This window comes from Passer domesticus, chromosome 9, assembly GCF_036417665.1.
Source record: "Passer domesticus isolate bPasDom1 chromosome 9, bPasDom1.hap1, whole genome shotgun sequence".
Lineage (NCBI taxonomy): Eukaryota > Metazoa > Chordata > Aves > Passeriformes > Passeridae > Passer > Passer domesticus.
The window spans coordinates 13810718-13879607 of record NC_087482.1 but is presented as its reverse complement, the minus strand read 5'-3'; the positions used below and the strand labels follow the sequence as shown (position 1 = coordinate 13879607).

Here is a 68890-nt window from a genome sequence, read left to right as displayed (position 1 = left end):
AAAGATGGTGACTTGAAGAGATTCCTACTGTGCTCAAAGTTTGCCTCTGAAGACTAAGAGGAGAGCTAGTCAGAAATCCCACTAAATATAAGGGAAAAGGTTTTTCGTTAGTTGTTTTAACAAGACACAAATCTGCCCTAGGAAATGAGCCTCGGCAGTACACAGGTGCTGTTGGCTGTCTTAGCTCTTCCAGAAATAAAGATTACCAATTAAATGCAATTCTATATTTTATTCTAGAAGTGTGAAAATGTCCTGTGTTTTTCCCAATTCTAAAACTACGTTGAAAAATATAGAACTATTGTAGAAACAGGGAAGAATTATTAGGGGAATATTCTATGACAAATGTTCCTAAATCTTTCAAAATTAAAAATAACTATAGTAGCTCCTAGTCTCAGGAGACCCATGGCCAGTTGCTGCCTGGACAAACCTGGCTGTGCCCAGAAAATCAGCAAAGGAAGAACTGGTACTACCACCCAGAGAGCAGAGGTGAAAGGTGTTGATCAAGCCCTTCCTTGGCAGGCGAGTCCCACCTTCAGTCCGGGCCGGACACCAGGGACAGCATGTTCAGGGCCAGAGGCTCCTGTTCTGAGTGGTGGCAGCATGTCCCTAGCAACAAGCTGGTAATGCAGCCGTGGCAGGATCTTTGGACACTGGCTTAGAGAAGGCTGATGAGAAGCACAGGTGCAGGTGGCAGTCTCCCTGATGGAACTCTTTGGCCAGTCTTGTGAAGCTGCAGAGGCGCTCCTGTGCAGAGAGGAGGTGGCTGAGGCCCCAGCTGCCAGTGGCACACAGGGACCCTCCTGCACAGCAGGGCCCAGAGCTGGCAAGGCTCCCCAGCACGGCTGGAGCTGCTGGCACAGCTGGGCCCAGCTGGACAGCTGCCCCTCAAGGCCCCGGCCAGCAGGGCACGGCTCTGGGCAGGGTCCCTGGCCAGGAGCGGGCCCCAGAGCGCCTCTGCCTTTCAAGGGCAACCTCGGCCCTGCTCTTTCTCCTCCCCACCTCCCTCTGCCTCTGCCCTGTGCCCCTGGGGCTGCTCTTGGCCAGGCAGCCTCAGTGGGAGCCAGCACTGGCTGCAGCTCCAGCGGGGCCTCAGGACAAGGCCCAGCAATTGAGAGGCCACTGGAAGCACTGGGCAGCAGCAGAACCCTCAGCAGAGTTATTTGGAGAACCATGGACTGGCCACAGCTCCACTGCAACCTCGCTGGAAATGCTTTCTGTCTACATTAGACTTTCAAAAGAAGCTCTTTCAGGGAGAGGTGTCCACTCACCGTTTCTTCTTCCAGTTACACCAGATTCTGACACAGCACAGTATGAGAATAAGCACCAAAAAAAGCACGCCTGCCAGAAACCCTAGCCAGCAGCCTGCTCCCTTACAGAAGCCCCTTCCGAAGCCATCCTGGGCATTGGGAACAGGTCTTGTGGTGCTGGCTGCATCTGTGGGAGCAATGGGGAGCGTGAGCCCGTGCTCTGCTGTGCTGTACTGCTGAGCTGGCAGCACGGTGGATACGGGCAGGACGTTCTCTGTTTCCCCCAGAGCTGGGGCCTGCAGGCACCTTGCCGGCCCTTGGCACAGGCTGTGCCAGCCAACAAAGCCCAGCAGGCCGGGAGGAGAGCCCGGGGGCAGCGCAGCTGCTTGGGCAGTGGCTGCTGCCAGGGACACGGGCCAAAGCCATCCCTGAGCAGCCACTGCCACCCCTGGCCCTCCCTGCCCCGTCACAGCTCCCCCAGCCCCAGGGGACAGGCTCAGGCCCTGTCAGGACCCAGCGCAGCCCCTGCCCAGTCGGGAGCCAGGGCTGGCTCTGGCCCTGGGCTGGCGGCAGGGCTCCCGCTCGGGGCTGCTCCTGTGCCTTGGGCCTCTGGGCACTCAGGGCCAGCTCCGCAGCAGCTGCAGCGCCAGGGACGTTGCTGCACCAGTCCCGTTTCCCCGGGGCTCTGAACCAGCTCCAGAGGCCTGGAAGCCGAGGCGCCTCCAGCTTTGGCTGCTGCCGGGCTGGGCAAGGGCAGGCCCTGGGGGAAGAGCTGCTGCCACACAGCCTCGGCCAGGGCTGAGCCCGGCACAGCAATTACCTGCTGTGCCCGTGCCCGTGTCTGGCATCGCCTTCCTTCCTGCAGCAGGGGCTGCCCATGGGGAAATGCTTCCTCCAGGATGTGCCTCCTTCTGCACAGATGTTTGGTCCATCACTTCCGACAGGAAAAGGACAGTTGGATTAGATGGAAGAGTTCCTGATTTGGGTGCTGGCATCTTCAGGATGTCATGCGTGTTAAGCATGGGGATAGGTTTCAGAAAATGTCTTGGCTTTCAGGGGAGGGTCAGGGCTCTCCTGTTTCCAAACAGCTGCCATGCCTGAGCCACAGGAGCAGGGAGGGGATCGTGCAGGGTGAGGGCACACACGTGCATGGTTCTGTGCTGGCACCTGCAGCGATGCCCCCCTGGCCCAGCTTTGGGCACTGAGCTGGCAGCTCTCCCAGGGGGAAATGCCTTGACCTACCCTCAGCATCTCCCAGAGGCTCCGTCCTGGACGTGGCTTGGGAAGCTGCACCACCTTCACCAGCAGGTTCAGCTGCAAAGAAAGGCAGGACAGAAGAGCTCCTGTGGCACTGCAGGAGATCCTCGGGCTGCCCACAAGGCTCAGCCCCGGGGCACAGCCCTGGGCCCGGCCCCTTCCCTCTCTGCTGTTTTCTGTGGCTGCATGGAGCACATGGAAGGACACATGGGCATTGCACACGGGAGGAAGACTGACAACTAAATGCTCCTTCCTCCCACTGACAGTGATCCTGTGGGATCTCTCAGGGCTCCAGAAGGGAACAGAGCAAATTTTCCATAATCCATCAACCTTCAGATGATCTTAAGTGAAAGGGCAAATTTATGAGCTCTTGACACCTGGTCACCGTGTATTCTCTCAGGAAAGGTACATTGAGCACTTGCCTCCAGGATTTCCCATGAGTCTCAAGCCATAATCCAGCAGCTTTCCCAGATAATCCATGTCTTGATCCCAACCTAGAAGTTTGCACAGATCAGAACCATTTCCATGATGTGCTGGGATCCCCTTCTGCCTCAGGGAACTGGGCACTGCATGTAGGTCAGGTAAAGCCATGGGAGCCAGATGTGAATGGACAAGGCCAAAGCTGCTCAGGGGCCTGGGGAGCTCTGGGCAGGCTCATGGTCAATCCCTATCCTCTTTGCAGGGCCTGTGCAACATCCCTGGAGAGGTGCCTGGAGCAGCCCAGGGCCCGTGGGGGTTCTCTTAGTCGCACAAGGAAAATCCTCCTTGAATCCCTGGGGAGAACTGCAGCAGGCAGTGCTGCAAGTATCCCTCGCAAACTCCCTCCTGCCTGTCCTCCCAGCCGCCCTTCCTCCATCTGCTGGGACAGCTCCCACAGCCCAAAGGGACCCAGCCAGGCCCACTAAGGACACACTGGAACCTTGCTCTGCCCCTCTGTCCTTTCCCCACCATGGGCACCCCGTGCAGTTATTCCCAGGTTTCAGGACATGTCTCCCACGGACGGACCCCAGCAGGACTGCTCAGTACCCGAGTGCCCTGAGCCTGCTCGGGATAATTCCCCTGGGTTGTGCCCTCACTTCCAGGCAGCAGAGACAGCAGCTCAAGTCTCAGCAGGGCTCAGGCCCAGAGGCACAGCAATTACCTCCTATGACTGTGCCTGGCATCGCCTCCAGTCCTACAGCAGAGGCTGGCACGGAACCACTGCTTCCTTCGGGAAACGCCGCCTTCTGCCCAGCCTCTCCATCCACTTCTGCAGAAAGGAAGAGGGACGGCTGGATCAGGTGGGGCTGTTCCCCATTGGGGAGGTGGCATCTTCAGCAGCCAGTACTTGTGAAAGTCATGGTTAAGGATCAGGAATCCACACAATTTTCTGGGTAGGCCAGGGTCCACTTCCATGATAACACCCGCCCTTAGTGATCATCCTGGAGACTATGAAATTTCAGGGGATCTCAGGCCCGTGGTGCAGTTTGGGCTCCCTGTCAGCTGATGCCAAATGCCTTCCTGCAGAGACTGGGCACAAGCTGCAGCCAGGCCAGGCTGGGAAGCAGCCCTGCAGGGCATGAAAGCAGCAGCAGGGCAGAGAGGCTGCCATGGATCCCTTCCCGCTGTGCCGGGCACGGCGTGTCCAGATGTGTCGTTGTCGAGTCGGTCACGACACAAAGCAGGGACTACAAGCAGTTTCAGATGGCAACACTTTATTATTGAACATGGCTGACCTTTTATACACTTTTTAATTGTTTATGTTTCCTCTACCCTAACTATTGGATACAATAAATCAACATAACACCATTGGTGAAAAGTTACAGTGACTTAACTAACTTTCTAAATATACTTCATGCAGCTGTGAAGTTCTTATCTTTTTTCAGTCCCTCAATTCTCTTGGTCTCCTTGGTTACAGCCTTGGAGAGAGGTCCTTATCAGTCTCTTCTTTCTTCTCAGCTTCTTCTTGCTCCTTTAGCTAACAGGCCTGCTGTTAACCCCTTCCACACAGATGTGCAGCCAAAGGCCCTGACTGCTGAGACCCAGGGGAAGCATGAGGGAAATGCACCCACCTTGTTCGGTTTGCAGTAATTCTTTCACCATTTGTCCCGTGATTTTGAGTGGCTCATGGGGTTTCTTGTGACCGGTAGCTTTGTTCTTTCGCCTCGGAGGACCTTAGAGCACCAGAGTTCCATTTCCCAGGAACAGATCCCACAAAAGCAGGGCTCAGCCTGTGGGGTCAGCAGGGACACACTACTCACCCCTGCCATGGGAGCTGGGCTTGCGTGCAACATCCACCAAAGGACCTGGGAAAGTCCTCCCTGCAGGCACACCTGTAACACAACAGCCACAGAAGCTTCTGCCATCTCTGCTGATCTGCACGGGCACCACTGAGCCGCAGGAGCGGTGAGGGGATCGCGCAGGGCGAGGGCACACACGTGCATGGTTCTGTGCTGGCACCTGCAGCACTGTCAGGATATTGTTAAGAAAGGCACAGGGACAACTTGCCTCCAGCATTCTTCAAGAGCCTTAAGCCATCATCCAGCAGGGCATCCAAATAATGCAATTTGCCATCCCGATCTAGAAGGGAGCACAGATCAGAACCATTTCCCTGGTGTCTTGGGGCCCCCTCTGCCTCAGATAACAGGGCATTGCAAGTGGGTTGCGTAAGGTTGTGGGAGCCAGATGTGAATGGATGTGGCCAAAGCTGCACAGGGGCCTCGGGAGCTCTGGGCAGGCTCCTGGCCAATCCCCATCCTCTTTGCAGGCCCTGTGTAACATCCCTGGCGAGGTGGCTGGAGCAGCCCAGGGTGCATTTGGGCTCTCCCACTCCCAGAGCTAAAACTATTGCTAAAGCACTAGTGAAAAAATGCAGCAGGCACTGCCACAATCATCCCTCCCTCCGTCTGCCCTCTCTCCCTCCCTTCCTAATTTCTTCTCTCCCTCTATTCCTCTTCCCCCTGAAATTCCTCCCTGAATGGAGAGGACATAACCAGGCCCCTCAGGACACACTGGAGCCTTCCTGTGCTGCTCTGTCAATTCCCCACCATGGGAATGCAGTCGCTCCTAGGTTTCAGGATCTGCCTCCCACGCAGGGACCCCAGCAGGACTGCTCAGTACCCAAGTGCCCTGAGCCTGCTTGGGATAATTCCCCTGGGCTGTGCCAGTCTTGTCTGGGCTTTGCCCGCACTGCCAGGCAGCAGAGCGGGCAGCTCAAACCGTAGCAGGTCTCAAGTCCAGAGGCACTGCAATTACCTCCTGGTCCTGTGCCTGGCATCCCCTCTCTTCCTGCAGCAGAGGCTGGCATGGAGCCACTGCTTCCTTTGGGAAACGCCGCCCTCTGTACAGCCTCTCCATCCACTTGTGGAGAAAGGAAAAGCAACAGCTCATCAGGTAAGACTGATCCCCACTGGATAGGCGGCATCATCAAGAGGCAATTCTTGTCAAAGACATAAACATCCTAGGTAGAACAGGGCCCACTTTCATCACAACACCCGCCATTAGTGATCAGCCTGGAGACTGCAAAATCACAGGGGATCTCAGGGTGGGCATGGCCTGTGGTGCAGTTTGGGCTGCCTGTCAGCTGATGCCAAATGCCTTCCTGCAGAGGCTGGGCAGAAGCTGCAGCCAGGCCAGGCTGGGAAGCAGCCCTGCAGGGCGTGAAAGCAGCAGCAGGGCAGAGAGGCTGCCATGGATCCCTTCCCACTGTGCCAGGCACGGCGTGTCCAGATGTGCAGCCAAAACCCCGGCTGCTGAGTCCCAGGGGAAGCATGAGGGAAATGCATCCACCACGGCATCATTCCAGATCACTCGGCATCTTCTCCATGTGTTTGGATGCCTCCAGGGACTTACTGTTCCTTCTGGGTTTTTTCTCCATTCTCAGGGGACCTTACGAGAAATATTTCTATTTCCTCGGAACAGATCCCACAAAAGCAGGGATCAGCCTGTGGGGTCAGCAGGGACACACTACTCACCCCTGCGATGGGAGGCAGGCTTCTCTGTAGGAATCAGCAAAGGAGCTGGAGAAGTCCTCCCTGCAGACACACCTGTAACACAACAGCCACAGAAGCTTCTGCCATCTCTGCTGATCTGCACGGGCACCACTGAGCCGCAGGAGCGGTGAGGGGATGGCGCAGGCCGAGGGCACACACGTGCATGGTTCTGTGCTGGCACCTGCAGCGATGCCCCCCTGGCCCAGCTTTGGGCTCTGAGCTGGCAGCTCTCCCAGGGGAAAGGCCTTGACCTACCCTCAGCATCTCCCAGAGCCTCAGTCCTGGATGTGGGACCTTCACCGGCAGGTTCAGCTGCAACGAAAGGCAGGACAGAAGAGCTCCTGTGGCACTGCAGGAGATCCTCAGGCTGCCCACAAGGCTCAGCCCCGGGGCACCGCCCTGGGCCCGGCCCCTTCCCTCTCTGCTCTTCTCTGTGGCTGCACAGAGCACATGGAAGGACACACTGGCATTGCACACGGGAGGAAGACTGACAACTAAATGCTCCTTCCTCCCACTGACAGTGATCCTGTGGGATCCCTCAGGGCTCCAGAAGGGAGCAGAGCAAATTTTTCAGCCTTTCAACCCTGACAGAACCTTGAGGAAAGTGGCATGAATGAGCTCTTGCCACATTGACACTGATTATTCTATCAGATAAAACAGATATTCAGAACTTGCCTCCAGCATTTTCCAAGATCTTTAAAGTGTCATTCACCAGTACTTGCAAATAATTTATGTCGCCATCCAAATCTAGAGGGAGTAGAGATCATAACTATTTCCATGCTGAGTTTTATCCCCTTCTGCCTCAGGGAGCTGGGTACAGGAAATGGGAAAGGAAAGGCCATGGGAGCCAGTTGTGAATGGACATGGCCAAAGCTGCCCAGGGGCCTGGGGAGCTCTGGGCAGGCTCCTGGCCACTCTCCACCCTCTTTCCCTGCCCTGTGTAACATTCTGGGAGAGGAAAGGGAAATGGGGCTACCCAGGGCCCGTGGGGACACTCTCCCTCCCACAGAGGAAACCCTCCCTAATGCCGTGGGCAAAACCATCCCCAGCGCTTCCCAGGGAGCAGGGAGCGCTGTGACGGGAAAGGGCAGCCAGGCTGCCGGCTCACCTGCTCGCCGCGCTTGCAGCGGAGCAGCCTGGGCAGCCCTGGCAGGCAGGGCCACGGCCAGGAGCAGCAGGAGGAAGAGGCGCAGAGCAAAGGCCATGGTGCCTTGTCCTCCGCCAGTCCTGCAGCTCTTGCTGCCACCGCTGTCCTGACTCCGCTGTCCCAATGTCAGCACCGCTGCTGCCACCGCCGCTGCTGCCGCAACAGTTGTGCTCAGGGACTGACTGCTGGGTCCTTGTACTGCTGTGCAACCACGGGGCTCTGGCACCTCTGGCACCTCTGTGACCTCAGGGCCTGCTGAGAGCTCAGCCTGCTGTGACCCCTGAGCCCTTCTGTGACCTCATGGCCTTAGCTGTACCCCCAGAGTGTGCGCCCATCTCTATGAATGCACTGCCCTGATTGTCAATATTTTGCTTCATCAAAGGGCCATTCACAAAACTTTTTTTCGCCTACTGACATTGCAGGTCAGGCTGTGTCCCTGGAGATGCTCAGTATTCATACAGAATTCACAGAATGACCAGGTTGGAAGAGACCTTCAAGATCATCCAGTCCAACACATGTCCCAACACCACAACTAAACCATGGCACCAAGTGCCACATTCAGTCTTTTTTAAACCCATCCAGGGATGGTGTCTCCACCACCTCCCCTGGCAGGCCATTCCAGAATTTTATCACTCTTTCTGTGGAAAATATTTTCGTGATATCCAACCTACATTTCCCTTGATGCAGCTTAAGACTGTGTCCTCTGGTTCTGTCAGTGCTGCCTGGAGAAAGAAACCAACCCCACCTGACTACAACTACCCTTCAGGGAGCTGTGGAGTGATAAGGTCACTTCCGAGTCTCCTTTTCTCCAGGGTAAACACTCCCAGCTCCCTCAGTCATTCCTCACCAGGGCTTGTGCTCCCAGCCCCTCACCATCCTCCTTGCCCCCTCTGGATGTGCTCGAGCGACTCAATGTCCTTCCCAAACTGATGGCCCAGAACTGGACACAGCACTCGAGGTGCGGCCTCACCAGTGCCAAGTACAGGGACAGAATGACCTCCCTGCTCCTGCTGGCCACGCTGTTCCTGACACAGGCCAGGAGCCATTGGCCTCCTTGGCCACCAGGCCACACTGCTGGCTCATGTTCAGCTGGCTGTGACCAGTGCCCCCAGCTCCCTTTCTGCCTGGCCACTGTCCAGCCACACTATCCCCAGCCTAGAACACTGCAGGTGCTTCTTGTGGCCAAAGTGCAGGACGGGGCACTTGCACCTACTGAGCTTCATCCCACTGGACTCTGCCCATCCCTCCAACCATTCCAGGTCTGCCTGCAGAGCCCTCCTACCTTCCAACAGATCAACACACTCTCCCAGCTTAGTGTTGTCTGCAGATTTGCTAATGAAACACTCAATCCCCTCATCCATGTTGTCAATAAAACCATTGACCAGAGCTGGCCCCAGCACAGAGCCCGCAGGGACACCACTGGTGGCTGGCTGCCAGCTGGGTGCAGCACCGTTCACCAGCCCTCTCTGGGCCAGCCATCCAGCCAGTTCTGAGCCCAGCAAAGAGTGTTCCTCTCCAAGCCCTGGGCTGCAGCTTTTCCAGGAGCGTGCTGTGGAAGACAGTGTAAAGGCCTTTCTGCAGTCCAAATAGACACATCCACAGCCTTTCCTGCATCCATCAGACAGGTCACTTGCTCATAAAAGGAGATCAGGTTGGTCGGACACGACCTACCCCTCCTGAACCCCTGCTGGCTGGGTCTGATACCCTGGCCATCCTGTAAGTGCTGTGTGATGACACTCAGTATAAACTGTTCCATCACCTTACTGGGTACTGAGGTCAGACTGACTGGCCTATGATTACCAGGATCCTCCTTCCCACCCTTGTTGTACATGGGCGTCACATTGGGCAGCTTCCAGTCACCTGGAACCTCACCAGTGAGCCAGGATTGCTGATAAATGATGGAGAGCGGCTTCAGCAGCTCATCTGCCAGCTCCCTCATCACCCTGGGGTGGATCCCATCTGGCCCCATAGATTTAGGAACATCCAAGCAGCTCAGCAGTTCTCTGGCTGCCTCCTCTTGGCTAACAGGGCCCATTCTGCTCCCTGACACCATCTACCAGCCCAGCAGGACACTTGTCCTGAGGACAAGTCGTCTTCCTACTAAAGACTGAGGCAAAGAAGGTGTTCAACGCCTCTGCCTTGTCCTCATCTGCAGTTCCTAAGTTCCCTCCCACATCTAATAAAGAACAAAGGTTGGTCTTACCCTTCCTTTTCCCATTGATATATTTGTAAATACATTTTTTTATTATCCTTTACAGAAGTCACCATTTTAAGTTCAAACTGAGCTATGGCCTCCCTAATTTTTTTTCCTACGTGCTCTAGCAGCTCCTCTAAATACTTCCTGAGAGACTTGATCCTCCTTCCAAAGATGATACATCCTCTTTTTATTCCTAAATTCCTCCAAAGCCTCCTTGCCCATCCAGGCTGGGCGTTTGCCTCATTGACTCATCTTTCGGCAGCCAGGGACAGACTGTTCCTGTGCCCTCAAGATCTCTGTTTTGAAGCATGCCCACCTTTCCTGGACTCCTTGGTTTTTAAGGGCTGCTTGCCAAGGAACTCTCTGAAGAAGTCTCCTAAACAGGCCAAAGTCTGCCCTCTGAAAGTCATGTGTAAAAGTCTTATTGATCTTCCTCCTGTTTTCACAAAATACCAAGAATTCTTGATACATTGGTGTTCCCCTGTCTGAGACATAACATACGACAGACCACTCGTGTTTCCTCAGAAAAGCAGCCTTGTTTATTGTCCGGAGTGTTCTTTTATAGCCCATTCCAATCTCCTGGGCCGAGACAGCTCATTGGTCTATCTGTGTGGCCCCAGACTCTGAACCAAGGCAATGTCTGCATCCTAGGAGAGTTCCCATTGCATGTGAGCTTCTGTCAGTCAGACACAGAGGCTAGTTCATGGAGCTGAGCTGGACTGCTTCTTAGAACTTGATTAATGCTGACTACAGATCAGCTTGCAATGCAACAAATTCTATCATTTCATGATCACTGTGCCCCAAGCGGCCTCCAGCCACCACATGTCCCACCAGCCCACCTCTATCTGCAAACAGCAGATCTAACATAGTCCCTCCCCTGCTGGGCTCACCCACCTGCTGCAACCAACAGTTGTCCTCCACACACTCTACAAATTTCCTGGGCTGTTTTTTTTCTGTTGTATTAAGTTCCCAGCAGATGTCTGGCAAGTTGAAGTCGCCTACAAGAACAAGGGCTGATGATCCTGAAACATCCTCTAGCTGTTCATAGAATGAGTTGTCCACCACTTCTTCCTGGTTGGGTGGATGATAGCAGACTCCCAGTAGGATGTCAGCCTTGTTGGCCTTCCCCCTAATTCTCACCCATAGGCATTCCACCTCATCATCATTAGTTTCAATATCCATGGTGTCCAAAGCCTCCCAAATATAAAGAGCCACACCTTCACCTCTTCTCCCTTTCCTGTCTCTCCTGAAGAGCTTGTAGCCATCCAGTGTAGTGCTCCAGCCATGTGAGGCATCCCACCACGTTTCTGTGATGGCAATGACATCACAGCTCTGCTGCTGGACCATGGCCTCCAGCTCTTGCTGTTTGTTACCCATGCTGTGTGCACTGCTATCCATGCACCTCAGCTGGGCTGCTGATTTCATCCCTAACTCAGGCTTACCACCCTTGGGCCTGCTTCCAGACAGCCCAGCTGCATCCCGTTCCCTCTTCAAACCTACTTTAAAGCCCTCTCAACAAGTTCTGCAAGCTCATCAGCTAAAAACCTTCTGCCCTTAACAGAGAGATGGAGCCCATCTGGTTCCAGCAGGCCAGGTGCCATCAAAGCTGCACCATGATCAAAGAATCCAAAATTCTGCCAATGACACCAGCCCTTGAGCCACTTGTTGATGATATGAGCTCTCCTATTGCTTTCACCATTTTTCTCAGCCACCAAAGGGACTGAGGAAAAGACTACCTGTGTCCCTGTCCTATCAACCACTTGTCCCTGTGCCCTAAAGTCCCTTTCAATGGTCCTGACACTCCTCTTCTCAATCTCATCACTTCCAGCCTGGAGTTTCAACAGTGGATAATAATCAGAGGACTGAATGAGCCCAGGAAGTCCCTGAGGAATATCCTGCACCTGGGCCCCAGGGAGGCAGCAGAGCTCTCTGCGGGGTGGGTCCCCTTGACATGGGGCCCTCTGTTCCCCTCAGAAGGGAGTCACCCACCACGATTACCCTTCTCTCCTTTTTGATGTTAGAGCTGGCAATCCATGTTACAGATTAATTATAATTGGGAGGCTCTCCGGACAGATAATTTTCTTCTTGATCATTTGGCTGACTCTTTAGATCCAGGGGCTCATACCTATTCTGAAGTGGCCCCTGACTAGGGGACGGGGGTTGGGAGGAATTTTTATCATAACCTCCCCGTGCAGGGACCATTTCCACTCCCCTTCATCTACCAGGTGTCCTTCTCTTGCCTGACAGTGTGCAGCATAGGAGTCCTGTGACTCTTGCTGGGCCTTCCGTAAGGATGAAAGGGCTGAACTCCACCAATCTATTTCCCTTTCACTTTCCCTGATACTCCTTAGTCTTTAAACTTCCTCCCTAAGCTCGGCCACCAGTGAAAGGAGATCATTCACCTGTTCACACCGCAGGCAGCTTTTCTCCTCACTGCCCCCTGAAACCACTGCTAAGCTCAAACACTCTGCACAGGACTGGGTCAGGACAGACACATCCTTTTTGGAGGGTTCCACTTAGTTACATGCACTTGTACTAACTACAGTTTTCGATTGCGTAAAAACCATTACTACCAGAAAGTCCAAAGCCAAGCAACCAACAGAAACACTGCAAACAACACACAGTAAACCTCCCTAGCAAGAAAACCTGCAACCCTGCCTCCTTGCCCTGCCTGTGCACACTGCCTCGTGAATTGTTCCTCAGAGACATGCCATGGCCCTGTTTGCCCACTCCTGTTTGCCGCAAACCCTAGAGGCCTCTTTTAATCCGCCCGCTAACCAAGGAGGGAGGAAGCTGCACCCCATCCCTGCGTAACTCACAGGCTCTTGATGGCTTCCCTCTTTTCCTGGGCATGCCACTGGAGGAGGTCCAGGCCCAGATGGTCCCAGGCAAGGAAATGTCCCTCAGCCCAGGGACGCTCAGCATGGGCTGCCCCATCCTCCCCGGGGACCTGCCACTGGTCACAGCAGCCCCTGCCTGGCTCCTGCCTGCCCACCCCGTGGCCATCCCCAGCTGTCCCTGGGCACGCAGCTCAGCCAGTGCTGATCCTGGCTGGACTTTGCTGCTGCTACCACCCGGACACTGGGGTGACAGCTCCATCTCTTTAGTGGAAGAGAAGAGCTGGGCCAAGCCCTGCCCACCTTCAGTAGGGGCCAGAGAGCAGGGCCAGCGCCTTCAGGGGGAGAGGACCTTGTCTGGCTGCAGGCAGCATCTGCACAGCAACAAGCTGCTAAAGCAGCTGGCACAGGGACATCGGGCATGGGCATGGAGATGTGCGATGCAATTAGAGGTCCAGTTTTCCCTTAGGTGTTCGGCAGGACACATGAAGGGAGAAAGATACAACTGTGAAAGAGGCCATGGCAAGTGACACAGTGAACAGAGGCTCTGCTATACCTATCATGCACTGATTGTGCCCATCCTGCAAGCAGAAAATCATTGGGATTCATCAAAGTGGAGTCAGGGCATGTGTTCCTGTCTTGCTTTGAACCTCTACAAGATCCGTGGGGAGAGTGAGCCCGTGCTGTGCTGCACTGCTGAGCTGGCAGCACGGTGGATACGGGCAGGATGTCCTCTGTTTCCCCCAGAGCTGGGGCCTGCAGGCACCTTGCCAGCCCTTGGCACAGGCTGTGCCAGCCAACAAAGCCCAGCAGGCCAGGAGGAGAGCCTGGGTGCAGCGCAGCTGCTTGGGCAGTGGCTGCTGCCAGGGACACGGGCCAAAGCCATCCCTGAGCAGCCACTGCCAGCCCTGGCCCTCCCTGCCCCGTGACAGCTACCCCAGCCCCAGGGGACAGGCTCAGGCCCACTAAGGACACACTGGAGCCTTGCTCTTCCCCTCTGTCCTGTCCTCACCATGGGCACCCCATGCAGTCACTCCCAGGTTTCGGGATGTGTCTCCCATGGAGGGACCCCAGCAGGACTGCTCAGAACCTGAGTGCCCTGAGCCTGTTTGGGATAATTCCCCTGAGCTATGCCGGTCGTGCCTGGCTGTGTAAGACTAAACATTAAGAATTAAAAGCAATTTTACATTTTATTGCCAAAGTGTCAGAAGATTCTAGGTTTCCTTAACTGTAAAGCTACTTTATCAATTACAGAACTGTTGGAGCAAAGGGGAACAAATATCTGGTGTCTGTATTCTATGAAAAACTCTCCTCAATGCTACAAAGGAAAAATATATCTAAATGTTTTAAAATGAAAGACAAAGATAACATGAGGGTGCTGTTGGTCTGATGAGCCCCATGCCCAGCTGCTGCCTGCCCATGCCTGGCTGTGCCCAGACGAGCAGCTCCGCCAGTGCTGGTGGTAGCACACAGAAACCTGAGCTGAAGCTGGACTCAAGCCTGTGATAGATGAGTAAAGTGACAGTTGACTCTCACAATAAAGGAGAAATATCATGTATATTTGTTAAGAGAAGTTTTTTATATATATAGATATGTTTTACCCCCTGTTGTGTTGTTATCTTGGGATTACCTGAGTTTGAGACATTTAAGAGGGTCACCTTGCTACGACAGCAGCACCTGACCTCCAATCGAGATGTAAGGAAGTAAACTCCAGCACTGGACATCAAAGAAGGAGTCGATGGACAGAAATTTAAGAAGGGCAAAAGAGTTAAAAGGTGAAACCTCCATTGTGTGGATGAGAATGTGGTGGGAAAAATCCTCTACTCCCGGCACAGTAACATTGTCTTTATTCAGTGTCCTGTTATATTTCTAATAAGGTTTTTAATAAACATCTAAAATTTTTACAAGTAAATATAACTTTTTGAATAATCCATTCCCTGGCTAGAGGGCTGCACCTCCTGTCCTGGATGGGCAGCTAGGCCAGTCCCTTCAGGGAGAGACGGATCTGTTCTAGGCAGTGGTTGTAGCATACTGCCAGCTACAAGCTGGTAATACACCTGTGGAAGGGACAACGGACACTGGCACGGAGATGCACGATGACAGGCCAAGTTCTCCATGACTGAGGTATTTGGCTGGACTAGGGAAGTTCCAGAGGTGCTCCTGTGGAGAGAGGAGGTGGCTGAGGCCCCAGCTGCCAGTGGCACACAGGGACCCTCGTGCACAGCAGGGCCCAGAGCTGGCAAGGCTCCCCAGCACGGCTGGAGCTGCTGGCACAGCTGGGCCCAGCTGGACAGCTGCCCCTCAAGGCCCCGGCCAGCAGGGCACGGCTCTGGGCAGGGTCCCTGGCCAGGAGCGGGCCCCAGAGCACCTCTGCCTTTCAAGGGCAACCTCGGCCCTGCTCTTTCTCCTCCCCACCTCCCTCTGCCTCTGCCCCGTGCCCCTGGGGCTGCTCTTGGCCAGGCAGCCTCAGTGGGAGCCAGCTCTGGCTGCAGCCCCAGAGGGGCCCCCAGGACAAGGCCCAGCAATTGAGAGGCCAATGGAAGCACTGGGCAGCAGCAGAACCCTCAGCAGAGTTATTTGGACAATCATGGACTGGCCACAGCTCCAATGCAGCCTCAGTGGGAATGGTTCCTGTCTACATTAGACTTTCAAAAGAATCTCTTTCAGGGAAAGATGACCACTCACCATTTCTTCTTCCAGTTACACCAGATTTTGACACAGCACAACATGAGAATAAGGTCCAAAAAAAGCAGGCCAGCCATTAACCCTGCCCAGCAGCCTGTTGCCATATAGAAGACCCTTCCGAGGCCTTTCTGGGCATCATGAACACCTGTTGTGGGGTCAGCTGCATCTGTGGGAGCGATGGGGAGCGTGAGCCCGTGCTGTGCTGCACTGCTGAGCTGGCAGCACGGTGAATACGGGCAGGACGTTCTCTGTTTCCCCCAGAGCTGGGGCCTGCAGGCACCTTGCCGGCCCTTGGCACAGGCTGTGCCAGCCAACAAAGCCCAGCAGGCCAGGAGGAGAGCCCAGGGACAGCGCAGCTGCTTGGGCAGTGGCTGCTGCCAGGGACACGGGCCAAAGCCATCCCTGAGCAGCCACTGCCAGCCCTGGCCCTCCCTGCCCCGTGACAGCTCCCCCAGCCCCAGGGGACAGGCTCAGGCCCTGTCAGGACCCAGCGCAGCCCCTGCCCAGTCGGGAGCCAGGGCTGGCTCTGGCCCTGGGCTGGCGGCAGGGCTCCCGCTCGGGGCTGCTCCTGTGCCTTGGGCCTCTGGGCACTCAGGGCCAGCTCCGCAGCAGCTGCAGCGCGAGGGATGGTGCTGCACCAGTCCCGTTTCCCCGGGGCTCTGAACCAGCTCCAGAGGCCTGGAAGCCGAGGCGCCTCCAGCTTTGGCTGCTGCCGGGCCGGGCAAGGGCAGGCCCTGGGGGAAGAGCTGCTGCCACACAGCCCCGGCCAGGGCTGAGCCCGGCACAGCAATTACCTGCTGTGCCTGTGCCCGTGTCTGCCATCGCCTTCCTCCCTGCTGCAGGGGCTGCCAATGAGCCACTGCTTCCTCGGGGAAACACCTCCTTCAGCCCTGCCTTTTGGTCCATCACTTGAGAAACAAAAAAGGACAGTTGGATCAGATGGAACAATTCCCCATTCCTTTGCTGGCATCTTCAGGGCAGCATGGTTATCAAAAATTGGGAAAAGATTTACAAAGTATCTGGGCTTTTGTGACTGGGCCAGGGCCCTCCCTTCCCCAGACAGCTGCCAGTGCTGAGCAGAAATCATGAGGGGATTGTGCAGGGCAAGAGGACACACGTGCATGGTTCTGTGCTGGCACCTGCAGCGCTGCCTACTTGGCCAAGCTTTGGGCTCTTGAGCTGGCAACTCTCCCAGGGGAAAGGCCTTGACCTACCCTCAGCATCTCCCAGAGGCTCAATCTTGAACGTGGGTTGGGAAGCCAGATCACTTTCACCAACCGGGTTAGCTGCAAAGAAAGGCAGGACAGAAGAGCTACTCTGACACTGTTGAAGATTCTCCTTCAAGCCCAAGTACCTGGGAGGGCACCTGGGTGACTGGTGCCCTCCAAGGCACTCCATCAGCTCTGCCTCCCACTCAGGAGCAGGGGGACCTCATGCCTGCAGTGGTCCCACACTGGGATGGAAGGGGCCCCTTGGGGGGCTGTGTGGGCAGAAAGGACTCCCTGGAGCTGCCAGCAGCTCTAAACCCAGCCCCAGGCAGGGCCAGAGCTTGGCAGTGGCAGCAGGAGCAGCTCAGGCTCCTTGGGGCTGGCAAGGGAGCTGCCAAAGGCTCAGCCCCGGGGCACAGCCCTGGGCCCAGCCCCTTCCCTCTCTGGCCTTCTCCCTGGCTGCACAGAGCACATGGAAGGACACACTGGCATTGCACACGGGAGGAAGATGGACAGCTAAATGCTCCTTCCTCCCACTGACAGCCATCCTGTGGGATCACTGTTGGGTACAAGAGTAGAAATTTGGAGGCTAGGATTTCCACAATCCATCAAACTTCAGAGGATCTCAAGGGAAATGACAGAGGAATATTACTCTGGACAATGATTACACTTGGACTATGATTGCTCTGTTAGCAAAGAGTTGCTGAAAACCTACCATCACCAAGCTCCAACATTCTTAAACTGTTCTTTAACAGCATTTCCCAGTGATGGAAGTCACGTTCCCAATCTAGAAAGGAGCACAGATGAGAACTGTTCCATGCTGTGCTGGGATCCCCTTGTATAGGGAACCGAGCACTGCAAGGGGGTCAGGTAATGCTGTGTGCCTGCACTGCCAAGCAGCAGAGACGGCAGCTCAAGCCTCAGCAGGGCTCAGGCCCAGAGGCACAGCAATTACCTCCTGGGCCTGTGCCTGGCATCGCCTCCCTTCCTGCAGCAGAGGCTACCATGGAGCCACTGCTTCCTCCGGGAAATGCTGCCTTCAGCACAGGCTCTCCTTCCATGTCTGCAGAAAGGAAAAAGGACAGCTGAATTAGGTGGGGTTGTTTCCCAATGGGAATGTGGCATCCTCAGGAGGCAATGCTTGTCTAAGTAATGGATAAGATTTAGGAGAAAGACCAGGGCCCTGCCTCCTCCAAAGAGCTGCCCCTCCAGATGCGCTCACAGACTGGGAAAGTGCAGGGGATCTCAGGGTGGGCCATGGTGCAGTTTGGGCTCCCTGGCAGCTGATGCCAAATGCCTTCCTGCAGATGCTGGGCAGAAGCTGCAGCCAGGCCAGACTGGGAAACAGCCCTACTGGGCGTCAAAGCAGCAGCAGCAGCAGCAGGGCAGCGAGGCTGCCATGGATCCCTTCCCACTGTGCCGGGCACGGCGTGTCCAGATGTACAGCCAAAGCCCCCGGCTACTGAGTCCCAGGGGAAGCATGAGGGAAATGCACCCACCACGTTGTCTCTCCAGGTCACTCCAGATCCTGTCCATCTGTTTGGATGCCTCCAGGGACTTGCTGTCTCCTCTAGGTTTGTTCCTCCCTCTCGGAGGACCTTAAGAAAAGCATTTGCATTTCAGGTGAATGGATCCCACAGAACTAGGGCTCAGACTGTGGGGTCAGCAGGCACACACTACTCACCCCTGAGATGGGAGCGGGGCTTGTGTGCAGCAACCAGGAAAGGAGCCTGAAAAGTCTTTCCTGCAGACACACCTGTAATTCAACAGCCACAGAAGCTCCTGTCACCTGCTTCCTGCCAGGTTCTCAATGATTATTCTTTTAGCAACATTGACAACATACCTGCTGGACGGTTAAGACCCTGGAAATCTTCATTCAGCCAAGCTGCTGAAGAAGCCTTCCTAGTATGCTCATCTAGAGGGGAGCACAGATCTGATCAGACCCATTTCCATGGTGTGCTGAGATTCCCCTCTGCCTTAGAGAACTGGGCACTGCAAGGGGGTCGGGTAAGGCCTTGGCTGCCAGATGTCAGTGGACAAGGCCAAAGCTGCACAGGGGCCTGGGGAGCTCTGGAATGGCTCTGGTCACTCTCCACCCTCTTTGCAGGCCCTGTGCAACATCCCTGGATGGGTGGCTGGAGGAGCCCAGGGACCATGGGGGCTCTCTCCCTCCCACAGGGGAAACCCTCCTCAAAGCCCTGGGCAAAACCATCCCCAGCGCTTCCCAGGGAGCAGGGAGCACTGTGCCGGGAAAGGGCAGCCAGGCTGCCGGCTCACCTGCTCGCCGCGCTTGCAGCGGAGCAGCCTGGGCAGCCCTGGTAGACAGGGCTACGGCCAGGAGGAGCAGGAGGAAGAGGCGCAGAGCAAGGGCCATGGTGCCTTGCCCTCTGCCAGTCCCACAGCTCTTGCTGCCACCGCTGTCCTGACACCGCTGTCCCAACGTCAGCACCGCTGCTGCCACCGCTGCTGCTGCCGCAACAGTTGTGCTCAAGGACTGACTGCTGGGTCCTAGTGCTGCTGTGCAACCGCGGGGCTCTGGGACCTCTGTGACCTCAGAGCCTTCTGTGACCTCATGGCCAGGGTGGAATTGTTTTTGGAGCTGGATCTGCCTTCTTAGGAAGGGAGCTCATCCTGCCCAGCTGCTCTGCCCAAGGGCTGTGACACAGTCCCAGCCCAGCTGATCTCACAGGCTGGGGCATGAAGAGATGCAGAGCAGCTCTGCCGAGAAGGACTTGGTGTTGCAGCTAGATGAGAGGCTGGACATGAGGCAGCCATGTGCATTCAAAGGAGAGTGCCCAGCAGGTTGAAGGAGGTGATTCCACCTCTCTGCTCTGGTGAGACCCCACCTGGAGTACTGTGGAAGAGGTTTTACAGTGGCCTCTGTGAGACATCGAGAAGTTTGATAACAAGATCCATGTTTACCCCTGGAAGAATTTCCTACCAATGTTTTTGACATGAAAACCAAGAAAGAAAGATAAATAAGAGAAACCTGCAACTCCCTATTCCAATGAGCATTTTGCTTGTCTCTCGTGACCAATGAATAAAGTGTAAAGTTAAGAGCTTTGTAAGAATGGAGAAAAAGCATGCAGGCTAGAATTAAAACAGGGTTTGAAGCCTTCTGGAAATGGAGTGTGTTGCTTTGTAGTGTCTCAGTCTCTCCCACGACAGAGTACTGCATCCAGCTCTGGGTCCCCAAGACAGGAAGGACATGGACCTGTTGAATCAAGTCCACAGGAGGGACAAAATGCTCTGAGGGCTGGAGCCCTTCTGCTTTGGAGACAGGCTGGGAGAGCTGGCAGTGTTCAGCCTGGAAGAGAGAAGACTCCAGGGACACCTGATTGCTGCCTTTCAGGGCCTTATGGGGGCTTGTAAAGAGATGGGACAGAATTTTTAGTAAAGTCTTTTGTGACAAGACCGAGGGTCTTTTAAACTAAAAGATGGTCAATTCAGACTAGATGAAAGAAACACATTTTTTACACTGTTTGTTATGAAACCCTGGCACAGGTTACCCATAGAGGTGGACATCCATCCCTGCAGACATTCAAGCTCCTACTCTGAGCAACCTGACCTAGTTCAATGTGTCCCTGCTCATTGCAGGCCATTGGGACTAGATGGCCTTTAAATGTCCCTTCCAAGCCAAGCCATTCTGTGCTCGTGTGCACCATCAAAGCAGTGCTGCATTAGTGCTGGGCTGATTGTGCTGGCACCTGTATTTTGGTACTTGTGCCATTTAGCAATTGGCCATGAGAGGATTGATGGGCTGGGCAGTGAAGTCTGCAAATAACACACAGTGTGCTCAAGGAGAAAAAGGAGAGCAACACGGCTTCCAGTTCAGATAAATGCCAGCATTTTGCTGCCCATTCCTGGTTAGAGAAATAAAGGAATGTCCTGAAGATCCCTTCATGTGGGTGCATTATTGGCCGTATCAGTACTTGTGTTCTGTAAAACAGGTAAGTTGTTACAGCTTCTTGCCACATTTATCCCTGGATAAACCCCAAATACTGCATTGCTCCTTGTCTACTTTCTTCCAAGTCAAGGCAAATTTTGTTCATTACTGTGTGGGACATAGTCATCTGTTCACAAGCAAATTCCTCTTGCCACTCTCACAACGGCAAGACTGCTTTGTTGATTTGCTCTAATTGGACTGTAATTAAGGCTACCTCTCACTAGAATTATAGCTGATGCATTGGGAGGCAAAGTGTTGTGTCATTTCTCCTGGAATCTGGCACTGTAGAGAGTTTTTTCTGTAAGTAAATGACATCTGAAGACAGGTGTAGTCTACCATACTTCTGGCATACTAGAAGTGAGAAAAAACCCTTTGAATCTGGATTTTATCCTTTCTTCTTTCTCCTCCTCCTCCTAGGAATTTTAATCTCTGAGGTCTAAGCTCTTCAGCTGCCTCACAAACATTGTTTTAATTCAGGCAGGCATCCATGCATTGAGCCACAAATCAGGACCGTGGTGTGAACCTTGAAGCAATGTAGGTTTATAGCACTGAAAATAATAATCCAATACCCAGGTTAAGCTAAGCATTTCCCAAAAACTCCACATGTCCTCAGATATGTTTCAAAAGGAATCACCGTTATAGGTGGGAGTGGGCAGAAAGAGTGTCATCAAAATAAAAAATTCAGCTTTCTGAGATCTTTCTATTCCTATAAAAAGAGAGTCGAAGTTGATCATGTATGGAACATTAACTAGGAAGTGAATGACAGATTGTGAAAATAATTACTTGGGGAATGAATAACCATAACTAATAACAAATTTACATATAGGTAATAAGTAAACCATCATGCTAAGAAAAAAAACAGACCTGCCAAAATAAAAACCAATAAGGCTGTTTCATATGTCTGAATAGAAAAAAAAAATACTGAAAAGAATCAGAGATCCTCAAGGGCATTGCTATATATAGAAACTTCCAGCTATTCGGAAAAAATGAAGGAAACTGTAGTGTGCAATAAACAGAGGTAACCTGGAATTTATTGGTGGATATGTTGCAGAATTTCGGAGAGCAGACTGGAAAAGCATAGGGGCTGATCAGACCACGTGTGGCCATTTACAGCAGTCTGAGGGATGTTTCTGGGACCAACTGCAGGAAGGAAAAGCAGCACACAATTCCTGGGACAATCTCTTTGCTGGCTGTGGACTTTTTGACAGTCTGTCCCCTGGGGCTGGGGGAGCTGTCACAGGGCAGGGAGGGCCAGGGCTGGCAGTGGCTGCTCAGGGATGGCTTTGGCCCGTGTCCCTGGCAGCAGCCACTGCCCAAGCAGCTGCGCTGCCCCCGGGCTCTCCTCCCGGCCTGCTGGGCTTTGTTGGCTGGCACAGCCTGTGCCAAGGGCCGGCAAGGTGCCTGCAGGCCCCAGCTCTGGGGGAAACAGAGAACGTCTTGCCCGTATCCACCGTGCTGCCAGCTCAGCAGTGCAGCAGAGCACGGGCTCACACTCCCCATTGCTCCCACAGATGCAGCCGGCACCACAACACGTGTTCCCGATGCCCAGAAGGGCCTTGGAAGGTGTTGCTATTTTTGGAACCCTCTGTTTGCATGGGATAAGGGCAAGTTTGGCTATCTGTTTCTGCCAGGAAATTATTTGAAGAGCTCATCCGAGCCTTGACTCAGAGCTTCTCCATTGCAGTTCATGTTGTAATAAATAGGTGTGATTCCTGCTGATAAAATTGTAAAGTAATGAATATTGATATAATAATTAATATTTGGAAACAGTAAAACAGTTAGAAGGTGTAATGCCAAGGAAGAAAGGGAGAGGAGGGGCTCCCCCCGTTCCCCTGCAGATGTTCAGAACAGGAAGAAGCAAGAGATAAGTATTACTGAATTTAGTTGGAAGAGAGGAAAGTTTGGTTGGACATCCAGGAAAATGTTAATTATAAGAGATTTATTGCTTTGATGCTAGAACATAGTATTGGCTTGTATGATATTAGCTTTGGCTTACATTATACCAGCTTGGTGCGCATGTGTAATCCAAAAGGTGAATCAAAGGACATTGAGGAAGAGGAGAGGCCTTCATCAGAGATGACCCCAAAGAACAGTGCAACCACCTAAAAAACGGTGGAGCATGCGTGGTAAAAGTGATAATGAAGGTGGAGATACAAGTGTGACAAATTGAAAATGGGAGGAGATGGTGATGATGTACAGTGTAAAAAGGAGAATTTCAAGCTTGGCAATTTGTATGTGAGGGGACAGGGGTCAAGCCCTGCCCTCCGTACCCCCCGTGTACCCCGCACGGTTATTTTTCCTTATGCGCTATTATAAGAACCAAATTATCCCTTATCATAACCAAATTATATTGTCAATATTTTGAGTGGATTCAATTTCATATACTTTTCAGCTACTTCATTAAAATTGCTGCAACATTTAATTTGCTTGGTTTTCTTTCATGATACAGTAATTGGAGAAATATAACAAAATTTTTGACTGTAATTCAGTCCTAGCAGTCAGTTTTATACCCCTCCCCTTATTTTCTATTGTTATAGCATATTTTATTAGCAATGGGTTGCTCCTTTCCCCCCTGTGATGTTGGTTTTGCCCCACTTGTCCATCTCTCCAAAGACCTGCCCTTTTGTTCACTGTTCCTCCTCCCATTGCATGTCAGTCCCTCTCCAAGCCTGCCCCTTGCTCTAGAAACTTCCCTATCAATTTTGTATCCTTCGTAATCCCATTGGTTTGTTTAAGTTCTTCCCCTCCCCTGTAATCCCCAATTGGTTTAAACCTTGTATTCCCCGCCTGGTGTTCCACCCTCAGTTTCTCCCAATTGGCTAAAGATTGGATCCTGCCCTGGGACCCTGCCAAGTTTGGAAGTTGGTGTATGCCTTTAATGCAGTGTTGGCCTGCCCCTGATGGTCTGTAGAATAATCACCTTTGGAAAACATAGAGCAGACCTCTCCCTGTTCCTTGTCCCTACTCTCAGGGCAGTCCTACCCCCAAGGCAGTCCACCTGTGCTGTAGAGCAGCTGTGCCCTGCAGCCACAGCCCAGATTTGACAGTTTTCTGGGGGCAGCCCAGTGCCACTGTGGGTGTGGGCAGCTAGTGGGGCTGAAGAAATGGGGCAACACAGCACTTCCCAAATCAGCTCTTCTGTTGCAGTAGAGAGATGCAGCTGTGACCACATTGTCCTGGTGGTAGCACCAGCAAAGCCCACCCGGCAGCAGCACTGGCTGAGCTCCATGCCCAGGAGCAGCCGTGGATGGCCACGGTGTGGGCAGGCAGGAGCCAGGCAGGGGCTGCTGTGCCCAGCGGCGGGGCCCCGAGGGGATGGGGGAGCCCATGCTGAGCATCCCTGGGCTGAGGGCACATTTCCTTCTGTGGGATCATCTGGGCCTGGACCTGAAGAGGCACAAAGGGATATTTTGGGGTCCCTGATGAGGGTCCCAGGTGTCCTGCATGTTTTAAATAATTAGCTTTTTTTGATTAATAAGGAGAATTTATTTCATAATTAAAATACAGTCTTAGAATGTCTAGAAGCAAATATCAGATTGGCCCTGAAGCAGGCTGACAGCGCCAGGTGAGACAGGTGGGGCATTTCTCTCCCCTGTGCATCACGAAGGGACAGCTTTCACAACGTGTTTTTGTCCATTTCCAAGCTCCAAGGGTTGTTGGGGGCAGGCGTTTTTCTGCTTTCTTATGGTTGATCTTATCCTTTTTGCATTTTCATGTAGTTTTTCCTTCTTGCTGCAGCTCTTGCTGAGAGTTTCCCCAAAACTGGTAAATAATTCACATTGTTAGAAGAAAATCTCCTGGAATATGCATTCTAGGAGGCACACATTTATCTTATAGATGATGCAAATTGAATGCACATTGCTGAGGTTTGGTCAGAGAAATAATCTTCTGGAATCAGCATTTCTGGGGACGAATATTCAGGCTAGGATTTTGGTGCATGTTGATTGCCCAGAGCCCTCTTTTGGTATGCTAGGATTTTCATTAGGCGAGATTACTGTAGTCTCAGCTTGAATTTGTACATACAATCTATCAGAATCCATCCCTTTCTATATTAATTTATTAAATTTGTACTTTTAGGATACACTTTGACAAAGCTTACTTATTTTTGAATTTTATATTTAGTATTTATAAAACTTAACAACTACACTTTTATACTACTAGTCAGGGTGTAAAATTAACAGCTCTTCTCATAAGGTAGATTATTCTAAATCTTTAATTTCTTTTCTTTGGATTGTCAGTTATATTTTTTTATATCAATGCATGTGCTTATTGTAATTTAGATATATTTTGACTCCATAGTCGTTTAAGTCTGGTAATATTTGTAAAATAAATTTTTCATGTATTCTTATGTTGCCTGCTAAAATACGTCTTTACAACTGTCTCATGTACTTGTTTTCTTAACTCTTGAGCAATTTGCTTTATTCTACTCTCAGGATTTATTTCTTCTCTAGCTCTTACAGAAGAAAAGGTTTTAATATATTGCTTACAAATTTTGCCATTTTATTCTTTTTGTTCTATTCCACATTTTCTTTATTGCAGTGTCTTTTACTACTCATAGTGCACATTCTGATTTTGTTAAACTTACAGCGTACTGCACTAACTTGGGAGTGTGCATATGGCTCATTCTTTTTGGGCTTGGATGACTGATACAGTGACAATAATCCTCTGCAGTTTTAACTCTCTAGCTCTCTCAAAGCCCCTTTGGGTTGCAGCCAAAGGGCCAAGATGTGTATCTTCTTGGTAGCAGAGCTTACACCTTGGGATCTAGTCACTGGTGTCATTCGTCTCATTCTCAGTATTTACTTCATAAGATTTAGAAGAGCCTTTTAAATTGTTTTTCAGGATTTATGATAGCATCTGCTTATTTCTAATTGTTATAGTTTTATTTCTTTGACATTTTAGCTGTGAAGTTGTAATTAGTCTGTACACTTCTCTTTCCTTCAGCAATACTTGGCTGTTTTCCTTTAGTTTAATTTGATCCTTATTAAATATCTAATGGCTTTTGTTATACACTATCTGATTTAATTTTACTTTTAATGTTTCTTGGAACTTAAATCTGGTTTGTATCTTATATACTTAATTTTTTCAGATTTTTCATGCATCATATTACTTGTTCTAATATATTCTTTACAGTGTTTCATTAGCTTTTACTTCTGTTTCTTTTCTCTATTCTGACAAAAGCACTAAAATATTTTATTTTTTGAAATAAATTTGCATATCACAATCTAAATATTCAGTTCACTTAAAACAACCTCATGAATAATACAGTTTAAAATAAAATATTTTACTTCTCATAACAATTGGTTTTACAGCTTACAAGCTTAGGTATTAACATGCATCAGTCTATTTTGCTTCAAGGAGTAGTCGTGACTTTTTAGTGAGGTTTGGCTGGTGTTTCTGCTGGTGGATTTACAGGTCTTCAGTCCTGCCTTTCTTTGCAGCTGAACCTGCTGGTGAAGGTGGTGCAGCTTCCCAAGCCACGTCCAGGACTGAGGCTGTGGGAGATGCCGAGGGTAGGTCAAGGCCTTTCCCCTGGGAGAGCTGCCAGCTCAGAGCCCAAAGCTGGGCCAGGGGGGCATCGCTGCAGGTGCCAGCACAGAACCATGCACGTGTGTGCCCTCGCCCTGTTTGATTCCCTCACCGCTCCTGCGGCTCAGTGGTGCCCGTGCAGATCAGCAGAGATGGCAGAAGCTTCTGTGGCTGTTGAGTTACAGGTGTGTCTGCAGGGAGGACTTCTCCAGCTCCTTTGCTGATTCCTACACAGAAGCCTGGCAACCATCGCAGAGGTGAGTAGTGTGTCCCTGCTGACCCCACAGGCTGAGCCCTGCTGCTGTTGGATCCATTCCTGGGAAATGGAATTCTGTTGCTCTAAGGTCCTCCGCGGGCGAAGAACAAAGCTACAGGACACCAGAAACCCCATGAGCCATCCGAAAACATGAGGCAAATGCTGAAGGAAATGCAGCAGGCAGGAGAAGGTGGGTGCATTTCCCTCTGCCTTACCCTGGGACTCAGCAGACGGGGGCTTTGGCTGCACATCTGGACACGCCGTGCCCGGCACAGTGGGAAGGGATCCATGGCAGCCTCGCTGCCCCGCTGCTGCTGCTGCTGCTTTCACGCCCTCCAGGGCTGTTTCCCAGCCTGGCTAGGTTGCAGCTTGTGCCCAGCCCCTGCAAGAAGGCATTTGGCATCAGCTGACAGGCCGCCCAATTGCACCACAGGCCTGAGATCCCCTGCAATTTTGCAGTTGCCGGGTAGAAGAGAAAGGGCAGCAGTTTGGAGAAGGGAGGACCCTGGCCTACCCAGAAAGTTTATAGGGATTTCCTTATTCTTAGCCATGTCTTTGACAAGCATTCCCTCCTGAAGGCGCCACCTCCCCAGTGGGGAACAGCCCCACCTGATCCAGCTGTCCCTCTTCCTTCCTCCAGAAGTGGATGGAGAGGCTGTGCAGAAGGCAGCATTTCCTGGAGGAAGCAGTGGTTCTGTGCCAGCCTCTGCTGCAGGAAGGGAGGCCATGCCAGGCACAGGCACAGGAGGTAATTGCTGTGCCTCTGGGCCTGAGCCCTGCTGAGGCTTGAGCTGCCCTCTCTGCTGCCTGGCAGTGCAGCCACAGCCCAGAGAAGACAGGCACAGCCCAGGGGAATTATCCTGAGCAGGCTCAGGGCACTCGGGTACTGGGCAGTCCTGCTGGGGTCCCTCCATGGGAGACACTTCCTGAAACCTGGAAGCAACTGCACGGGCTGCCCATGGTGGGGAAAGGACAGAGAGGGAGAGCAAGGCTCCAGTGTGTCCGAGAGGGCTTGACTATGTGACCTTGGGCTGTGGGATTTGTTCCAGGGGAAAAGAGAGATGGAGAGACAGAAGAAGGTAGAAAGGGAGGGAGAAAGGGCAGGAGGGATAGAGGGTTAGTTGTGGCACTGCCTGCTGCAGTTTTCCCAGTGCTTCAGCAAGAGTTTCAGGTGTGGGAGTGAGAGAGAGCCCCAGGGCCCTGGGCTGCTCCAGCAGCTCCTCCAGGGATGTTGCAAAGGGCATGAAAAGAGGCACCAGGAGCCAGTCCAGAGTTCCTAAGGCCCCTGTGCAGCTTTGGCCATGTCCATTCACATCCAGCTCGCACGGCCTTACCCGACCCCCTTGCAGTGCCCAGTTCCCTGTGGCAGAAGGGGATCCCAGCACACCCTGAAAAATGTTCTCATCTGTGCTCCGATCTAGCTGAGGTTGCTCAGAAGGCTTCTCCATTAGCTTGGCTGCATAAAGTTTTGAAGCCCTTGGAGTCTCCTGCAGGTATGTTCTCAGTGTGCCACCTAGGAATAATTGTTGACAACCTGGCAGGACCCAGGTGACAGAAGCTTCTGTGGCTCTTGTGTTACAGGTGTGTCTGCAGGGAGGACTTCTCCAGCTCCTTTGCTGATTCCTACAAAGAAGACTGGCTCCCATGGCAGGGGTGAGTAGTGTGCTCCTGCTGACCCCACAGGCTGAGCCCTGCTTTTGTGGGATCCATTCCTGGGAAACGGAACTACTTTCTCTTAAGGTCCTCTGAGAAGGAAGAACAAAGGCAAAGGACAGAAGAAACCCCACGAGCCAAACAACATCCTGAAACACATCGTGACAGAACTGCACAAAGGGCATGGTGAGAGCATTTCCCTCTGCCTTACCCTGGGACTCAGCAGCCGGGGCCTTTGGCTGCACATCTGGACACGCCGTGCCCGGCACAGCGGGAAGGGATCCATGGCAGCCTCGCTGCCCCGCTGCTGCTGCTGCTTTCACGCCCTGCAGGGCTGTTTCCCAGCCTGGCCTGGCTGCAGCTTCTGCCCAGCCCCTGCAGGAAGGCATTTGGCATCAGCTGACAGGCAGCCCAAACTGCACCACTGGCCTGAAATCCTCTGCAATTTCCCAATTCCCAGGCCCATCTGGAGGGGTGGCTGCTTGGAGGAGGGAGGGCCATAGCCAGCCCCAAGGCACTGGAGGGATCAGGATTTTCCTGATCCTTATCCATGACTGGGACATGTGTTGCCTCCTGAAGAGGCCACCTCCCCTGTGCATAATGATTCCATCTGATCTAGCTGTGCCTGTTCCTTTCTCAAGGGATGGACAGAGAGGCTCTGTGGAAGGTGGCATTTCCTGAAGGAAGGGAAGAGATGCCAGGCAGAGTCCCAGGAGGTAATTGCTGTGCCTCTGGGCCTGAGCCCTGCTGAGGCTAGAGCTGCCTGTCAGTGCAGGCACAGCCCAGACAAGACTGGCACAGCACAGGGGAACTATGCCGAGCAGGCTCAGGGCACTCGGGTACTGAGCAGTCCTGCTGGGGTCCCTCCATGGGAGACATGTCCTGAAAACTGGAAGTGAGTGCATGTGGTGCCCATGGTGAGGAATGGGCAGAGGATGTGAGCAAGGCTCCAGAGTGTCCTGAGAGAGCCTGGTTATGTCCCCTTGGGCTGTGGGAGCTGTTCCATGGGCAGGTGGGCAAGCAGGAGGGAGGGACAGAGGTTGGGAGGGATAGTTGTGGCACTGCCTGTTGCAGTTTTCCCCAAGCATTTAGTGAGGGGTTCCTGTGTGGGAATGAGGGAGGCCCAGGGCCCTGGGCTGCTCCAGCAGCCCCTCCAGGGATGTTGCAAAAGACATGGGAAGTGTGTGGAGTGTGACCAGGAGCCACAGGCTCCCACAGACTGACCCAACCCCCTTGCAGTGCCCAGTTCCTTAAGGCAGAAAGGGATCCCAGCACACCATGGAAATGGTTCTGATCTCCGCTCCTTTTTAGATGAGGATCACGTCTTAAATTACTTGGAAACACTGGTGAATGGTGGTTTGAAGACCTTGCCAGATGTTGGAGGCAAGTTCTCAATGTACATTTCCTGACAGAATAATCAGTGTGAATGTGACAAGAGCTGAGTCAAGTGGCATTTCCCTTAAGTTCCTCTGAAGGTTGATCAGTTCAGGAAATCTTGCCCTGCTCCTTTCTGGAGCTCTGAAGGATACCACAGGATTGCTGTCAGTGGGAGCATTTATCTGTCCATCTTCCTCCCGTGTGCAATGCCAGTGTGTCCTTCCATGTGCTCTGTGCAGCCAGGGAGAAAAGCAGAGAGGGAAGGGGCTGGGCCCAGGGCTGTGCCCCGGGGCTGAGCCTTTGGCAGCTCCTTTGCCAGCCCCAGGGAGCCTGAGCTGCTCCTGCTGCCACTGCCAAGCCCTGGCCCTGCCCGTGGCTGGGTTTAGAGCTGCTGGCAGCTCCAGGGAGTCCTTTCTGCCCCCACTGCCCTGCAAGGGGCTCCTTCCATGCCAGTGTGGGGCCACTGCAGGCACGAGGTCCCCCTGCTCCTGAGTGGGAGGCAGTGCTGAGGGAGTGCCTTGGAGGGCACCAATCACCCAGGTGCCCTCACTGCCACTTGGGCTTGAAGGAGAATCTTCAACAGTGTCACAGGAGCTGTTCTGTCCTGCCTTTCTTTGCAGCTAACCTGGTTGGTGAAAGTGATCTGGCTTCCCAACCCACGTTCAGGATTGAGTCTCTGGGAGATGCTGAGGGTAGGTCAAGGCCTTTCCCCTGGGAGAGCTGCCAGCTCAAGAGCCCAAAGCTGGTGCCAGCACAGAACCGTGCACGTGTGTGCCCTTGCCCTGCGCGATCCACTCGTGATTTCTGCTCAGCGCTGGCAGCTGTCTGGGGAAGGGAGGGCCCTGGCCCAGCCACAAAAGCCCAGATATTTTGTGAATCTTTTCCCCATTTTTGATAAGCATGCTGCCCTGAAGATGCCAGCAAAGAAATGGGGAATTGTTCCATGATCCAACTGTCCTTTTTTGTTTCTCAAGTGATGGACCAAAAGGCAGGGCTGAAGGAGGTGTTTCCCCAAGGAAGCAGTGGCTCATTGGCAGCCCCTGCAGCAGGGAGGAAGGCGATGGCAGACACGGGCACAGGCACAGTAGGTAATTGCTGTGCTGGGCTCAGCCCTGGCCGGGGCTGTGTGGCAGCAGCTCTTCCCCCAGGGCCTGCCCTTGCCCAGTCCGGCAGCAGCCAAAGCTGGAGGCGCCTCGGCTTCCAGGCCTCTGGAGCTGGTTCAGAGCCCCGGGGAAACGGGACTGGTGCAGCAACGTCCCTCGTGCTGCAGCTGCTGCGGAGCTGGCCCTGAGTGCCCAGAGGCCCAAGGCACAGGAGCAGCCCCGAGCGGGAGCCCTGCCGCCAGCCCAGGGCCAGAGCCAGCCCTGGCTCCCGACTGGGCAGGGGCTGCGCTGGCTCCTGACAGGGCCTGAGCCTGTCCCCTGGGGCTGGGGGAGCTGTCACGGGGCAGGGAGTGGTGAAATGAGTGGCACCTGTGGCATGGCTGCCTGTAGTTTTTCTCAGGCCTTTAGGGAGGGTTTCTGCAGTGGAAATGAGAGAGTCGTGCAAGGCCCTGGGGTGTTCGCCCACCTTTCCAGGGATGTTTCACAGGGCCTGAAAAGAATCTGGAGTGTGACCAGGAGCCAGCCCAGAGCTCCCCAGGCTGCTGTGCAGCTTTGGCCTTATCCATTCACGTCCGACTCCCACAAACTTACCTGACCCCCTTGCAGTGCCCAGTTCCCTGAGGCAGAAGGGGACTCCAGCGCACCATGGAAATGGGTCTGATCTCTGCTCCCTTCCAGATGAGGTGTCTGGGAAGGCTTCTTCATTAGCTTGGTTGCATAAAGTGTTGGTCCTATCTGACCCCCTCTCAGGTATGTACTCAGTGTGCTACCAAGGAATAATTGTTGTGAACCTGGCAGGAATCAGGTGACAGAAGCTTCTGTGGCTCTTGTGTTCCAGGTGTGTCTGCAGGGAGGACTTCTCCAGCTCCTTTGCTGATTCCTACACAGAAGCCTGGTTCCCATCGCAGGGGTGAGTAGTGTGTCCCTGCTGACCCCACAGGCTGAGCCCTGCTTTTGTGGGATCCATTCCTGGGAAATAGAACTCTATTGCTCTAAGGTCCTCCGAGGGGAAAGAACAAAGCTAGAGGACACCAGAAACCCCATGCAGTGCGTCAGCCTCGACAGAAAACCCGGCTGGCCGAGGCCAGCGTCACTGGCAGCACAATGACGCCCCCTGTATCCTCTCGAGGATTGGGGTGCGCCTAGGGCGTGGAGGCCCGGAGTGACGGAGGATCCCGGAGAACGACGAAGACTGCAGTCCGCAGGAATGACAGGAGACGTTCCTTCGGGGTGCCAAAGTTCGGTTTAATTCCCAAGGGAGGACCGCCGAAAGACAGAGAAATGTGCCCGACAGCAGGTTATAAGGGATACAAAGCAACCAATCAGGGGGTAGGGGGGGTGTAACAAGATATTAACAGACAAACCTAACAACCAACCAGAGTAACTCAGGGGAGTGGCCCCGGCCCCTCGTCCAATCACCCCGCAGAACTCAGAGAAACTTCTAGAAGGTGGGAAGAGTGTGCTGGATGACGGACAGGGACTCGGGGAGGAACCTAACCAAACTGGGGAGGAGCGAAGGAGGAGTGAGGGAGATTGACAGGTAACTGATGTCCTGGGACCGGACCAAACATAAAGACAGGGGGGAGCGGGCCAGCGCGATCCCACATCTCCCCCTTTTTTGTTTAAAAATAAAGAAAAATAAACGGAACTAAACATCTTCTTCCCAGCAGTCGTAACCAAAGTCTTCGTACCGTAGATCTTCTTCTCCTTCTGATGGCTGAAGCTCCATCACATGGTTTACGACCGCTGGGGCAGTCAACTTAATCATGAGTCTCTTAAGAATTGTCCATAAAATTGAAATAACGATAAGAACCAGTAAAACAACAAACACAACTGAAATAATAGTTTTTAACACCGACCCAAGCCACCCTGACAGTCCCCATCCTGAGAACAAGTTCCCCAGCCAGTCCGCGGAGTCTTCCTTGATTTTGCTGATCATCTCTCGCATCTGGTCAATGGCGAGACGGACGTCCTCGGCCTTAGAAGTCAAATTCAAGCAGCAGAGCCCCTCAAAGTCCTGGCAGCGATGGTCATGGAGCAGCAATAGAAAATCTATTGCTGCTCTGTTCTGCAAAGTGGCCTGCCTTGTGATTTCCTCGTCTTGTAGAAGGTCACTTAGCGCGGCTGATGTAAGATTTGCTTGTTTCGCCACCCAGCACTCGAGGTGGCCTAATTCGCCTAATGATTGAGCGACTGCCACCCAGGGGAGGAAGGTGATCCATGCCACCTCCTCTGGCTTACTCCAATGGAAAATTTCTTCGTCGCACGAACTGTCCAAATTAGTTAAATCTCGTCTTGTCCGATTCGAATTTGGTGCGACTTCTATCTTCTGCCAATTAACAATTTGACTTGTGCTGGGTGTGAACAGCGACAGCCGGCCGATAGTACATGGGCCTCCGAGAAGGCGAGAGGGGATGCCTTGCCAAGCTCGGTCCCCACAAATGAAAAAATAACCATTGGGTAGAGAGCGAGGTTTAAAGTCCTGGGTAATCGAGGTTGTAATCTGTGACAGGGAAGGGCAAAGTGAGACATTTGCGGTGATATTTGCAATTTGTAGGGAAGTGTCTAGGTCGGAGTAAGGGAAGAATTGAATACAAAAATAAAATGTGGAGGACCCGAGCAATTTAAATTCTAGGGGTTCGGTCTTGGACTGATTTAATTTGCTGGCAAATCTCCTCCAGACAACATTGGGGTTAGGGTCAGAGGGGCGGTTGATTTTATTATTGAAAAAAGGTTCTAGAGAATCACGGAGGGACAAGGGCAACTCATCTGGAAGAGACGGGATCCCCACAAGGCAGGTGGACAAGGGGTCTGCTGCTGATGCGGTGGTGAGGCAGAGACTGTCTTGACCGAGGGCGTCGGCGAGAGTTTTCCAAACGTTTTTTCTTGGCTGGGGAACGACCCACGGCGTAGATGGTAGCGCAAGGAGTGAGAGAATGATGACGAAGGCCGTGAGTCGTGCAGTCTCCAGTGGGGCTGCCATAGCATGGGCCCTAAAACAGTAGATAAATAAAATAAAATATATAAATGAAAGAAATCAAAATTCTGACCCCAGGACATCTAAGTCTCCCTCAAAGGGTTTCCGCCTACGCCTCCAGCAGGACTCTTGAACTTGGGGAACCGTACCTACAGACACCTGCTTTTTGGGCAGGAAGGGCCTGACCCACTTTGAAGGAACCCATTTGGGACCTGAGGGGGTGGATACGCAAGCATATCCCCTCCCCCAGGTCACCAGGTCAAACGGCCCCTCCGTTTTCCATGTTTCCGGGTCCTTTATCAAGACTGGTGGCTTTGTCTCCGGTTTTAGACTTTTGTTTTCGCCAAAATGACGCACGACAGGTGGGTTTAAATTATCAAACGAGCAATTTAGGAAATTGATGGTATATAAAGCTCGAGCAAGGCGGGTCTGCGGGGAGTCCATCTTCATTGCCGAATGCTGATGGTGTAGGGTGTTTTTCAGGCTCTGATGGGCTCTCTCCACCATGGCTTGGCCTGTCGGGGAATAGGGGATGCTGGTCTTATGCTCTATTCCCCATTGCTGCAGGAAGCTTCGCAACTCCCTGGACTTGTACGCCGGGCCATTGTCTGTTTTTATGCACTTTGGGATGCCCAACACAGAGAAGGCCAGCAATAAATGTTTTTTAACGTCATTGGCCTTCTCCCCTGCGTGGGCAGAGGCATAGACTGCATTAGAAAAGGTGTCGATAGACACATGTACGTAAGAAAGACGTCCGAATTCCGGGACATGAGTGACATCCATCTGCCACACCTCACAACTTGATAGACCTCGGGGGTTGGTGCCTGATGGAATGGATGGAAGTTGGAAGGCTTGGCACTGGGGACATGTTGCCACAATTGCTCTGGCCTGTTCCCGAGAGATCTTAAACTGTCTAACAAGGCCAGGAGCATTCTGATGGAAGAGCTGGTGGCTGAGCTTGGCTTGCTCGAACACGCACGGGAGGGGGGCCACCTGGGCAGGAGCAGCAAGAGCATCAGCTCTCCTGTTTCCCTCCATGATGAACCCCGGTAGCTCGGTGTGGGACCTGACGTGCATCACGTAGTATGGTTGCTCTCGGTGGGAGACTAGTCGAATTAATTTCGAGAGCAAAAGAAACAAGGCATTGTTGGAGACCTCCTGCAAGATTGCACTCTCAGCTCGAGAAACAACTCCGGCTACATAAGCCGAATCAGTTACCAAATTAAAAGGCTCAGCGAACTTCTCAAAAGCCCGGACGACAGCGTCCAACTCAGCGATCTGGGGAGACCCCAGAACTACTTTAACATCAGCCTCCCACTGCTGAGTCTGAGGATCCTTCCAAGTCATTACTGACTTGTGGGATGCTCCGGACGCGTCTGTGAAAACTGTCAGGGCTTCGAGGGGAGTTCGACTCTGAATGGATTTTATCGAAAGATGGAATTGAATGTCCGAATTAAAGAATTTGTGTGATGGTTTGTGGATAGAAATTTGGCCGGAGAAGCTGTCGAGTGCAAACTGTAATGCTTCATTTTCCTGCAGAAGGTGTTCTAACATTGCCTTAGTAAAATTACCTGAGCTCAGTTGGATCGGAACGTGAATGCAGTCAAAATCCACACCTGCTAACTCCCGGATCCGCAGGCGTGCTTTGCGGATGAGTTCTGCCACCAGCTCCTGTGGCTTGGTCATTCTTTTGGACCTGTGGTGGCTTAGGAAAACCCACTCTATGATCAAGAGTGGATCCTTCGCCCCTTGGTCCCGTTTGATGTTAGAGTCCCATTGAAAAATCACCCCGTGGAGGTGTGGCAATCTTCCCAGGATGATAAATTTGAATGGCAGCTCGGGACGGTATCGATGAGCCTGCCGACTGGAAATGGACGTCTGGATCTTTTCTAATGCTGCCTGTGCCTCTGGGGTGAGAGACCTCGGAGAACTAAGCTCCTCTCCCCCTTTCAATAAATTGAAAAGGGGGGCCAGGTCCTCGGTGGAAACACCCAGCCAAGGTCTCACCCAATTTAAAGCCCCACACAGTTGCTGGACATCAGCGAGTGTCCGAATGTTTGGCCGAATTGATATTTTTTGAGGTACAATAGTACGGCGGCCAATTTCTAGGCCCAGGTATTTCCAGGGCGGCATCCGCTGAATCTTGTCCTGTTGCAGCTCGAACCCTGCAGCAATCAATGAATTGATTGTCAGGTCAAGCGCATGTGTAAGCATGTCGTCTGTCGGAGCGCAAACTAAGATGTCGTCCATGTAATGTTGGATTGTGACTTCCGGCATTGCAGCACGCACCGGGGACAGCAAGGAGGACACGTACCATTGGCAGATTACCGGCGAGTTCTTCATGCCTTGTGGTAATACTGTCCAATGATACCTCCTCCTTGGGGCTTCTCGGTTGATGGTGGGAACCGAGAAGGCGAAACGTGGGGCATCATCCGGATGGAGGGGAATTTGGAAAAAGCAATCTTTTATATCGATGACAGCCAATTGATGGTTTTGAGGGAGCATCGCCGGGGACGGCATCCCTGGTTGAAGAGACCCCATATCTTCAATGATGTCATTAATTTTGCGGAGGTCGTGGAGGAGCCGCCACTTGTTCTTATTGGGCTTTTTGATGACAAAGACTGGGGAGTTCCACGGTGACGTGGACTCCACCAGATGACCCTTCTGTAACTGCTCCTCCACGAGCTCCTGAAGCGCCTTAAGTTTTTGTTTAGAAAGCGGCCACTGCTCTACCCAGACAGGGACATCTGATTTCCAATTAAGTTTCTGGGTAGGGCGCCCCTCAGTGACCGCTGCCCGAAAAACCGGAGGAGCCGATGGTAGGTCAATTTTGGCTCCCCATTGGGCAAGGAGGTCTCTTCCCCACAGGGGTTCCGAATAATTTAAAACAAACGGGCGAACAGAGGCCAATTGCCCGTCTGGCCCCATAATTTGAACGAAACTCCGAGATTGCTTCGCCAATTGGACCCCCCCGACACCCTGGATTTTTCCAGCCACGTTTTGTAGCTCCCAATGTGCCGGCCATTCCCTTGCGGGAATGATCGTCACATCTGCCCCGGTGTCCAAGAGTCCATGTAATGTGGTGGCCTCCCCATCCTTCTGTATGTGGCAGGTGAGCCGTGGCTTGTCCCCGGTGACAAATTGAGACCAAGCCACGGTAGGTGTTACCTCTGTGTCAGTGGTGGAATGACAGATTTCTGGGACAGGGATCGCTTGCGCAATCACCTGGCCCTTGGGCAGAAAGATGGGTGGTTGTGTGCAATGCAGGACGACAGAGAATAGGTGTATATGTGTGGACACCACCCCTGGCAAGATGTTGATGTGTGGTGGGGTGTATTTCGTGTCTCCGACAACGACATACTTACATTTGACCCGCCACCAAGTACCTTGTGCGTCTGGCGAGACGGAGACTTCCCGGAAACTGGTGTCTGTCAGGTGTAAGGGCTCGATGAGCTGGAGCCTGTACGGAGAGATATTAGAAGTGGTAGTCAGTATTGGATATGAAGTAGTCGAGTCCTGTGGATTTGACAACGTAGGCGGATTAACCTGGGGAACCGCCTCCGGCTGTTCCCCTCCTCCTCCCCCCCCGCGAGATGGAAAGTTCTCCGCCCTACTTTTATCTTTGCGCGGGGAGGCCTCGCGCTCTTGAGTTAGTTTTTTGAGTGTTGATCGGCCCGTTGAGGTTTCTGATGGAACTTAAAGTTATAAAACTCTTTCCTCAACGGGCAGTCAGGCATCCAATGCCCAGTCTTTTGGCATAAGTGGCACGGAGCATCGGCGCAGGGAGGTGGTCTTCGGATGGGACGGGGCGTCCGATGCGGTGCTGGATTACTGTCCTCTGCCGTGGTAGATTCTGCTGCGGCGACTCTCCGCTGAGTTGGGCGCTGTCCTCTGGGAGTACTTTCGGGGAGGACAGACACCTTCCTTTCGCAAACTTGCAGCATTTGGGTCAGGTCCGGTGGAGGGTCAAAGGGGAGGCTGAGGATGGCAGCCTTGCACGCAGGATTTGCATTGGTGGCTGCCATCTCTGTCAGGATTTCCTCCCGGGTCGCCTCATCCCGCACCTGCATCTCTACTGCTTTCCTTAACCGCTCAGTAAAAAGAAGAAACGGTTCGTTATCTTCTTGTATAATTTTAGTATATGAAATGAGGGGAGCAGTAGGAGGTCTAAGGGCAGTGAACGCTTTCAATGCTGCAGATGTTGTTGCCTTAAGTGCCTCTGCAGGGATATACCAAGCCTGGTAGTTCCCGTCTGCCCAGTCCCCGATGCCACAAAGATGGTCTGTAGAAATCATTCCTCCCTCCGTGTCCCTGGCGGAGCTTGCATCTTGCCATAATTGAGGCAAAATCTTGCCTATCTCTCGTTTCCAATTTGCCTCCCAGAGACGGAACTCTGAGGGGCTAAGCAAGCACGAAAAGATCCGCCGGAGATCGGCAGGAATGACGATGGCATCTGTTAGTGTGGCCCTCAGGATTCCCCGGAAAAACTCACTGTCCCTGGAGTAATCCTTCTGGGCCTTACACAACTCTTTGATAGTTTGATTTGAAAAGGGGATCCACTGGGCCTGGGTCCTCCCTTCCCTCCCCGGGATGTAAGAAACCGGAGCCGTGGAAAGGTTAAGCAGCGGCCCCTGGTTCCAGGCCCCAGCCCCCCCCCCAGCACCCGATGGAGCGTGGGAACCGGAAGAGGGAGCGTGGGAACCAGGGCCCGGGGCGGAAGGGGAGGAGCCGGTGACGGGGGCGGGGACCGATGGCGTTGTCCCCGCCTCAGAGGCGGAGGCTTCGAAAGGTGGAGCTGGGGGCGGAGCACCGCGCAGAGGGAGGGGCGGAGGCAAGGGCGGAGCGGAGGGAACTGAGGAAGAGGAGGGGTCAGGGAAACGGAAAGGGTTTCGCGGGGAACGAAAGGGATTTCGGGAGGAAGGAGGCGTTTCGGCGGGAAAACCCATGAGGTCTCCGCCATTTTGGGATTCATCCGCGCCATCTTGTGATGGTGAATCTCCCGAAGGGGTAGGGGAAGGAGGAGGATAAAAACGAACAGATTTCGAACTTTTTAAACACTTAACTGGGGAAAAGGGGGGACAGGGAGAATCCCGAAGAGTCTGGCCAGGACTCCTCGGGCGGGGGGAAGGGACACCCTGAAGAGAGCCAGGAGGATGGTATAATTCCTGCGCGCTGCCATCGCGGGCTGCTCTCTTCAGGATCCCAGATCTTGGGGTAGAGGTAGAGGGAAAAGGGGTAGGGGAAGAACACGCAACCGAACTGGGGACGAACCCAGGTGAGGTTGGCTGCTCTCCCAATTGCCTCTTAGATCGTAAAAGGTCCCGAATAGTTGAGCTTAGATACGCGATTTTTAACATCTTAGAGTCCCCAGAGCGGCACATACTGTTAGCTTTTAAAACGACATGGGACCAGAACGTATGGTTAAGAATCTGCTCGGGGTCTGTGGTAGGGAATTGGGAGAGGAGCCAAGCAACCAACATTTTAATATCCTTTTTGTGAATATTATCAAAACCCCCCACAACTAAAACCCCCTGAACTTTTCTAACAAGCCTCTTTTGGGTCGTCGAGACTTTTGCACCCATGCTGTTGTTAAGTGACGACCCAAGCCCGGCCGCCTTGGAAAAACGAAAAAGGAGAGGGTGCAGAAAAGGGACAGTCGCCAAATCCCGCCGCCGGTCTATGCCGGTAGAGAAAAAAAAAATGGCCTGCAGGACTTGAATTGAATGGGCCGATAAAACGGCCAGAGCGGATGAAACCGCGGAAAACGAGGTGAGTTTAAAAAGGCGGGGGTGAGGGAGAGAAAGGAGCGAAAAACTCACACTTGACGACTGATCCGGGAAGGGTCCAAGGCGGGAGGATCCTGCGGAGGGAGCCGACTCCTGGGTGCTGGAGCTACCGGTCCCGATCCCTGGGGAGCGCCACCCCTAAAACGGGGTCTGCTCACCACAGGGTAGCTTGACGGCCACAGAGGTTAGATCCGAATCCAAACGGACTGAGTCCAGGGATCCGGAATCCTCGTCCGCGTGCCCTGGTGATCTTCTCAGGGCCCCACGTTGGGCGCCAAACTGCAGCAGTGCGTCAGCCTCGACAGAAAACCCGGCTGGCCGAGGCCAGCGTCACTGGCAGCACAATGACGCCCCCTGTATCCTCTCGAGGATTGGGGTGCGCCTAGGGCGTGGAGGCCCGGAGTGACGGAGGATCCCGGAGAACGACGAAGACTGCAGTCCGCAGGAATGACAGGAGACGTTCCTTCGGGGTGCCAAAGTTCGGTTTAATTCCCAAGGGAGGACCGCCGAAAGACAGAGAAATGTGCCCGACAGCAGGTTATAAGGGATACAAAGCAACCAATCAGGGGGTAGGGGGGGTGTAACAAGATATTAACAGACAAACCTAACAACCAACCAGAGTAACTCAGGGGAGTGGCCCCGGCCCCTCGTCCAATCACCCCGCAGAACTCAGAGAAACTTCTAGAAGGTGGGAAGAGTGTGCTGGATGACGGACAGGGACTCGGGGAGGAACCTAACCAAACTGGGGAGGAGCGAAGGAGGAGTGAGGGAGATTGACAGGTAACTGATGTCCTGGGACCGGACCAAACATAAAGACAGGGGGGAGCGGGCCAGCGCGATCCCACAGCTGCGCTGGCTCCTGACAGGGCCTGAGCCTGTCCCCTGGGGCTGGGGGAGCTGTCACGGGGCAGGGAGTGGTGAAATGAGTGGCACCTGTGGCATGGCTGCCTGTAGTTTTTCTCAGGCCTTTAGGGAGGGTTTCTGCAGTGGAAATGAGAGAGTCGTGCAAGGCCCTGGGGTGTTCGCCCACCTTTCCAGGGATGTTTCACAGGGCCTGAAAAGAATCTGGAGTGTGACCAGGAGCCAGCCCAGAGCTCCCCAGGCTGCTGTGCAGCTTTGGCCTTATCCATTCACGTCCGACTCCCACAAACTTACCTGACCCCCTTGCAGTGCCCAGTTCCCTGAGGCAGAAGGGGACTCCAGCGCACCATGGAAATGGGTCTGATCTCTGCTCCCTTCCAGATGAGGTGTCTGGGAAGGCTTCTTCATTAGCTTGGTTGCATAAAGTGTTGGTCCTATCTGACCCCCTCTCAGGTATGTACTCAGTGTGCTACCAAGGAATAATTGTTGTGAACCTGGCAGGAATCAGGTGACAGAAGCTTCTGTGGCTCTTGTGTTCCAGGTGTGTCTGCAGGGAGGACTTCTCCAGCTCCTTTGCTGATTCCTACACAGAAGCCTGGTTCCCATCGCAGGGGTGAGTAGTGTGTCCCTGCTGACCCCACAGGCTGAGCCCTGCTTTTGTGGGATCCATTCCTGGGAAATAGAACTCTATTGCTCTAAGGTCCTCCGAGGGGAAAGAACAAAGCTAGAGGACACCAGAAACCCCATGAGCCATCCAAAAGCATGAGGCAAATGCTGAAGAAATTGCTGCAGGCAGGACATGGTGGGTGCATTTCTCTCAGCCTTCCCCTGGGACTCAGCAGCCGGGGGCTTTGGCTGCACATCTGGACACGCCGTGCCCGGCACAGCGGGAAGGGATCCATGGCAGCCTCGCTGCCCCACTGCTGCTTTCACGCCCTCCAGGGCTGTTTGCCAGCCTGGCCTGGCTGCAGCTTCTGCCCAGCCTCTGCAGGAAGGCAGTGGCTCCATGCCAGCCTCAGCTGCAGGAAGAGAGGCGATGCCAGGCACAGGCCCAGGAGGTAATTGTTGTACCTCTGCACCAGAGACCTGCTACGGTTTGAGCTGCCCTGTCTGGTGCCTGGCAGTGCGGGCACAGCCCAGACAAGACTGGCACAGCCCAGGGGAATTATCCCAAGCAGGCTCAGGGCACTCGGGTACTGAGCAGTCCTGCTGGGGTCCCTCTGTGGGGGACACACACCGAAACCTGGGAGTGACTGCATGGAGTGCCCATGGTGGGGAAAGGACAGAGGGGTAGAGCATGGCTCCAGTGTGTCCTGTAAGGGCCTGGCTGTTTTCCCCTGGGGCTGGGGGAGCTGTGCCAAGAGAGGGAGGGAGAGAGGGACTGCAGTAGGGAAGGAGGTGGGGGTGGTTCTGGCAATACATACTGCAGTTATCCCCAGGGATTTAGGGAAGTCTCCCTCAGTGGGGAGGGAGAGAGCCCCAGGGCCCTGGGCTGCTCCAGCTGGCCCTCTAGGGATGTTGCACAAGGCCTAGAGGGGGCAAAGATTGTAAAGGGTGTGGAGATTAACCAGGAGCCAGCCCAGAGCTCCCCAGGTCCCTGTGCAGCTTTGGCCATGGCCACTCACATCTGACTCCCACGACCTTACCTGAGCCCCTTGCAGTGCCCAGTTCCCAAAGGCCGAAGGGGAACCCAGCAGAGCATGGAAGCAGTTCCGTTTTATGCTCCCTTCTAGATTGGGATCGTGACATGGATTCCATGCTTGTCTTTCTGGATGAGAGTGTGAAGACCTCGGCAGATGGTGGAGGCAAGTTCGCAAAGTCCCTTTTTACTTAGAGAATAATCAGTGTCAGTGTGGCAAAAGGTCACGCATGTCCCACTTTCCTTAAGAGTTGGAAGGTTGTTGAATTCTGGAAGCGTTGCCCTGCTCCCATCTGGAGCCCTGAAGGATCCCACCTGTGGAGGACTGCTGTCAGTGGGAGGAAGGAGCATTTAGCTGTCCATCTTCCTCCCGTGTGCAATGCCAGTGTGTCCTTCCGTGTGCTCTGTGCAGCCAGGGAGAAGGGCAGAGAGGGAAGGGGCTGGGCCCAGGGCTGTGCCCCGGGGCTGAGCCTTTGGCAGCTCCTTTGCTGGCCCCAGGGAGCCTGAGCTGCTCCTGCTGCCACTGCCAAGACCTGGCCCTGCCCAGGGCTGGCTTTAGAGCTGCTGGCAGCTCCAGGGAGTCCTTTCTGCCCCGATTGCCCTGCAAGGGGCTCCTTCCATCCCAGTGTGGGGCCACTGCAGGCATGAGGTCCCCCTGCTCCTGAGTGGGAGGCAGGGCTGAGGGAGTGCCTTGGAGGGCACCAATCACCCAGGTGCCCTCACTGCCACTTGGGCCTGAAGGAGAATCTTCAACAGTGTCAGAGGAGCTCTTCTGTCCTGCCTTTCTTTGCAGCTAACCCGGTTGGTGAAAGTGATCTGGCTTCCCAACCCACATTCAGGATTGAGCCTCTGGGAGATGCTGAGGGTAGGTCAAGACTTTCCTCCCTGGGAGAGCTGCCAGCTCAGAGCCCAAAGCTTGGCCAGGGAGGCAGCGCTGCAGGTGCCAGCACAGAACCATGCACGTGTGTGCCGTCGGCCTGCGCCATCCCCTCACCGCTCCTGCGGCTCAGTGGTGCCCGCGCAGGTCAGCAGAGATGGCAGAAGCTTCTGTGGCTGTTGAGTTTCAGGTGTGTCTGCAGGGAGGACTTTCCCAGGTCCATTGGTGGATGTTGCACGCAGGACCAGCTCCCTTCGCAGGGGTGAGTAGTGTCTGCCTGATGACCCCACAGGCTGAGCCCTGGTTTTGTGGGACCCATTCCTGGGAAATGGAAATATTTCTCGTAAGGTCCCCTGAGAATGGAGAACAAACCTAGAGGAGACACTAAGTCCCTGGAGGCATCCAAACACATGGAGGAGATGCCGAGTGATCTGGAGAGACGCCATGGTGGGTGCATTTCCCTCATGCTTCCCCTGCGACTCAGCAGCCAGGGCCTTTGGCTGCACATCTGGACACGCCGTGCCCGGCACAGTGGGAAGGGATCCATGGCAGCCTCACTGCCCCACAGCTGCTGCTTTCACGCCCTGCAGGACTGTTTCCCAGCCTGGCCTGGTTGCAGCTTCTGCCCAGCCTCTGCAGGAAGGCATTTGGCATCAGCTGACAGGCAGCCCAAACTGCACCATGGGCCTGAGATCCCCTGGGATTTCCCACTCTCTGGGTAGATGCAGAGAAGCAGCTCTGTGCAGGAGGGAGGGCTCTGGAGCAGCTCCAAAACGCTGGCCATTTTCCTTGTCCTTATCCATGTCTTTGACTAGTATTGCCTGCAGGAGAAGGGCACAGCACAGAAGAATTACAGTGTGCAGGCTCAGGGGCTCGGGCAATGAGCAGTCCTGTGCCGAGGGGCGGCAAGGTGCTTGCAGGCCCCAGCTCTGGGGGAAACAGAGAACATCCTGCCCGTATCCACCATGCTGCCAGCTCAGCAGTGCAGCTCAGCACAGGCTCACGCTCCCCATTGCTCCCACAGATGCAGCCAGCACCACAAAACATGCTGACAACATCGGGAAGAGCACAAGAGTTTTCTGCTGGGTAACACCATGTTTGAAGAAGTTGATGGCCATTGTGGCTGGTGCGGCACTGTGCCTGATGATGTGCTATGCCGCAATCTGGTATTGCTGGAAGAGAAACTGGTGAGTGTTGTGCTGATCTCTAGCTCAAACAGCTTCCTTTAAAGGCTGCTCATAGTCAGGGAACATTCCCAGAGAGGCTGCGGTGGAGTTGTGGCCAGTCCATGATTGTCCAAATAACTCTGCTGAGGGTTCTGCTGCTGCCCAGTGCTTCCATTGGCCTCTCAATTGCTGGGCCTTGTCCTGGGGGCCCCGCTGGGGCTGCAGCCAGTGCTGGCTCCCACTGAGGCTGCCTGGCCAAGAGCAGCCCCAGGGGCACGGGGCAGAGGCAGAGGGAGGTGGGGAGGAGAAAGAGCAGGGCCGAGGTTGCCCTTGAAAGGCAGAGGCGCTCTGGGGCCCGCTCCTGGCCAGGGACCCTGCCCAGAGCCGTGCCCTGCTGGCCGGGGCCTTGAGGGGCAGCTGTCCAGCTGGGCCCAGCTGTGCCAGCAGCTCCAGCCGTGCTGGGGAGCCTTGCCAGCTCTGGGCCCTGCTGTGCACGAGGGTCACTGTGTGCCACTGGCAGCTGGGGCCTCAGCCACCTCCTCTCTGCACAGGAGCACCTCTGGACAGGAGTTTAAAGACGGTGGCTGCACCTTACTCCCAGACAGTTTGAGCTGCTCCTCTGGCCGTCATAAGGGCCTGGACAGCCCTTTCACCTGTTCTGTGTAGGGAACCGAAGATCAGCCATCTACAAGGAAACCTCCTACTACCCTGTAGATCCCACTGCCACCTGCTCTCCCCATAGGTCTCCCCAGCATGACTTCATCCCTTTTTTGATCTCCCTGCATCCCATCCCCGCCAATTCTCAAGTTCTTCTGGAGACCCCAGGAGCAGCCCATCACCCTCCAGCCCCTCCTGAGACCAACACATCCCTTCCTCTGCCCCTGAGCTCCCTGGCCTTGCCCTCTAAACAACACTGGAGTTAAGCCCTGCTGCCCTGCCAGGGTAGGCGATGGCCCAGCTCTTCTCTTGCACTACAGAGATGGAGCTGTCACCCCAGTGTCTGGGTGGTAGCAGCAGCAAAGCCCACCTGGCACCAGCACTGGCTGAGCTCCGTGCCCAGGGGCAGCTGGGGATGGCCACGGTGTGGGCAGGCAGGAGCCAGGCAGGGGCTGCTGTGACCAGCGGCAGTGTCTCGATGGGCTGGGGGAGCCCAGGGGGCAGGCAGCAGCGTGGGGCTCCTGAGAACAAGTGACACTATTTTGTATTTGTTTTTCGTTTTTAGAAATTTGACTTTTTAAAAAATATTTTAAAATTTATTTACTGTAGAGAGATACCCCTAAATATTTATTCCCGAGTAGTGTAGTAGTTAAGGACTTTACAAAATAGTATTAGAATCCTGAAAAGGCAAACCTATTTTTAATTCACTTTTAATTTTTAGAAATATTTAGAAATATTTTTTGTAGAGACATATCTCCAAAATATTCATCCCTTTTTCCAGAATACATTTGTATTTTTAAAGCAGTTTTACAGTTCTGGAAAGTTTTTTACACTTATACAATAAAAAATAAAATGGCATTTCTGTGGTAATCTTTACTCTGTGAAGAACTAAGACACCCTAAGACACCCAGCCAGCTGCAGAGGCAAAGATCTTTTCCCACGGGAACTTTGTACCTAGTCACAACCAAGTGACGTAAAACCATTTCCCAGATATTTCCAGGGATTCTTGACCAGCTCAACTCTTAGTCTTCAGAGGCAAACTTTGAGCACAGTGGGAATCTTTTCAAGTCACCATCTTTGTTTGCTTGTGCAAGAACTGCCTCAGTTCCAGAGCAGGGGCTTCTCTCAGCTTCCTGCTGGCCCCGGGCTCTCCTCCCGGCCTGCTGGGCTTTGCTGGCTGGCACAGCCTGTGCCAAGGGCCGGCAAGGTGCCTGCAGGCCCCAGCTCTGGGGGAAACAGAGGACATCCTGCCCGTATCCACCGTGCTGCCAGCTCAGCAGTGCAGCACAGCATGGGCTCACTCTCCCCATGGATCTTGTAGAGGTTCAAAGCAAGACAGGAACACGTGCCCTGATTACACTTTGATGAATCCCAATGATATTCTGCTTGCAGGATGGGCACAAGCAGTGCATGATAGGTATAGCAGAGCCTCTGTTCACTGTGTCTCTTGCCATGGCCTCTTTCACAGTTGTATCTTTCCCCCTTCATATGTCCCACCAAACACCTAAGGGAGAACTGGACCTCTAATTGCATCACACATCTCCATGCCCATGCCCGATGTCCCTGTGCCAGCTGCTTTAACAGCTTGTTGCCATGCAGATGCTGCCTCCAGCCACACAAGGTACTCTCCCCTTGAAAGCACTGGCGCTGCTCTCTGGCCCCTACTGAAGGTGGGCAGGGCTTGGCCCAGCTCTTCTCTTGCAGTAAAGAGATGGAGCTGTCACCCCAGTGTGCGGGTGGTAGCAGCAGCAAAGCCCAGCCAGGATCAGCACTGGCTGAGCTCCGTGCCCAGGGGCAGCTGGGGATGGCCACGGTGTGGGCAGGCAGGAGCCAGGCAGGGGATGCTGTGTCCAGTGGCAGGTCCCCGGGGAGGATGGGGCAGCCCATGCTGAGCGTCCCTGGGCTGAGGGACATTTCCTTGCCTGGGACCATCTGGGCCTGGACCTCCTCCAGTGGCACGCCCAGGAAAAGAGGGAAGCCATCAAGAGCCTGTGAGTTACGCAGGGATGGGCTGCAGCTTCCTCCCTCCTTGGTCAGCAGGCGGATTAAAAGAGGCCTCTAGGGTTTGCGGCAAACAGGAGTGGGCAAACAGGGCCATGGCATGTTTCTGAGGGACAATTCACGAGGCAGTGTGCACAGGCAGGGCAAGCAGGCAGGGTTGCAGGTTTTCTTGTTAGGAAGTTTTACTGTGTGTTGTTTGCAGTGTTTCTGTTGGTTGCTTGGTTTTGGTATTTCTGGCAGTAGTGGTTTTTACGCAATCGAAAGCTGTAGTTAGTACAAGTAACTAGATGGAACCCTCCAAAAAGGATGTGTCTGTCCTGACCCATTCCTGTGCAGAGTGTTTGAGCTTAGCAGTGGTTTCAGGGGGCAGTGAGGGGAAAAGCTGCCTGCGGTGTGAACAGGTGAATGATCTCCTTTCACTGGTGGCCGAGCTTAGGGAGGAAGTTTAAGGAGTATCAGGGAAAGTGAAAGGGAAATAGATTGGTGGAGTTCAGTCCTTCCATCCTTACGGGAGGCCCAGCAAGAGTCACAGGACTCCTATGCCGCACACTGTCAGGCAAGAGAAGGACACCTGGTAGATGAAGGGGAGTGGAAATGGTCCCTGCACGGGGAGGTTATGATAAAAATTCCTCCCGACCCCCGTCCCCTAGCCAGGGGCCACTTCAGAATAGGTATGAGCCCCTGGATCTAGAGAGTCAGCCAAATGATTAAGAAGAAAATTATCTGCCCAGAGAGCCTCCCAATTATGATTAATCTGTAACATGGATTGCCATGTCTAACATCAAAAAGGAAAGAATGGTAATCGTGGTGGGTGATTCCCTTCTGAGGGGAACAGAGGGCCCCATGTCAAGGGGACCCACCCCACAGAGAGCTCTGCTGCCTCCCTGGGGCCCAGGTGCAGGATATTCCTGAGGGACTTCCTGGGCTGATTCAGTCCTCTGATTATTATCCACTGTTGAAACTCCAGGCTGGCAGTGATGAGATTGAGAAGAGGAGTGTCAGGACCATTGAAAGGGACTTCAGGGCACAGGGACAAGTGGTTGATAGGACAGGGACACAGGTAGTCTTTTCCTCAGTCCCTTTGGTGGCTGAGAAAAATGGTGAAAGCAATAGGAGAGCTCATATCAGCAACAAGTGGCTCAAGGGCTGGTGTCATTGGCAGAATTTTGGATTCTTTGATCATGGTGCAGCTTTGATGGCACCTGGCCTGCTGGAACCAGATGGGCTCCATCTCTCTGTTAAGGGCAGAAGGTTTTTAGCTGATGAGCTTGCAGAACTTGTTGAGAGGGCTTTAAAGTAGGTTTGAAGAGGGAACGGGATGCAGCTGGGCTGTCTGGAAGCAGGCCCAAGGGTGGTAAGCCTGAGTTAGGGATGAAATCAGCAGCCCAGCTGAGGTGCATGGATAGCAGTGCACACAGCATGGGTAACAAACAGCAAGAGCTGGAGGCCATGGTCCAGCAGCAGAGCTGTGATGTCATTGCCATCACAGAAACGTGGTGGGATGCCTCACATGGCTGGAGCACTACACTGGATGGCTACAAGCTCTTCAGGAGAGACAGGAAAGGGAGAAGAGGTGAAGGTGTGGCTCTTTATATTTGGGAGGCTTTGGACACCATGGATATTGAAACTAATGATGATGAGGTGGAATGCCTATGGGTGAGAATTAGGGGGAAGGCCAACAAGGCTGACATCCTACTGGGAGTCTGTTATCATCCACCCAACCAGGAAGAAGTGGTGGACAACTCATTCTATGAACAGCTAGAGGATGTTTCAGGATCATCAGCCCTTGTTCTTGTAGGCGACTTCAACTTGCCAGACATCTGCTGGGAACTTAATACAACAGAAAAAAAACAGCCCAGGAAATTTGTAGAGTGTGTGGAGGACAACTGTTGGTTGCAGCAGGTGGGTGAGCCCAGCAGGGGAGGGACTATGTTAGATCTGCTGTTTGCAGATAGAGGTGGGCTGGGGGGACATGTGGTGGCTGGAGGCCGCTTGGGGCACAGTGATCATGAAATGATAGAATTTGTTGCATTGCAAGCTGATCTGTAGTCAGCATTAATCAAGTTCTAAGAAGCAGTCCAGCTCAGCTCCATGAACTAGCCTCTGTGTTTGACTGACAGAAGCTCACATCCAAAGGGAACTCTCCTAGGATGCAGACATTGCCTTGGTTCAGAGTCTGGGGCCACACAGATAGACCAATGAGCTGTCTCGGCCCAGGAGATTTGAGTGGGCTATAAAAGAACACTCCGGACAATAAACAAGGCTGTTTTTCTGAGGAAACACGAGTGGTCTGTCTTATGTTATGTCTCAGACAGGGGAACACCAATGTATCAAGAATTCTTGGTATTTTGTGAAAACAGGAGGAAGATCAATAAGACTTTTACACATGACTTTCAGAGGGCAGACTTTGGCCTGTTTAGGAGACTTCTTCAGAGAGTTCCTTGGCAAGCAGCCCTTAAAAACCAAGGAGTCCAGGAAAGGTGGGCATGCTTCAAAACAGAGATCTTGAGGGCACAGGAACAGTCTGTCCCTGGCTGCCGAAAGATGAGTCAATGAGGCAAACACCCAGCCTGGATGGGCAAGGAGGTTTTGGAGGAATTTAGGAATAAAAAGAGGACGTATCATCTTTGGCAAAATGGTCAAGTCTCTCAGGAATTATTTAGAGGAGCTGCTAGAGCACGTAGGAAAAAAAATTAGGGAGGCCAAAGCTTAGTTTGAACTTAAAATGGTGACTTCTGTAAAGGGATAATAAAAAAATGTATTTACAAATATATCAACGGGAAAAGGAAGGGTAAGACCAACCTTTGTTCTTTATTAGATGTGGGAGGGAACTTAGGAACTGCAGATGAGGACAAGGCAGAGGCGTTGAACACCTTCTTTGCCTCAGTCTTTAGTAGGAAGACGACTTGTCCTCAGGACAAGTGTCCTGCTGGGCTGGTAGATGGTGTCAGGGAGCAGAATGGGCCCTGTTAGCCAAGAGGAGGCAGCCAGAGAACTGCTGAGCTGCTTGGATGTTCCTAAATCTATGGGGCCAGATGGGATCCACCCCAGGGTGATGAGGGAGCTGGCAGATGAGCTGCTGAAGCCGCTCTCCATCATTTATCAGCAATCCTGGCTCACTGGTGAGGTTCCAGGTGACTGGAAGCTGCCCAATGTGACGCCCATGTACAACAAGGGTGGGAAGGAGGATCCTGGTAATCATAGGCCAGTCAGTCTGACCTCAGTACCCACTGAGGTGATGGAACAGTTTATACTGAGTGTCATCACACAGCACTTACAGGATGGCCAGGGTATCAGACCCAGCCAGCAGGGGTTCAGGAGGGGTAGGTCGTGTCCGACCAACCTGATCTCCTTTTATGAGCAAGTGACCTGCCTGATGGATGCAGGAAAGGCTGTGGATGTGTCTATTTGGACTGCAGAAAGGCCTTTACACTGTCTTCCACAGCACGCTCCTGGAAAAGCTGCAGCCCAGGGCTTGGAGAGGAACACTCTTTGCTGGGCTCAGAACTGGCTGGATGGCTGGCCCAGAGAGGGCTGGTGAACGGTGCTGCACCCAGCTGGCAGCCAGTCACCAGTGGTGTCCCTGCGGGCTCTGTGCTGGGGCCAGCTCTGGTCAATGGTTTTATTGACAACATGGATGAGGGGATTGAGTGTTTCATTAGCAAATCTGCAGACAACACTAAGCTGGGAGAGTGTGTTGATCTGTTGGAAGGTAGGAGGGCTCTGCAGGCAGACCTGGAATGGTTGGAGGGATGGGCAGAGTCCAGTGGGATGAAGCTCAGTAGGTGCAAGTGCCCCGTCCTGCACTTTGGCCACAAGAAGCACCTGCAGTGTTCTAGGCTGGGGATAGTGTGGCTGGACAGTGGCCAGGCAGAAAGGGAGCTGGGGGCACTGGTCACAGCCAGCTGAACATGAGCCAGCAGTGTGGCCTGGTGGCCAAGGAGGCCAATGGCTCCTGGCCTGTGTCAGGAACACTGTGGCCAGCAGGAGCAGGGAGGTCATTCTGTCCCTGTACTTGGCACTGGTGAGGCCGCACCTCAAGTGCTGTGTCCAGTTCTGGGCCATCAGTTTGGGAAGGACATTGAGTCGCTCGAGCACATCCAGAGGGGGCAAGGGGGATGGTGAGCGGCTGGGAGCACAAGCCCTGGTGAGGAATGACTAAGGGAGCTGGGGGTGTTTACCCTGGAGAAAAGGAGACTCCGAAGTGACCTTATCACTCCACAGCTCCCTGAAGGGTAGTTGTAGTCAGGTGGGGTTGGTTTCTTTCTCCAGGCAGCACTGACAGAACCAGAGGACACAGTCTCAAGCTGCATCAAGGGAAATGTAGGTTGGATATCATGAAAATATTTTCCACAGAAAGAGTGATAAAATTCTGGAATGGCCTGCCAGGGGAGGTGGTGGAGACACCATCCCTGGATGGGTTTAAAAAAGACTGAATGTGGCACTTGGTGCCATGGTTTAGTTGTGGTGTTGGGACATGTGTTAGACTGGATGATCTTGACGGTCTCTTCCAACCTGGTCATTCTGTGAATTCTGTATGAATACTGAGCATCTCCAGGGACACAGCCTGACCTGCAATGTCAGTAGGCGAAAAAAAAGTTTTGTGAATGGCCCTTTGATGAAGCAAAACATTTACAATCAGGGCAGTGCATTCATAGAGATGGGCGCACACTCTGGGGGTACAGCTAAGGCCATGAGGTCACAGAAGGGCTCTGGGGTCACAGCAGGCTGAGCTCTCAGCAGGCCCTGAGGTCACAGAGGTGCCAGAGGTGCCAGAGCCCCGTGGTTGCACAGCAGCACAAGGAGCCAGCAGTCAGTCCCTGAGCACAACTGTTGCGGCAGCAGCGGCGGTGGCAGCAGCGGTGCTGACGTTGGGACAGCGGTGTCGGGACAGCGGTGGCAGCAAGAGCTGCGGGACTGGCGGAGGACAAGGCACCATGGCCTTTGCTCTGCGCCTCTTCCTCCTGCTGCTCCTGGCCGTGGCCCTGCCTGCCAGGGCTGCCCAGGCTGCTCCGCTGCAAGCGCGGGGAGCAGGTGAGCCGGCAGCCTGGCTGCCCTTTCCCGGCACAGTGCTCCCTGCTCCCTGGGAAGCGCTGGGGATGGTTTTGCCCAGGGCTTTAGGGAGGGTTTCCTCTGTGGGAGGGAGAGTGTCCCAAGGGGCCCTGGGCAGCCCCATTTCCCTTTCCTCTCCCAGAATGTTACACAGGGCAGGGAAAGAGGGTGGAGAGTGGCCAGGAGCCTGCCCAGAGCTCCCCAGGCCCCTGTGCAGCTTTGGCCATGTCCATTCACAACTGGCTCCCATGGCCTTTCCTTTCCCATTTCCTGTACCCAGCTCCCTGAGGCAGAAGGGGATAAAACTCAGCATGGAAATAGTTATGATCTCTGCTCCCTCTAGATTTGGATGGCAACATAAATTATTTGCAAGTACAGGTGAATGACACTTTAAAGATCTTGGAAAATGCTGGAGGCAAGTTCTGAATATCTGTTTTATCTGATAGAATAATCAGTGTCAATGTGGCAAGAGCTCATTCATGCCCCTTTCCTCAAGGTTCTGTCAGGGTTGAAAGGCTGAAAAATTTGCTCTGCTCCCTTCTGGAGCCCTGAGGGATCCCACAGGATCGCTGTCAGTGGGAGGAAGGAGCATTTAGTTGCCAGTCTTCCTCCCGTGTGCAATGCCAGTGTGTCCTTCCGTGTGCTCTGTGCAGCCACAGAGAAGAGCAGAGAGGGAAGGGGCCGGGCCCAGGGCTGTGCCGCGGGGCTGTGCCTTGTGAGCAGCCTGAGGATCTCCTGCAGTGCCACAGGAGCTCTTCTGTCCTGCCTTTCTTTGCAGCTGAACCTGCTGGTGAAGGTGGTGCAGCTTCCCAAGCCACATCCAGGACTGAGGCTCTGGGAGATGCTGAGGGTAGGTCAAGGCCTTTCCCCCTGGGAGAGCTGCCAGCTCAGAGCCCAAAGCTGGGCCAGGGAGGCATCGCTGCAGGTGCCAGCACAGAACCATGCACGTGTGTGCCCTCGCCCTGCGCCATCCCCTCACCGCTGCTGCGGCTCAGTGGTGCCCGTGCAGATCAGCAGAGATGGCAGAAGCTTCTGTGGCTGTTGTGTTACAGGTGTGTCTCCTGGGAGGACTTCTCCAGCTCCTTTGCTGATTCCTACAGAGAAGCCTGCCTCCCATCGCAGGGGTGAGTAGTGTGTCCCTGCTGACCCCACAGGCTGATCCCTGCTTTTGTGGGATCTGTTCCGAGGAAATAGAAATATTCCTCTTAAGGTCCCCTGAGAATGGAGAACAAACCCAGAAGGAACAGTAAGTCCCTGGAGGCATCCAAACACATGGAGAAGATGCCGAGTGATCTGGAATGATGCCATGGTGGATACATTTCCCTCATGCTTCCCCTGGGACTCAGCAGCCGGGGTTTTGGCTGCACATCTGGACACGCCGTGCCTGGCACAGTGGGAAGGGATCCATGGCAGCCTATCTGCCCTGCTGCTGCTTTCACGCCCTGCAGGGCTGCTTCCCAGCCTGGCCTGGCTGCAGCTTCTGCCCAGCCTCTGCAGGAAGGCATTTGGCATCAGCTGACAGGCAGCCCAAACTGCACCACAGGCCATGCCCACCCTGAGATCCCCTGCGATTTTGCAGTCACCAGGCTGATCACTAATGGCGGGTGTTGTGATGAAAGTGGGCCCTGTCCTTCCTAGGATGTTTATGTCTTTGACAAGAATTGCCTCTTGAAGATGCCGCCTCTCCAGTGGGAATCGGTCTTACCTGATGAGCTGTTGCTTTTCCTTTCTCCACAAGTGGATGGTGAGGCTGTACAGAGGGCGGCGTTTCCCGAAGGAAGCAGTGGCTCCATGCCAGCCTCTGCCGCAGGAAGAGAGGGGATGCCAGGCACAGGACCAGGAGGTAATTGCAGTGCCTCTGGACTTGAGACCTGCTAGAGTTTGAGCTGCCCCCTCTGCTGCCTGGCAGTGCGGGCAAAGCCCAGACAAGACTGGCACAGCCCAGGGGAATTATCCCAAGCAGGCTCAGGGCACTCGGTACTGAGCAGTCCTGCTGGGGTCCCTGCGTGGGAGGCAGATCCTGAAACCTGGGAGCGACTGCATTCCCATGGTGGGGAATTGACAGAGCAGGACAGGAAAGCTCCAGTGTGTCCTGAGGGGCCTGGTTATGTCCTTTCCATTCAGGGAGGAATTTCAGGGGGAAGAGGAATAGAGGGAGAGAAGAAATTAGGAAGGGAGGGAGAGAGGGCAGAGGGAGGGAGGGATGATTGTGGCAGTGCCTGCTGCATTTTTTCACTAGTGCTTTAGGAAGAGTTTTAGCTCTGGGAGTGGGAGAGCCCAAATGCACCCCGGGCTGCTCCAGCCACCTCGCCAGGGATGTTACACAGGGCCTGCAAAGAGGATGGGGATTGGCCAGGAGCCTGCCCAGAGCTCCCGAGGCCCCTGTGCAGCTTTGGCCACATCCATTCACATCTGGCTCCCACAACCTTATGCAACCCACTTGCAATGCCCTGTTGTCTGAGGCAGAGGGGGCCCCAAGACACCAGGGAAATGGTTCTGATCTGTGCTCCCTTCTAGATCGGGATGGCAAATTGCATTATTTGGATGCCCTGCTGGATGATGGCTTAAGGCTCTTGAAGAATGCTGGAGGCAAGTTGTCCCTGTGCCTTTCTTAACAATATCCTGACAGTGCTGCAGGTGCCAGCACAGATCCATGCACGTGTGTGCCCTCGCCCTGCGCCATCCCCTCACAGCTCCTGCGGCTCAGTGGTGCCCGTGCAGATCAGCAGAGATGGCAGAAGCTTCTGTGGCTGTTGTGTTACAGGTGTGTCTGCAGGGAGGACTTTCCCAGGTCCTTTGGTGGATGTTGCACGCAAGCCCAGCTCCCATGGCAGGCGTGAGTAGTGTGTCCCTGCTGACCCCACAGGCTGAGCCCTGCTTTTGTGGGATCTGTTCCTGGGAAATGGAACTCTGGTGCTCTAAGGTCCTCCGAGGCGAAAGAACAAAGCTACCGGTCACAAGAAACCCCATGAGCCACTCAAAATCACGGGACAAATGGTGAAAGAAATACTGCAAACCGAACAAGGTGGGTGCATTTCCCTCATGCTTCCCCTGGGACTCAGCAGCCAGGGCCTTTGACTGCACATCTGGACACACCGTGCCCGGCACAGCGGGAAGGGATCCATGGCAGCCTCTCTGCCCTGCTGCTGCTTTCATGCCCTGCAGGGCTGCTTCCCAGCTTGGCCTGGCTGCAGCTTGTGCCCAGTCTCTGCAAGAAGGCATTTGGCGTCAGCTGACAGGCACCCCAAACTGCACCACGGGCCTGAGATCCCCTGAAATTTCATAGTCTCCAGGATGATCACTAAGGGCGGGTGTTATCATGAAAGTGGACCCTGGCCTACCCAGAAAATTGTGTGGATTCCTGATCCTTAACCATGACTTCCACAAGTACTGGCTGCTGAAGATGCCACCTCCCCAATGGGGAACAGCCCCACCTGATCCAGCCATCCCTCTTGCTTTCTCCAGAAGTGGATGGAGAGGCTGGGCAGAAGGCGGCGTTTCCCGAAGGAAGCAGTGGCTCCATGACAGCCTCTGCTGTAGGACTGGAGGCGATGCCAGGCACAGTCATAGGAGGTAATTGCTGTGCCTCTGGGCCTGAGCCATGCTGAGGCTTGAGCTGCTGTCTCTTCTGCCTGGAAGTGAGGGCACAACCCAGGGGAATTATCCCGAGCAGGCTCAGGGCACTCGGGTACTGAGCAGTCCTGCTGGGGTCCCTGTGTGGGAGACATGTCCCGAAACCTGGGAGTGACTGCACGGGGTGCCCATGGTGGGGAAAGGACAGAGGGGCAGAGCAAGACTCCAGTGTGTCCTTAGTGGGCCTGGCTGGGTCCCCTTGGGCTGTGGGAGCTGTCCCAGCAGATGGAGGACGGGCGGCTGGGAGGACAGGCAGGAGGGAGTTTGTGAGGGATACTTGCAGCACTGCCTGCTGCAGTTCTCCCCAGGGATTCAAGGAGGATTTTCCTTGTGCGACTAAGAGAACCCCCACGGGCCCTGGGCTGCTCCAGGCACCTCTCCAGGGATGTTGCACAGGCCCTGCAAAGAGGATAGGGATTGACCATGAGCCTGCCCAGAGCTCCCCAGGCCCCTGAGCAGCTTTGGCCTTGTCCATTCACATCTGTGTCCCATGGCCTTAGCTGACCTACATGCAGTGCCCAGTTCCCTGAGGCAGAAGGGGATCCCAGCACATCATGGAAATGGTTCTGATCTTTGCAAACTTCTAGGTTGGGATCAAGACATGGATTATCTGGGAAAACTGCTGGATTATGGCTTGAGACTCATAGGAAATCCTGGAGGCAAGTGCTCAATGTACCTTTCCTGAGAGAATACACAGTGACCAGGTGGCAAGAGCTCATACATTTGCCCTTTCACTTAAGTTCCTCTAAACGTTGATGGAATATGGAAAATTTGCTCTGCTCCCTTCTGGAGACCTGAGGGATCCCACAGGATCACTGTTAGTGGGAGGAAGGAGAATTTAGCTGTCCATCTTCCTCCCGTGTGCAATGCCAGTGTGTCCTTCCGTGTGCTCTGTGCAGCCACAGAGAAGAGCAGAGAGGGAAGGGGCCGGGCCCAGGGCTGTGCCCCGGGGCTGAGACTTGTGGGCAGCCTGAGGATCTCCTGCAGTGCCACAGCAGCTCTTCTGTCCTGCCTTTCTTTGCAGCTGAACCTGCTGGTGAAGGTGGTGCAGCTTCCCAAGCCACATCCAGGACTGAGGCTCTGGGAGATGCTGAGGGTAGGTCAAGGCCTTTCCCCCTGGGAGAGCTGCCAGCTCAGAGCCCAAAGCTGGGCCAGGGGGGCATCGCTGCAGGTGCCAGCACAGAACCATGCACGTGTGTGCCCTCGCCCTGTGCCATCCCCTCCCTGCTCCTGTGGCTCAGGCATGGCAGCTCTTTGGAAACAGGAGAGCCCTGTCCCTGCCATGAAAGCCAAGACGTTTTCTGAAACGTATCCCCATGTTTAACGCACATGACATCCTGAAAATGCTGGCAGCCAAATCAGGAACTCTTCCATCTAATCCAACTGTCCTTTTTCCTGTCTGAAGTGGTGGACCAAACATCTGGGCAGAAGGAGGCACATCCTGGAGGAAGCATTTCCCCATGGACAGCCCCTGCTGCAGGAAGGAAGGCGATGCCAGACACAGGCACGTGCACAGCAGGTAATTGCTGTGCCGGGCTCAGCCCTGGCCGGGGCTGTGTGGCAGCAGCTCTTCCCCCAGGGCCTGCCCTTGCCCAGCCCGGCAGCAGCCAAAGCTGGAGGCGCCTCGGCTTCCAGGCCTCTGGAGCTGGTTCAGAGCCCCGGGGAAACGGGACTGGTGCAGCAAGGTCCCTGGCGCTGCAGCTGCTGCAGAGCTGGCCCTGAGTGCCCAGAGGCCCAAGGCACAGGAGCAGCCCTGAGCGGGAGCCCTGCCGCCAGCCCAGGGCCAGAGCCAGCCCTGGCTCCCGACTGGGCAGGGGCTGCGCTGGGTCCTGACAGGGCCTGAGCCTGTCCCCTGGGGCTGGGGGAGCTGTCACGGGGCAGGGAGGGCCAGGGCTGGCAGTGGCTGCTCAGGGATGGCTTTGGCCCGTGTCCCTGGCAGCAGCCACTGCCCAAGCAGCTGCGCTGCCCCCGGGCTCTCCTCCCGGCCTGCTGGGCTTTGTTGGCTGGCACAGCCTGTGCCAAGGGCCGGCAAGGTGCCTGCAGGCCCCAGCTCTGGGGGAAACAGAGAACGTCCTGCCCGTATCCACCGTGCTGCCAGCTCAGCAGTGCAGCACAGCAAGGGCTCACGCTCCCCATTGCTCCCACAGATGCAGCCGGCACCACAAGACCTGTTCCCGATGCCCAGAAGGGCCTCGGAAGGGGCTTCTGTAAGGGAGCAGCCTGCTGGGCCAGGTTAATGGCAGGCGTGCTTTTTTTGGAATTCACCTTCATCTTATGCTGTGTCTACATTAATTATTATTGGAAGAGAAAATGGTGAGTGTTTTCTTCATCTTTCTGTGAAACTGCTTCTTATGAAAATCTAATACAGACAGGAAACATTCTCAGGGAGGCTGCAATGGAGTTGTGGCCAGTCCATGATTGTCCAAATAACTCTGCTGAGGGTTCTGCTGCTGCGCAGTGCTTCCATTGGCCTCTCAATTGCTGGGCCTTGTCCTGGGGGCCCCGCTGGGGCTGCAGCCAGTGCTGGCTCCCACTGAGGCTGCCTGGCCAAGAGCAGCCCCAGGGGCTCGGGGCAGAGGCAGAGGGAGGTGGGGAAGAGAAAGAGCAGGGCCAAGGTTGCCCTTGAAAGGCAGAGGTGCTCTGGGGCCCGCTCCTGGCCAGGGACCCTGCCCAGAGCCGTGCCCTGCTGGCCGGGGCCTTGAGGGGCAGCTGTCCAGCTGGGCCCAGCTGTGCCAGCAGCTCCAGCCGTGCTGGGGAGCCTTGCCAGCTCTGGGCCCTGCTGTGCACGAGGGTCCCTGTGCGCCACTGGCAGCTGGGGCCTCACCCACCTCCTCTCTGCACAGGTGCTCCTGTGCATCGTCAGCAGATGAGCCTAAGAACACAGGCAGCGGGAGCTTGACAGTTTATCCCAGCTCTCCACTTCTGCCCCTATCTGCCCTGCCGTGGCTGCAGCAGCGTCAGGAGGCCGTCCCAAAACCCACCCTCCTCAACGCGACCCTCTGCCCCTGAGCCTCCTGGTCCTGTTCCCCGGCCAGGAATGAAGATGGGCATCCCCTGTCTGCCAGGGCAGGGCTTGGCCCATATTTCATATTCAAATAAAAGAATAAAGTTTTCACAATTATGTCCGTGTGGTAACAGCAGCAAAGCCCACCCGGCACCAGCACTGGCTGAGCTCCATGCCCAGGAGCAGCCATGGATGGCCACGGTGTGGGCAGGCAGGAGCCAGGCAGGGGCTGCTGTGCCCAGCGGCGGGGCCCCGAGGGGATGGGGGAGCCCATGCTGAGCGTCCCTGGGCTGAGGGCACATTTCCTTCTGTGGGATCATCTGGGCCTGGACCTGAAGAGGCACACAGGGATATTTTGGTGTCCCTGCTGAGGGGTGCAGGGATCCCTCATGAGGCACAAAGGAGTATTGATGGCCTCTCCTAAGGGGTGCAGGGATCCCTCATGCGTTGGGCAGCAGGTTTAAATTTGAGGGGGTTTTTTACTCTTCTCAGCACAGCACAGGGACACTTGGCCGAGGTTTTGCCAAGCTGGGAGAAAGCCTCTTGCAAAGGCTTGGGCCCAGCCTGTGGGCAGAGCAGGTGGGCGCAGCCCATCCCCTGGGCCAGTCCGGGCTGCTCAGGCCGGGCCGGGCCAGGCTCGGGCCCCGGCAGGGAAGGGCCACGGCCCTGGGCTCTGCTGAGGCTGCTGAGCTCCGGCCTGCCCTGTGCTGCAGCCCAACACATTGACAGCCATGGCCGTGCCCTGGGCCACCGCAGGCACCCGGGGCTACAGCTGAGGCCGCGCCTTCTGCCACTGAAGGGAGACTGGCTCTGTTCCCTCGCAGGGCACAGCTTAGCTCCCAGCACCTTTGGGAACCTGCCTGCTGGGCAAGTGCTGCGGGGCAGAGAGTTCCAACCCTTCTCACTGGGAAGTGTGGCTGGTGGTGTGGGGGTTTTAACATTTTTTTCCCTCTAAATTTGTGTCCTGCCAGAGGGTTAAGTTTGCCTGATCTCAGTAGGGCGCTTTTCTTCTTGGCAGTCAGTGGGGTTTCAATGCAGCCACGGTTGAAGGAGGATCTCTGGCAGATTGGGCAGTGGTTGTGGGACACCTTGGCTTCATCCTTCCTTTGGCTGTGACTTGCACTGGTGCTTGTGCCGGCATTTTACAGTAAGTGGCTTCAGTTTGTTCCTCTTTGTACCAAAAACCAAGAATAAACCTCTTTAACACCACTGTAGTATTAAGAGGCAGGCCTTACTTTCTTGACTTGCTGGATGCACAGGCCATTGGCATCACAGGGCCTTCTTGGTGGGGTCTTCAGATACCCTGGTGGTCACTGAAGAAGGAAGCTGAATTTTCTGGGAAAAAGATAGTTTCCCATGTGTGGAAAAGAATAACCTGTCACTTCCCCATCCCTTTCTATACAAAGTGATACAGGCAAGTGCATTCATCTATCTCTATCTGCCTTGTCTGTCTATCTATCTATCTATCTATCTATCTATCTATCTATCTATCTATCTATCTATCTATCATCTATCTATCTATCAACTATCTATCTTAATAATCTATTGTGGTGTTGCATTTTATTCAAATGGTATGCTCTGTCTCAAAAATGTAGCTCTTGAAAATATATGGTTTATTCCAAGCTCTGTTCCTCCCCTGAAGTCCCATGAATCTACAATCCCATTTGCCCAAACCTTATTTCGCACCTATATTGAATTTCCCTCTTAAGCTGTGCGAGGAAGAGCAGATTCTCTCATGGCCCATCTCTCCCCTAGGCTCGCCCTCTCTCCCCCTCTCTTTCCCTTTCCCCCTTCTCCCTCTGAAACCATGTTACTCCCGGGGCTGGGACCCCCAAGAAACCCTCATCTAATCAGCACCCTCAGAAGCCGTGTGGAGTCTCCTTGCGTGCCTGCTGCTGCCAGCGAACTCACAGCCCAGGGGGCCCTCCGGGGACTCCCTGGGGAGCTCCCCTCAAAGGAACTGCTACAATCCATGAAATATTTCTATGCATGATATTTTGTTTATTGGTAAATTATGACACATCTCTTGAGAGCTGGAAAAGAATACCATCCATCTTTGATATAGAAAAGCTTGGGTGTAGGAGCAGAGATGATCTGTGATTTCCTTCTTGCTAGACATATGCTGGCTTGTTTAGATTGACTTTCAGCTGAAATCCTACAAAGCTGGAAAATGACTGGTGGCCATCACTCTGATATCCTTAAAAGCCCTTTTTTCATTTTAATTTTTTTCATCTATGGTGGCTGGTAAATACCTTTCTTCCTTAAGCTATGTGCAGGCAATATTGGAGGTAGAAAATAACATAACACGGCATATTTTAGATACTTGAAAATTTTCTTGTGAAATTTTATGGCAGTATCTCCTGCCTCACAGCTAAAGCAGCAGGTCAGCTACTGAGCACAACTTACTGCATAGCTGCAGCTCATGTTTCTACAGTGGAAGTGGCTTTTTGTTCTTCTGCATGGGTATGAAACACTACCAATTGAAAGGTTGATTACAGAGCAAAGAGCCTTGTTTAGTGGAGCCTGGACTTTGGGATGCTGGTAGCTGTTTGATCAATACCCAGCAAACGACCTAAGTTATTTTTCGTGACTACTCCCCCGTGATTTTGGCCTGGCTTCTTTAGGAGATTCTGTTTTCATTTAGAAATGGCACAGTGGAGCCAGTGCTGCCTCAGGACAGGTGGAGCTGGGACAAATGGCTCATTGATTTTGATCTCAACAAAAAGCCACCTGAGCTCCTCATGACAGCAACCCCACAGAATGGTAATGGATCCATTAAAACTAACTCATCACAGAGCTTTTAACTTGAGGCTCTGACATATGTTGCTTGTTCAGTTCTGCCATGGAGGAAGGGAGTTTGTAGACAAAGAGGTTTAGCAAGGAGATCCATGTACAATAAAAGTGCTTCTATTTCAGCAAATGAAGTATCTTAGGATGTAAACCCTAATCCATACTCCAGTCTTATCCCTCCATTACCCAAATTCTTGGTCTTAATTCCTTTGTCAGTAGGAAAATATGACAGGGAAGTGTAGATCCTCCTTTCCTTCTTCAGCTGGACAGCTTGTAATCTCGTCTTCTCCCACAGACAGGAGCAGACAAACGGGAATCTTGTGATGAAACCATACTTGGGCAAGTTTGCCCTGTGTTTGTTTTTGCCCTGAAGTAACTGAGATTCACCGGAATATTTACAAGCCATAAATGATGGATTTATTGGGGTTGCTAGAATCTTTCATATTTTATGACTTTTCTGCTGCACAAGAGCCTGGCACTTGCAGAACTCTTACCCCATGCACTTCCCCAGTGCTTCTTGCAGAGAAGCTTTGGGAAGCACTCAGGAAAAGTGCCATGTTCATGTGTGGTTTGTGGAGCCCACAGGACAGGGAAATGTCTTTGCAGTGGGCACTGCCTTTTATTCCAAGGTGTAGAAGGATTCTTGGCTGAACAATGCCATGATATTCCCCTGTGGGAATTGGACAGCCCTGGTCTGCAGATTACAGAGTTACTCTGAAAACCATGTATCGTCCTCAAACAGGAACAAGATAGACCATGTGCTGTCCTCAAATACAACAAGGAAGAATGAGCATTGTGCCAGGATGAAACCAAATGCGCCAAGCACGTTGTGGGAGCTCCTAATTTGGCACACCTTAGCTAAAGATGCTTATAGTGTGACAACCAATCAGTAATTAAGATGTATGTGTGAATATAGCTACTTAACCAATGAGCATTAAGCATTAGTGGCAGGAGACAGTGTATAGAGGAGGATAACTATGTCAAAGTTGCTTAATAAAGGAGAACGACATGTAGCCACATTGGCTGTGAGTGTCATTACACAGCCGATTCTCCGTGGGACCCTCCTCACCAAGGAATTGTCATTGCTGTGGGCACTGGCTGTTATTCCAATACCTGTGTCATTTATTCTACTGGAATCCTTGTCAGAAAGGTTGTTCTTCGCCATTGAGATTTTTAGGTGACATTTTTGATCTCAAACAGCCCAAAGTTTTCCATCTCACAGGTTTCTGATGCTGGTTTTCCCTTTCCAGTCTGTTGTTGGCCAAGGAAGATGCTGCTTAGATTCTTCAGGCCCCCATACATGGATACTGTTATAGGTAAAAATCGATCCAGCCAATTTAATAAAAATAAAATATAAATTTATTCACAACCGATATGCAGCCACGACAGCCAACAATCAAGGACAGCACCGACCCCGGGATGGAAGCTGGGTGAACACAGATCCGCCTTCTATCGCACCCAATCCCCCCTGTTCACCAATGCCGCTTGGCAGAATCCCTTCTTATACTCTTTTTCTAGCCCGTGGCGGAGTCCCTTTGTCTTTCCTCAGGGTTCTTCACATTCATGATGCCTCTATTCTCCGTCCTGTGCTGGACAAAACCTTGTGCAGGAACTGATGTGTATCCACTCTTTGGTTACCGGAATCCCGTATGCAGATGTATGTCCTTGATGGTCCCCTCTGTCTAAGAGGAACATCTCCATGGGCCATCATCGCTGGGCCTCCTCCTGTTCACACCAGTGAGAACGACAATCCCCTGTGCCGGCTGGGTTCACTTCCTATGTTAATGACACTCCTCCTACCCGACTGCCAGCTGCGGTTTCCTCACCCTGTGAAGCAATCCCCTCTTCCCTTGCTACTGTGATTTCAAGTTTTATATTTTATTCTTATATATATATATATATATACACATATATATATATAGTATGAGTATGAATTACCATTATATATATATCTATGTATCTATCTATCTAGCTATATATATATATATATTCTATCAGCATGAATTACCATAATATATATAACAGGTACCAAGCTGAAAGTTCTCCAGTGCTCCACAGTAGTCCCGTTATCACAGGATGGCCAAGAGCAGCTCCATAAGCTCCAAGGGATTCTAACAGATGAATTTCTATCCCTCAGGAAGGCAGGGCTGGGTCTGAAGTAAAGGGTCTGACTCTGCACCCACTTTGCATTGCAGCAGCTGTCCCACACTTTGTGGAAGGCACATAACATGTGCCACTCTTAAATCAGCACTGGCTTAGTCAGTCTTATAAGCCTCTTAAAAAAACCTAGCCTGAGCAAATAATATTTGCGTTTTAGTTGCTTGGGGTGTTTTTGGGTTTTTTTGTTGTTTTTTTTTTTTTTTTCTCCTTGGTTCTTTGCTTTGGTGCTCAGAGATCATGGAGGAAGAGGCAGATTTTCTGTTCAACTTGCCTGTCAGTATGCAAGGAGCAGGAAAAGAAGATCAGTGTTTCACCATCTGGTTAATGAGCTCTAAAAGCAATTGTGCTGTCCCTAATCAGGGGGTGGGGGCACTGCTAACAGCCTGGATTGCCCCCACCTGTGTTCCCCTCCTTACCAAAGTGCTGTGTAGATCCAGAGCCTTCTGTCTCGGCCTGATGGTGCAAAAATTCTCCCAATATCCATCCCTTCGCAAAAATAAAGGCTTTGTGCTCATTAAGATGAAAAGCTGTATGGGTAGCCTGCAGCTAATGTTGTTTTGTTGCCTGTACCCCAGTCAGTGCTTGTTATGATTAGAAACTTGTATTTTTTTTAAGTTTCAGAGTTAACAACAAGTCAGACCATCAGACCTCTTTAGTTTCACTGCCAAAGAAAAGCTCTTCAATTACCTGTTAATGTCCGGTGATTAACCATTGTTCCCCTGATGCTGGCTGCTTGCCAGGGACGGACTCAGGGACAGACCCTCCAAGTATGAAGAGAATAGGAGTGACATCAGAGCCAGTATGCAGATGAGAAATGCATTGCGCCCCAAATTTTTACAGTTTTACAGTTTTTACAGGAAAACCCCCTAACATTACGAGCCAACAAGTGACCTAAGTGAAGTCTAAGGATAGGAGCATTGTCCCGGACCTGCTTGGATCCTTTTTGCTTCTCACCCTATCCTGAAAAGATGTTGATTAAAGAGAAGCCCCGGGGTGTTAGACAAAAAAGCCAGGAATCTGCTAATCTCCCGTGAGGATGGAATCCCCAGCTCTGTCTACAGACCAGTGGACAAAGCTGCATCACCCTCCTTCTCCGTGCCATGCCTGGGAGCAACGGCGGCGTGGGCGCAACCCGTCGATTTCTCCCCACCTGAGCTGATTCTTCTTAATAAAGGCATATAAACCTTTAGAGCCTTCCTTAGTAATTTCTGTAATCCTTTTTCCCGCCAGCCTTCTATTTTCTCTAGTTTTCACTATATATCCTCCCATGATTTCGCAACGAATTGTGTTTTTAGCATAACCTCCCTGACAGGGGAGTCCGGATCTGTCCCCGAATGCATTCAAAGTCCTTTCCTTAGTCTCTCTAGCCATTCTGTGGGTGTCTCATCTTTTCATTGGCATTCCTGGAATACCTTACTGATATTTTGTTCTTTTGGCACTGCTTTCCCTATACCCTGTATTACCATATTTCTCAGTTCTATCATTTTTGTTCAGTCCTCCTCATTCTGAGCATTCCATGATAGCCTCTGATCTGGCCACTTCTGGTTCCCCCATGTCCCTTGGGGATTCCTGTGATCCCAGTCTCATATCGCCACTTGTCTTATCATATCCCTTATGATAAGACAATGACCTTAGTATGGCATTATATCATCGTAAGTGTATACGCTTGTCCCCAGGAATTCATCTAGCTTTCTGCTACTCCTATCGGATTGTCCATCAAACTCCCCATCTCTTTCTTGAAAGCCCTTACATCCTCAGTATTAATTGGTACATTTACGTACCAAATTATTCCTGGGGCAATGGGCATTTCTCTTAAAGAGATTCTGTTTGTCCTCCTCGCTCTCACTATCATCATTGGCCACCCTCCTTGTCTTGTGCCGTATTCGGCTGGCTGGAGGGGAACTGGTTTCCCCAGTATGACAGGCTTGCCACTTGCTTTCCACTGGCAGCAGTAGGGGGGGGGGGCTGAGCACTATCTTGTGGATACTATGGAGCCAAGCCTGTCCCTGTGGGAGCAGGACTTACGGCTGCTGCACTGGGAGCGGAGGTGCCTGTGCCTGTGTGGGTGGGTGTGAAGGACCCAAGGATGCAGGCAAAGGAACCTGAGCCTGCAGAGGATATGGAGGCGGAAGGTTATCTAAGGGCTCCCACGTTTCTCCCTGAATCATGGCACTCCTGTAAGTTTTAACTGTGATAGCATATTCCCATAGTTTGGCATAGCTCATCTCCTCACTTTCTGGCAGGTACTCATCGTACACGTAGTCGTGCAAAGCTCGGCAAGTCCACCTTTCGAAAGTGCCAAACATCAGCCACGTTAGGTGTCTTTTAATCTCTTTTCCTCCCCATACCTCAATGCAATAATGTATCATTCGTTCCTTGGATCTCATACTTCTCTTGAGGCAGTCCTCCCAGTGTTCTAACATCCACCCCAATGGACTATTTCTCGGAATTTCAGGTAAACCGTTCTCCTGTTCCTTTTTTGATTTACCCTGAGTTTTTCCCTGCATCTTACTCTTTTTCTGCCCCACCTTCCTCGAGTCTATTTCTTTTAGTCTCTCCATACCGTGTTCCTGTGTTGTATTTCGATATGAGTCCTAAAGTTTTCCCTGAATCAGTACCGTACCTGTTTTTAATCCTAATTGAACCTTACCAGCCTGCTAGGCTCACAGTGTCGGTTTGCCGACTGGTAGAAGGCTCTCTTACCTGGACTTACTGAAGTCCTGGACCAAAAAAATTTACCAGCTTCCGAATGCCTGGGAACGTACCCTCCCTTTCTGGTCCGCCCGTGATCAAACCCCTGAACTCCCCTCCCCGGAGTTACAGGCTTTACGTGTGAAATGAGCTCCTCTGCTTCCCCCTTGACCGACCCCTTCCCTCGAGGGAGAGGGGAGCTGGGATCTTGGAGTTTGCACTCGCTTTGTGATAGTATCATGTCTCACACACGCGCTCAATCACACCTCACTCAACCACATGATATGATTCTTTTTTCCGTGTGGATTCTTCGTGCACGTAGACTTCTATGAGTGAAAAAATGTTGCCGCAGCCTCGGAGACCCACCTCCAAATACCTGAGAGCTATTTTTGGGCCCCCTTTTTTTTTTTAAATCTCGTCCCAGATTGTATCTTTTAGCTTTTGGTTTGTCTGATTGGTCCTACAGGGCTTCCCAACCTTGTTGGGCCACTGAAATGACCAGGGCACATCCTGACCAGAGGAAGGGGGTCCCCAGAACCCCTAAATCAGATCATGTAGGGGTCACTAAGATTGTTGTAGATAAAAACTGATCAAACCAATTTAATAATAATAAATATATGTATATAATTTATTGTGCGACTGATATACAGTTTTGAGATCCACAATCAAAGGGACAGCATTGAGCCTGGATGGACACTGGGTGAACACTGATCCGACCTCTATCGCATCAGACCCGCTCTGTTCACTAAGGCAGTCTGGTACAGTCAGGTTTTATACCCTTTCTGTTGCTCGAGGCAGCACCTCTCTTGTTCTTTTCATAGTCAAACACATTCATGATGTCCTCTTTCTCCAAGTTGCACTGGACAATGTGGTTCCTGGCAAGCTGTGAATGCTGAGAGTAGGGGGAACCTGGTATTGGGATGCAAGTTCCCTGATAACTTCTGCTATCTCAATCTCAGTGCTTGATGAGCGTTGACCGCCCAGGTGGCCTTTGAGAAATGATCCATCTCCTTCCCCAGCTAGGCTCTTTTAATTGCAAATTAGACCCCCTCCTTCCTGCTGTCTGCAGTTTTGCAATGACATGCAGCAGTCTCTAAGCATGAAGCAATTCCATGTGGATTTGAAAATGCTTTTGTGTATTTCTTTTAAACATTATAAAATATCTTCCTCTCATATTCTACATAAGCACAAATTACCTATATCACATATTACAGAATGGTACCAATTCTAGCCTTTATTTTGCCTTCTTTTGCTGCCATGCACCAAATTGTGTCAGACTCATCAATGACCTGGGTTCTTCCAGGATGGGGTGTGCAAGGACGATCCCTCAGCTCATGTGTGGACCTGGTGTGCACCAGGCCAGAGACATGAGTGTCATCCATAGCCAGCCCCTGTCTGCCAAGAGAACAGGAAGCTGCAGCTCTGAGGAACTCAGGGGTGAGGCAGCAAACAGCCCAAATGCCTAGTTTATATCAGTTACTGGTCAGGAGTATTTACTGCTGAGAGATTTTTATTGTCCTGCCCAGAGCTGGAAAAAAAGAACCCTGGCAGGTTGCTTTAGCTGTGAAGATACTCTTTTCAACAGGTTCCAGCACTTCTGCTTGTCTAAATTAAAAGCAGAGCCAAACTCTTCTGTTGGTCACATCAAACCAACATAAGTTTCAGGAGTCTGTGGAAGACATAAGAGTGTCAACATTATTTCATTTTATAATACTTACAGTCTTCTAATTCAGCCATGAGATAATTAGGCCATCACTGACTATATCAAAAAACAGGAAAAAGCACTGAAGAAGAAGTTTTTTTACAACTAAGTTTTAAAAACTAATGAATGAATTTCATAAAGAAAACCATGTAGTAAGAATACAGTAATTTAAACATCTCAAATCTCTTTGATAATGGAACCCCGAATCCCAGTCATGTGCAGTGCAGCCTCAGCTGTCCCTTTGAGGCCAGAGAACTGCCAAGGCTCAGGGCTGGGATGAGCCTTCACCCAAAACCAGTTCCAAGACTGATTTGGAATCAATCCAGAGCAAGGCCTACACAAAGAGGAAAGTCTCAAGGCCAAAGCCAAACCTTCATCATGTTGGATTTGTTTTAACACTGATCTGGAGCAAATTTGCTTGACCTGCAACACCACTCTTACTGTAAAACTTTACATGAGGTACTAAATAAGCACTGTCCTGTCCTGTCCTGAGCTGTGCTGCCCAAATACTGTGGAGAACTTGCTCTGCCTCTGCCCTGTGCCCCTGGGGCTTCTCTTGGCCAGGCAGCCTCAGTGGGAGCCAGATACCATCTATGGAGACGGGAGTCAGTCCCAGAGGTTTAAACAGCTGCCAGCTGTGGCAGACAGATGTAACCCACTTTGCACCTTTTGGAAGGTCAAAGTATGTGCATGTATGGGTCAATATATTTTCAGGAGCAGTATTTGCATCAACACATACAGGAGAAACTCGCAGCACACCATAAAACATTTTTTCCTGGCCTTTGCTACCCTGGGAGTACCAAAGGAGATCAAAACAGACAATGGACCTGCCTATACCTCTCGCAAGTTGAAAGAGTTCTTCAGTGACTGGGGAATAGAAGATAAGACAGGTATACCTGCAAACCCCACAGGACAATCCGTCATAGAAAGGACCCATCACACCCTCAAAAGAGTCCTCAATCAGCAAAAGAGAGAAACAAAAATCATTTCTCCAGTTGAAAGACTTTGCAAGGCTCTCTATGTCATCAGCTTCTTGAACTGTACAACATCAGAGCCTGATCCACCAATAATTCACCACTTTGCACATACCACCCCAGCAAAGCTCACTGAGAAACCACCTGTGCTCCTGAGTGGGAGGCAGAGCTGAGGGAGTGCCTTGGAGGGCACCAGTCACCCAGGTGCCCTCACTGCCAGTCAGGCCTGAAGGAGAAATTGAATCACTTTCCATTAAGGTCCTCCTAGATGGAAGAACCAAGACACAGGAGACAGCAAGTCGCTGGAGGCAGCCAAACTTCGGAACATGATGCTGAGTGATCTGGAGAGACGCCGTGTTGAGTGTATTTCCCTGAGCCTTCCCCTGGGACTCAGCAGCCGGGGGCTTTGGCTGCACATCTGGACACGCCGTGCCCGGCACAGTGGGAAGGGATCCATGGCAGCCTCGCTGCCCTGCTGCTGCTTTCACGCCCTGCAGGGCTGTTTCC

General features: G+C 52.9%; 2 protein-coding genes and 3 long non-coding RNA genes across 9 annotated transcripts; 3 read left to right on the top strand and 2 right to left on the bottom strand.

The window, feature by feature from the left end:
• Positions 1-14557: 14557 nt before the first annotated feature.
• On the bottom strand, positions 14558-17715 carry LOC135308330 (uncharacterized). The gene is made up of 6 exons (XM_064433270.1): positions 17505-17715; positions 17265-17336; positions 16556-16627; positions 16136-16249; positions 15342-15507; positions 14558-14816 (listed from the first exon to the last, which is right to left on the bottom strand). The coding sequence occupies exons 1-6, from the start codon at positions 17608-17610 to the stop codon at positions 14558-14560; spliced, it is 789 nt and encodes a 262-aa protein (XP_064289340.1). The 5' UTR covers positions 17611-17715.
• An 8434-nt stretch (positions 17716-26149) lies between these two features.
• Positions 26150-44538, top strand: LOC135307656 (uncharacterized). Of its 5 annotated transcripts, none has more exons than XM_064432059.1 (13): positions 26150-26281; positions 26369-26470; positions 26921-27028; positions 27702-27773; positions 27862-27933; positions 28021-28119; positions 31252-31323; positions 41771-41842; positions 42470-42541; positions 42744-42815; positions 42902-43000; positions 43578-43740; positions 44271-44538. In XM_064432059.1, the coding sequence occupies exons 2-13, from the start codon at positions 26431-26433 to the stop codon at positions 44383-44385; spliced, it is 1056 nt and encodes a 351-aa protein (XP_064288129.1). In that variant the 5' UTR covers positions 26150-26281; positions 26369-26430; the 3' UTR covers positions 44386-44538. The 5 variants fall into 5 exon arrangements, with proteins under 5 accessions (XP_064288129.1, XP_064288128.1, XP_064288131.1 ...); XM_064432058.1 differs by lacking the exon at positions 31252-31323 and adding an exon at positions 28575-28649; XM_064432061.1 differs by lacking the exons at positions 26921-27028; positions 31252-31323 and adding an exon at positions 28575-28649.
• LOC135307657 (uncharacterized) lies at positions 31638-40045 on the bottom strand. The gene is made up of 2 exons (XR_010368348.1): positions 36756-40045; positions 31638-33406 (listed from the first exon to the last, which is right to left on the bottom strand). It is a non-coding gene; the product is annotated as an uncharacterized LOC135307657 (long non-coding RNA).
• A 3253-nt stretch (positions 44539-47791) lies between the features above and the next one.
• LOC135307185 (uncharacterized) lies at positions 47792-52555 on the top strand. Its single transcript, XR_010367906.1, has 3 exons — positions 47792-47956; positions 52208-52279; positions 52482-52555. It is a non-coding gene; the product is annotated as an uncharacterized LOC135307185 (long non-coding RNA).
• A 4674-nt stretch (positions 52556-57229) lies between these two features.
• On the top strand, positions 57230-58180 carry LOC135307562 (uncharacterized). Its single transcript, XR_010368295.1, has 2 exons — positions 57230-57375; positions 57906-58180. It is a non-coding gene; the product is annotated as an uncharacterized LOC135307562 (long non-coding RNA).
• The last annotated feature ends 10710 nt before the right edge of the window (positions 58181-68890 follow it).

Bases quoted from the DNA above. Each gene is read 5' to 3' on its own strand.
- LOC135308330 (XM_064433270.1), bottom strand. From the start codon at position 17,610: ATGGAAGGAGAGCCTGTGCTGAAGGCAGCATTTCCCGGAGGAAGCAGT. The intron at 17,337-17,504 runs GTAATTGCTGTG...GCTCCTTTCTAG, and splicing joins GCCAGGCACAGGCCCAGGAG to ATTGGGAACGTGACTTCCAT. The intron at 14,817-15,341 runs GTGAGTGGTCAT...CTCTCTCCACAG, and splicing joins TGTAACTGGAAGAAGAAATG to GAGCACCTCTGGAACTTCCC.
- LOC135307656 (XM_064432058.1), top strand. From the start codon at position 26,431: ATGAGGCAAATGCTGAAGGAAATGCAGCAGGCAGGAGAAG. The intron at 26,471-26,920 runs GTGGGTGCATTT...TCCTTCCTCCAG, and splicing joins AATGCAGCAGGCAGGAGAAG to AAGTGGATGGAGAGGCTGTG. The intron at 27,029-27,701 runs GTAATTGCTGTG...GCTCCGATCTAG, and splicing joins GCCAGGCACAGGCACAGGAG to CTGAGGTTGCTCAGAAGGCT.